General features: G+C 40.0%; 1 protein-coding gene, 1 long non-coding RNA gene, 1 other non-coding gene and 1 pseudogene across 3 annotated transcripts; 2 read left to right on the forward strand and 2 right to left on the reverse strand.

Moving 5' to 3' along the window:
- Nucleotides 1-3,832: 3,832 nt before the first annotated feature.
- On the reverse strand, nt 3,833-4,357 carry LOC131252002 (uncharacterized; annotated as a pseudogene).
- A 21,040-nt stretch (nt 4,358-25,397) lies between these two features.
- LOC131251141 (putative disease resistance protein RGA4) lies at nt 25,398-28,671 on the forward strand. The gene is made up of 2 exons (XM_058251675.1): nt 25,398-28,411; nt 28,530-28,671. The coding sequence occupies exons 1-2, from the start codon at nt 25,633-25,635 to the stop codon at nt 28,535-28,537; spliced, it is 2,787 nt and encodes a 928-aa protein (XP_058107658.1). The 5' UTR covers nt 25,398-25,632; the 3' UTR covers nt 28,538-28,671.
- A 16,119-nt stretch (nt 28,672-44,790) lies between these two features.
- On the forward strand, nt 44,791-47,167 carry LOC131252003 (uncharacterized). Its single transcript, XR_009174093.1, has 3 exons — nt 44,791-44,945; nt 46,690-46,782; nt 47,015-47,167. It is a non-coding gene; the product is annotated as an uncharacterized LOC131252003 (long non-coding RNA).
- A 9,646-nt stretch (nt 47,168-56,813) lies between these two features.
- LOC131252421 (small nucleolar RNA R71) lies at nt 56,814-56,920 on the reverse strand. The gene has a single exon (XR_009174442.1). It is a non-coding gene; the product is annotated as a small nucleolar RNA R71 (small nucleolar RNA).
- Nucleotides 56,921-72,089: the final 15,169 nt, after the last annotated feature.

Genomic DNA, 72,089 nt, shown 5'->3' on the forward strand with positions numbered 1-72,089 from the left:
GCAATTCAAAGGAGAAAAAAGATTTGTGGCTGCACCGATATTCTAGTACATTACGAACGGCTGCCTATGTACCCAAAAAGTCAGATTGGGATTAAGCTACTACATAGTTCTTTTTAATTAACCAAGTTACTAAAGGTCATAAATTTCATATTTAACAAAGTATCATTGAACATCATCTCAAATCGTTTCTGGTTGGTGCATTTAAAAAAATTTTAAATACATAATCAATGTATATTCTTGTTACATCTCGTAATGCAATAAGAAACAACGTTCTATCAATACTTTAGTTACATTTGAAATTAAAATCCTTTAGTGACTTGGTTAATAAAAAAACAAATGACAACAAGCCATAATTAATAAAAAGGATGCTAAAGGTTAAATAAATAAAAAAAGGCAACTTGATCAAAAAAGGATTTCAGTGAATAATCAAGTTTTCGTCATACAATATGTCCTAGAGTTCAAAAAGTTAAACAAAATTACTGAATATTCAAATTCTCATCAGGAATTTGGGCCAAACAACAATTTCACCCAATTAAATATCTTTAAATGTCCTGTCATCATTAAACAACTCTGCTGTGCGAACATTGATATCATCTATTACAACTCTGATGCATTCTGGAGGGATGCCTATAGTATCTGACACCATCTGCCCACTAACAACAGTCCGACCACGGATATCTCTCAATTGGCAAATTTTTTCCATCGATGGAGTTGTTGTAGAGTCTTCTCGAATACTTGAGGGTTCATCAGATCGACGGTGGGCCTATAAATTCATTGCAAGCATTTTCTGTCTATGTGCATGACGACCATACTGTTAAGATCAATCCTCTTACTTCATTTACAGAAACTAGTGGATGACAAATTATGTGTAACATACAGAGCTGGTTCAGCCACTTATGCAATTAGGGAAGGTTCAAAAGGGCCAGATTTCAACATCAAGCATCAGTTGCATACATGCTTAAATGCAAGATTGGACATAAAAATTAGGGAAGGTTCAAAAGGGCCAGATTTCCACATCAAGCATCAGTTGCATACATGCTTAAATGCATCAGCGGCATGATGATTTTGCATACACATGCACACAACCAGCTTGCTACATGCTTAAATGCAAGATTGGACATAAAAATAAACTGGCTAAAGACCCACTTATCACGAACAAGCCCTTCTTAACCATGAACTTTTTGATAGTATCACCTTTTAAACATGGAGATGTTTTGACAAACTGGGCCATAAAGTTCAGATGTGGAAAATCATCACCACAGACAAATCAAAGAAAAGCATGAAAAGTGGAGTCCAAGGAAAAGAAAGGAACAAAATATATCTAACAATGATTTCCAAAGTACTATTGAAACATGGATTCCATTTTTGGAGTTCTTGTTTGAATATAGAAGTGGAAATATCACATGCCTCTCACAAATATCACCTAGCTTCTTTTGCCAAGAACTTATGGAAAAGTATAATGATAGTTTAGTGGAGTCCTCTTTTTCTATACTTATCCAAACAACAAAAATTCTCACATCAAAGGAAAACCCTTTTCCTTTTCCATTGTTTGGCATGGAATCCTAGTAACCAAACATGGCCTTAATAGAAAATGAAGGAAAGAGGGACAGTGAAAAGATAATCACACAAATATTAACTGAAAAGCAATAACTGCCTATACAGATAATGAAAGATACAAATCAAATCAAATTCAGAGAATCGAATTTAAAAAGAACAATTGGATGTAATCAACTAATGGCAAAATTGAAGGTCATAAATTTAACAAGAAAACCTTTCAAAACAAATTTTTAACAAGAAAACAGAGCTTTATCAACGAATGGAGAAAAAGTTAAGGTTTAGGTTTAGGTTATAGGTTTTGGGATTTGAGAATAGGTTTAGGTTTAGGTTTAGGTTATAGGTTTTGGGATTTGAGAATAGGTTTAGGTTAATGTTGTAGGTTATAGGTTTAGGTTATAAGTTTATGTTAATGTTGTAGGTTATAGGTTTAGGTTTAGGTTTAGGGATTTGAGAATACATTTAGGTTATGGGTTTAGGTTTAGGTTTTATGTTTAGGTAAAGGTTACAGGTTTAGGTTATAGGTTTAGGTTTAGGTTTAGGTTAGGTTATAGGTTAAGGCTCAGACAGAATTTGTTTGTCGAATGTAGGTTTTTAGTTTCAATAAATGGGACCCGTAGTTCCTTGGAATTTACTTCATTATAAGGTATGTATAATCATAGTAAGTGTGTTATTGGATAGAAACATCCTTCAATGTATGATTGTTGAGCATGGAATTTCGACAATGCCTATAAAAGGATGATTGGCCTGCCCATTTGGATTGATGAATTCCAAAATGTAACTGTGGAAAAGAGAGTTTTCTACTAAGATAACATTTTTCGGAGGGAGTGACAATAAAGTAACATGTGGGAAACTATTTTCTTTTCTATACTTTTTAAGAGAAATATCACTTTTTGATCAATGACGATTCCACATTTCCCTTAAAATCATGGAAACTAACATAGACAACCTTTTAGGACTCTTTCACATGGATTTCCTTATCCATCATTTTCCTTGCATTTAAAAAATTCCTCTCCATTTCTACTCTTTGGGCTTCATCAATCCAAATAGACCCAAAAGTACTTTCTAGTACTTAATAGTTACTAAAGACAGTATTTGGTAAAATCATATATTATAAAGCAAAGGTAAGGTTGAGCAAGAAGTGGTGCTTCCAATCGGGCGGCCATCCAATCTGAATATCTGGGATGTATGCAATATTGTGCCAATCATCGCCTTTCTCCTTCTCGCATCCCCTCTGTAAATGGAGACAGCCATAGATTTGTAGACATTCAAAGTTTGTTAAGTTGCAACTTGGAAGGCAAACACTCCACTTACATTGGTTGCACCACATTTGTAACACAAAAATAAAAAGTTTGCAAAGAAAATAACTATTGATTGACATTCAATGTAAGCTTGTTGCTCACTTGATAAACAGGCTGACCAGATTTTTAGTTCAATCACCAGCTGCCCTTTGCTCGTTCTCCTACGACTGTACAAGGATAGCACATGTGCTGCTAGGCCCCTTCTCCATCTCATTTCCTTGAGTCCCACTTGCATTCCTTGATGAAATTACGGTGTTTAAATGTTCCGTTTGCGAAATAAATCAGCCAATCATAGAAAGAAATTCAGTAACCATACAACACATCTAACAAAAAAGGAGGTGGTTGACAATGCCATAACAGAATATATATATATGACATGTACAGGTTTTCAATTTGCATAAATAGAGATAGTTCTTTGGAATTTACTTCAGTATGTATAATCAAGATAAGTGTATTATTGAATAATAACATTCTTCAATGTATGATTGTTTTGCAATGAAAATTTTTAGATCATCCAACAACCTATAAAAGGATGATATGCTTGCATGTATGGATTGGTGGAATCCAAAAGGTATGTGTGGAAAAGGAGTTTTTTTTTTTTTTTTTTAACCCAAAACTAGGCCAATCCACTCATTGAATAGAATAGGGAGATGGTAACAATAGGATGACTTACAAAAACTTGTTAAAATTTTCTTTCGACTCTGTAGCTGACCGCTCCAGAGCGGTGGACAGGCCCTGTTTCTAGTCAAGGTCGTCTGCATGGGGGGGACTATCTGATGGACAACTTGGATCTCACAAGTGGGTCCGAAATCCATCTAACTGCGTTTAGGCTTAACAAAAGGTCTCCATTTTGTGCCAATTTTTGTAGGTCGGCGCCAAACACCAAGCCCCCACAAAATGCAGTAGGATGACCCTAATGGGGTAACATCCAAATGGCCCTGATCAAGAGCAGTTTTGAAAAACTTGAGTAGGAATGATGCTTGAAAATATTACCATGTTTCATGTTCTGAAATCAAATTAAATCCACTGTAAGATGAGCACACATCTGTGCCTTTGAGAAATTCAGTAAAAGCAAAACACCTGAGAGCCTGAAACAAGGAGAAGTATATGGGCCAGTTGAAATAGTAAGAGTCACGGGTTGCCCTGTCCATCTGGTTCCACTTGAACTGATACGGCTCCCCCTTCTTCATTGCTTTCTTCCAGTGGTATTATTCAAATACCATTGCTCGGTCATGCAAGTTGTAGGCGTTGGCGAGCTACCACATGTAGGGATTGAACCAAGTGATTGCAGAGAAGGCGAACGACCCAATCCAAATGTTCACGAATCGGTCCGGATCAGTGTGCGGAACCCCCGGGTCTCCTCTGTACGGATTCCCGAAATACTTCTCCATCTCTCTCTCTCGCCTCGTCTGCTGCTGCTCCTCGTCTCCTTTATCTCTCTTTCTATGCTCTCGTCTACTGCTGATGATGATGGGCATTTGAATGTGGGCGCTCGATGGAAGATGAAAGAGGGAAAAGAGGGGTGCTCGATCGATTTGGGATGGATTTGGAAATCCTCTTCCAAATACAATAAAATTTTGAAATCCGTATGGTGTGAGTTTTCTACTAAATAATAACATAAACTTTATTAACGGTCATACATGCATAGGACCAATTTCTGGATGGTTAAGATTGTATTATATAATAAAAATGTATAAATATTTACTATTTACAAATAGACCAATTATTTGGATGGTCTGGATAACTCTATATCTTATCCACTATTGTTATAAACAAGTCACCACTATTTTACATTAAATACAAAACTCACGGTGAAAAACAAAAAAATGAAAATGTCAATTGAGCTTTGGATCTAGTATGGGTCTGTGGGCCCCATCATGATCGATTTGTTTCATTCATGCCATCCATCCATTTCTTAACATAATTTTATCATCGATCCCAAAAAATGAGCGTGAACTAAAGCTTGGGTGGACCACACAATGCAAAAACAATAGTGATTGGACATCCACCGTTAAAAATCTGGCTTTCCCAGATAATGATTTAAAAATACTAATGGATGGCATGGATGCATAATACATGCATCAAGGTGGCCCCCACAATAACCCGGATGAATGCATGTGGTTTATCCGTGCCGTGCATCCATTTTACCATATAATTTTAGAGTATGAGCCAAAGTATGAGGTAGATCTAAAGTTTGAGTGAAGCCCACCACATAAACAATTGGGATTGAATGCCTACCATTAAAAACTTCTTTATACATTTAGAAGTTTTCGATCAAGCTAATATTTATGTTTTCCCTTATTCTAGGTCTATATTAACTTATAAATAGGTTGATCTCAAATAAACATCATGGTCGACTCTAAGAAGGTTTCAACGGTGGGTGTCACTATCCCACTCTTTTCTATTGTGGGGTCCACTTGAACTTTGGATCTGCCCCATCAGTGAGATGCACCATTCCATTGTGGCCATGGGTTTAAAAATAAAGTACATTGACTTGGGTGCGCCACACCATATACTATAGTTGAGAGGGGTTACCCTCCCCTTAAAACATTCATAATCATTTATTGGGCCCACCTAGATGTGGTTCACAGATCCAACCCATTCATTATGTAGGATGATGGGTAAGAATAAGTTTCAGCCACATCCAAAACTCATGTGGGCCCCACCAAGTGCTTTTATATCATTTAGGGATGTCTTCACATAGTTTTAGATGTTATGGTCCACTTGAGTTTCGTATACGACAAATTTTTGGGACATCCCATAACCTAAAAGAGACACATCAAATGCATGGTGTTGATGTTCTACACACATGATGGTGGGGCCCATACAGATTGACCTCACGGGAAGTTCCCATGAAATTGACCTTATAGTACCATTTCACTAATTAGGTAACTCTTTCATGGGTGTTATCCTAACCGTGTAGAGCCTACCTTAATATATTTTGTATATATCGATACTGTCCATATATTTTTCCATCATATTTTAGGATGTGATTCCAAATCATAAGAACTCGGTAATCTCAGGTGGGTCATACCAATCAAAACAATGACAAATAACCATTAGAAACCTTTTGAAGGCCACAAAAGTTTTGGATTAATTTGATCTTTGTAGTTTCCCTTCATCCAGATCTTCTTTACATAATCAACAAGTTGGATTACAAATAAACACTATTAAAACCTTATGACGGGCTCTTTATAATTTTTAATGGATAGGCACTAGGATATCCATCATTAAAATCCTATGAAAGGCCCACCGTACTCTTTATTTGGCATCCAATCTGTTTATTAGGTCATACAGGCTTAGATGAAGGGGAAAAACAAAAATCATCTCAATTCAAAACTTTTATGGCCCCCAGAATGTTTTAAATGGTTAGCGGTCATTCAACACTATTTCTTGTAATGTGGTCCATTTCAAATTGGGATATGCCTCATTTTTGATCTCATGCCATAAGATGATGTTTAAAAATAGATGGACGACATGGATTAAACACATACATCATGGTTGGGCCCACACAACACCAACCACAAGCCATTGGATGGTGTAGGGGGAGGAGCCAATTCGTTCCCCTTATTTGTGGTGTGGTCCATTTAATCTTTGGATATGATTCATTTTTTGGATAATTCTATTAAATGATCTCGAAAAATGGATGAACGGTGTGGGTTGATCCCAAATTTTCGGTAAATCCAAAACTCAAGTGGACCATGCCACACAAAATAGTGTGGAATAATGATTTCCATCGTTGATACCTTCCTTGGGCCCACAGTAATGTTTTTTTGTCATCCAACATGTTCATAATATCAAAAAAATATGAATGAAGGGAAAACACAAACATCAGTCTAGATGTGGGCCACACCACATAATATAATGGAGGGGTTTCCTTAAAACATTCATAATCATATATTGGGCCTGCCTAAATGTGATTCACATATCCAACTCACTCATTATGTGTGTCCCACATGGATGAGGGGTCAGATCAATTTTCAATTGCATCTATGTCTGTATTAACTTATAAACAGGTTGGATCTCAAATAAACATCGCGGCGGGCCTAAAGAAGGTTTCAATAGTGGGGTGTCACTATCCCACTCTTTTCTATGGTGGGTCCACTTGAACTTTGGATCCACCCCGTTAGTCAGATGCACTATTCCATGGTGGGCCACGAGCTTAAAAATAAAGTCAATCCATGACTTGGGTGGGCCACACCACATACTATAGTTGAGAGGGTTACCCTCCCATTAAAACATTCATAATCATTTATTAGGCCCACCTAGATGCGGTTCATAGATCCAGCCATTCATTATGTGTGTCCCACTTGGATGAGGAGTCAAACCAAGTTTCATACACATCCAAAACTCATGTGGGCCCCACCAAATGCTTTTATATGTTTTAGGGATGTCTTCGCATAGTTTTAGATGCTATGGCCCACCGAAGTTTCGTACACAACTAATTTTTGGACTTAAAGGGGACACATCAAGTGCATGGTGTTGATGTTCTACACACATCAAGTGGGGCGCACAGATTAACCTCATGGGAAGTTCCCATGAGGTGACCTTATAGTACCATTTCACTATTTAGGTAACTCCTTCATGGGTGTTACTCTAAACGTGTAGGGCCCACCTTGATATATTTTATGTATATTGACACCGTCGATTCACTCTATTTTACTGATCATTACCCTCAATTTGACTAGTTACTCGCCTCGATCATACTACATATGAGAAAGATATTGGGCAAACAAGATTGATCAACAATTTAAGTGAATTTTGATTTAAACATCTGAAGTTATTTACTTTTCATGTCTGGACTGATCAGATTGTCTAAAAATAGTTAAAGGTTGTTCATAATATCAAAAATATATAAATGAATAGAAAACACAAACATTAGCTTGATCCAAAACTTCTATGGCCTCTAAGAAATTTTAAATGGTAGAGGTTCAATCACACTATTTCCTGTGGTGTGGTCCACTTGAGCTTTGGATATGCTTCCTTTTTGTTCTTTAGACCTCAAATTATCTGTTAACATGGATGAATGGAGTGGATAAAATAAATAAATAATGGTGAACCCCACGGAGTTTACTCTGGTAAAGGTAATGAGTAACTCACTTAAATGTAGTGGAGAAAGGTTTCCTTAAAACATTCATAATCATATATTGGGCCTGCCTAAATGTGATTCACATATCCAACCCACTCATTCTGTGTGTCCCACTTGGATGAGGGGTCAGACCAAGTTTCAACCGCATCCAAAATTCATGTGGGCCCCACCAAGTGCTTTTATATTTTTTAGGATGTCTTCACATAGTTTTAAATAGTATGGCCCACTTGAGTTTCATTTACCGATGATTTTTGAGATATCTCATAACTTAAAGGGGACACATCAAATCCACGGTGTTGATGTTCGACACACATCATGATGGGGCCCATAAAACTTACTAACATCAATTCTTAGGTTCTTACGAGGTCAGTAAGTTGGGTCACAATTTTAACCAAAATATTTGGCCCATTTTACATGTCTAGTCCATTCACTCTATTTTACTATCAATACTCTCAATTTGACTAGTTACTCGCCTCAATCAGGCTATATATGAGAAAGATATTGGGCATACAAGATTGATCAACAATTTCAGTGAAATTTGATTTAAACATCTGAAGTTATTTACTCTTCAATTTGAACTAATTAGATTGTCCAAAAATGATTAAAGGTTCAATTAGTGGATGTGCCTAATAATTTAGTAATTTTATTTTTCACAAATAAATTTAACATTTTTTTTTCAAAATGTATATTTTTTTTTTACTCTTTTAACTAAATATCATTTTTATTATAAATAAATTTAACAATTTTTTTTATAAAATTTAGTTTTCTTTTTTAAAATATATAATTTTTTACAATTTGTCAATTTTTTCACAATTTTGTTTAATTTTTTAAATTTTCTTTTTCAAAATATCATTTTTTTATCGAATTTTTTTTTTCAAAATTATCAACATTATTCAAAGTTCTTAATATTTTTTTTTCAAAATCTAGATTTTTATAAAATTACAGTTTTTTTTTCAAAATTTAAATTTTTCTTAAACATTGTTAATTATTTTTCTAAGCTTCTCAACTATTTTTTTTTTTCGAAATTCATAATTTTTTGGAGTTTTTTAATTTTTGACCTTAGCATTAAAGATGATTTAGGACCGTCTCTAATAGAGACGGTCTTTGACAGGGCTATAAGACGGTTTAGGACCGTCTCTAATAAAGACGGTCTTTGATAGTCTCCAATAGACACGATCCTAAACCGTCTCTAATAGAGACGGTCTTTGGCAGGGCTATAAGATGACTAATGACCGTATCTAATAGAGACGGTCTTTGACAATCTCAGCTTACAAGTAAAAGATGACCAATGACTGTCTCTAATTCAGACGGCCAATGACCGTCTCAGATGACCACATATAAGACGGTTAAAGACCGTCTCTAATGTGGATAGCCAATGACCGTCTCAGATGACCGCGTATAAGACGGTCAACGACCGTCCTAAATGATTTGTGGACGTTCAAATTTTTAAGACAATATTAAGGACGGTCAAGGGCCGTTTAAAATTTTAGAGACGGTTTATGGCCATCTCTAAAGCGTCGTTAAACCAACAATTTTAGAGATGGTCCAGAACCGTCTCGAAATCTGTCCTTTTTTTCCATTTTTCACGTAGTGTATTTAATCATCCAAGATTCCATCTAAACACTCATCTATATTGCAAAATATAAATAACACATGATATTTCACTAAGAAATCATCAACAATTAGGAAGGAAATGAACTATTGTGGTCTCAATATCGCACATGTTGTGGTATTGATAATATTGAGATATTATCAATATTATTAATGACAAATTGAACACAACATACAACCATATGCCTATGAAAAAAAATTAAAATAAAATTTTTTGTAACAAACAAAATTTTGATGATATCAATATGTTGGGAATAATATTATTGAAATATCGTCGATACATTTATGATATAAGCATTACCTAGAATTTATATAGTTGAAAATATTGGTGATACATCAGCGATATTGATGCATTGGCAATACAAGGGACACCTGGAGTTTACATAGTTAAAAATATTGGCGATTACAGTAGCGATATTGATACGTTGGTGATACTTAGTAATACATTGCTAATACCTGAAAATTTTGATACTACTAGTGTTATCAATATCGCTACCAGTGTTATCAATATCGTTGAGCTGGAGATAAAGATAATATCTATGATATTTCCATAATATCGAAGACAATTCGAACACTGGTCATGCCCAACATGAAAAGGGCTTAGAAAAATTAAGAGATTAACGTGGTTAGGAAAAATTGGGCACTTGCTATTTTTCAGTGAAAATCATGAAGTTTAATAGGAATAATGACCATCTACAAATAGTAAGTTTACTATTTATAGTAAATCACATTTTTAGGGTGTTTGAGTCTAAAACTCTGATCTAAGTTTAAACTCATTATCTAAAGGATTGTAATTTCATTTTTATCATCAATTAATTTATTTTTGAATTCATTAGAAATTATTTCTATTTCATCCTTCGTGGATTCAAGAAAATTTTGTGAGGAATCCAGAGAGCTCGATGGATTTGGAGTAGTAATCCTTGAGGAAGACTTTGATCGAACTCATCACGTCCTTTCCTGCGTCATCAACCCATACAAAATTTAAACAATTTAAATGGTAGATTTTTCATCCTGGCTATTTTCCATCATCTCAGCTATTTTCGATGGTCCAACCTACTTGAGTATTGATTCGACGTGGATTACCTAGTGACTAGATAGTCTGTGGCAAGATTTGATTGGGCGATTTGTTACTGTGAGAGATGTCTGTTGAGTGTCAAATATTGCATACTTCCCCCTATTTATCCTTTGGTTTTATGAACATGATAACACTTAATCATTGTATTTATGCATATTTGTCTTGCGAGGTTATTTCGAGAGCTCAAGGTCAAAAGAGTGCTAAAAGTGTGGAAATTGGTGCTCAAGAATTACCAAGGCAAGGACGGATCTTTGAAGACTAAGATTTAAGAATTTACATGCCAAAGATTAAAGAAAAGTAAGTTAAAATGATGAAGAAAAGACAAAAAATTACAGAAGCAACAAAATAAACAGACTGTTCAGTGCGACGTTTGTTCCGACTGAAGCCATGTTCGGTGCGACCAAAAGTGCACAAAATAGTCCAACAAGCAATAACAAAATTCAGAGTTAATTCAGTTCGACTGAAAATTAATTCGGTCCGACCGAAGGCATGTTCGGTGCGATCAAAGGAAAGCTCAGTGCATCCAAAAGTAGATAGAGAGTTCCAGCAAGAAACATGGTTAATACGGTCTGAGTGAAGGATAATTTAGTTCGACTGAATTTCAAGTTCAGTGCGGCCGAAGAGTAACTACATTGCGTAAATTAGAGGCGGTTCAAAGTTGGTCCAAGTAAAGCTTATAAATATGGGTCTTTTAAGAGTTTTTAAGCATGAATTAGGGTTGGAAGAGTGGAGCAAGGTGTTAGAGAACTTCAAAGATTCATTCATTCTTCCCCAATCTTTTTCTTCTAGTTAGTTTTTCATGTTTTATTTAAGATTTTTAGTTTCAATCATGGCTTTGGTTGGCTAATCTCTTAGCTAGATCTAAGAGGTGAAGCTTGTGGTTGGTCTTAATACTTTTCTTACTTTGATTCATGTTCATAAAGTTCATATTGGATATTTCATACTTATAGTTTAAATTTAAGAAGTATTTTTTTATTATTACTTTGATCTATCATCGACTCCAGGCACGGTAGATACTTAGGAACTTCATGAATGATTTCTCTTCTATTTATAATTGTTTGATCTGTAGAATTCTTTGATCTACCATTGACTACGGGCATAGTAGATGCTTAAAACTCTCTATAATCAACTCAACAAGACCGGTATACATGAATCATTACTATGAATGTTTATAATTTGTTTTGGAATAGTTTATGATGTTTTAACCACTCTATCATCCAACTAGATAGATTAGGACTTCAATTCCACTTGAAGCATTGATTGAATCAAGTACGAATACATGAAAGTAACTACAAGTGGATCCTTGGCTCTCTTGTTCACATAATATGATAGCTTCAATTCACAATATCTCTTCAATTTCAAGTCTCAAGTTTATTTTCTAATTCTAATCCTTAATTAGTTTAGAGAAATTACACATCTTTAGTCCTTATGGGTCGACCTTGGTCTCACCAAGATTATTACTACATCATAACCATGCACTTGGGGTACAAGCGAACAAGTTTTTTGCACCGTTGCCGGGGATTACAACATGCTATGTTTTTCCAAATTAATTAAGTTTTAAAAATAGTTAGGATTAATTTATTTATTTTTTGTATTTTATCTTAGATTTTCTAAATTTGTTTTAGGAGCTAACTTAGTTTTATGTTTTGTAGAAAATAACCTAACTGTTCTTTGTTGGTAACATCCTTCTAACTCTTCTCTTTTCTCCACTTTCTAAATTTCTATTCGAGGATTTGGTAGTTTTAAAACTAGAGGGCTGTGAGTGTTTCATGCCCAAGTGGGTTTGTGACAACACTCAACGTCTCTTGAGCGAAGGAGGATTATTCGAAGGGTTGATTATCCATCACCAGATTAGACACCACTTGAGATCCCCTGAGTTAATTGAAGTAATGGCTACAAATCAACCCCAACATCCAGTTGAGGAGGTTCAAGATGAGAATGAGGTGCATTATGCTCCCCCACCTCGTACTTTACAAGATTACTTACAACCAATGGAGGTAAGTACACCTTCTTGCATGGTGTTTATACTTAATGCAGGAAACATGGACTTTAAACCGGGAGTGATACAACTCCTTCCTAAACTTTATAGACTAGACTTTGAAAATCTGTATATGCACATTAAAGAATTCGATGAGATAGTTGCCACATTGCACTTCGCAAACGTGTCAGAAGATACTGTAAGATTGAAGTTGTCTTCCTTTTCATTGAAAGAGAAGGCTAAGTCATGACTGCACTCCTTAAAATTGTGATCTATCTGCACATAGGCCGAGATGACCAGGGAGTTCCTTAAAAAAAAAATTCCGGTTCACAAAACAAACACTTTAAGGAGAGCGATCATAAATTTTTCCCAAAAAGGGGAAGATACCTTCTTCTAATGTTGGGAGAGATTCAAGGATCTCATAAATTTGTGTCTACGTCATAGCTATGAGATATGACGGGTAATAAGCTTTTTCTATAATGGTTTGACTTTGCCTATGTGCCAGTTTGTAAAGATGATGTGTAACAGTGAATTCATGAACAAGGAGGCCGATGATGTGTGGGACTATTTCGATCTGTTTGTAGAAAATGCGCAATCATCGGACACCTCCCCAAGGCCTACTACTTCTAAGCCTACTAAGTCAAAAGAAATGCGAGGAATGTATGTCTTAAAAGAAGAAGACAACATGAGTGCAAGAGTGAGCAATCTCATGAGAAAAGTCGAGGCCATGTAACTTAAGAAGGTGGAAACGGTCAAACCCAATGAGGGTGTGGAAGTTTTCTACAGTATTTGTGTTAGAAGCATACATGTAACTCAGGATTGTCCCACAGTTCCTGCCTTTCAATAGTTGTTGAATGAGCGATCAAATGTTGTAGACAACTACCAACGCCCGTTCAGCGAACCCACCTCAAATATATATAATTCCAACTAGAGGAATAAACAAACGGCAACCCCTCAAGAGGCCCTTACCTAACTTCTTAATCATAGATAACCTCGAGAGGATATGATTCACAAATTCATGTGAAACTAAGAGTTATTCAACCAGGATACGGTGTAAGCATTCCAAGATCTTAAAACAACTATGAGAATGTTTGCATCGTCTATTTAAAGGATTGAGTCACACCTAGGGATTGGGGAGAAAGGGGCATTTCTAGCCCAACCTATACCCAATCCAAAGCTACAATGTGAAATAATTAAGTGACCCAAGCTCTTCAAATCAAATGGAGCAAGCCAAGTCTATTACCACTCTTAGAAGTGGAAAGATAATTGATAAAACTATTCTAGTGAGAGCTGAAAAGCCCTAAGGACTTGGAAGAAGTTGAAAGAGATAATAGACCTAGCATTGCTCCACAAGAGAAAGAACCAGAAAGAGCATACAAACCCATTACACCATTCTCCCAGCGGTTGATTGCACCAAAATCTCTATCTAACTCTCAGGATATTTTAGAGGTTCTAAAATAAGTGAAGATCAACATTCCTCTCTTGGATGCCATTAAACAAATATCATTATATGTCACATTCCTAAAGGACCTTTACACAACCAAAAGACGGCAAAGCATAAAAAGAAAATTCTGTTAACTGAAAAAGTGAGTGTTATCCTGAAGCAAGATGTGCCACAAAAGCACAAAGATTCTGGTAGTCCAACTATCTCTTGCGTAAATAAGGACCACCAGATTGAGCACACACTTCTTAATTTAGGAGCGAGCGTAAATTTGATTCCCTACTCGATCTATAAACAATTTGGTCTAAGTGAATTAAACCCACCAAGACCATACTTTAATTAGCTGATTGATCAAGTCGTATACCAAGAGGAATAATAAAGGATGTGCTTGTCCAAGTCGATAAATTCTATTACTTAAAAGACTTTATCATTTTGGATACGCAACCCATTATAAGCCTCATGTGATCTACTTCGCAAGTAGAACTCTAAACTCTACCTATATGAATTATTCCACTACGGAGAAGGAACTCTTAGCCGTAGTCTTTACACTAGACAAGTTTAGGTCTTATTTGATCAGATCCAAGATCATAGTTTTCATGGATCCCTTGGCGCTGAAGTACGTTCTTTCTAAGAAGGATACTAAGACCCGATTGTTGAGGTGGATCCTCCTACTCCAGGAGTTTGACATAGAAATCAGAGATAAGAAAGGAGTAGAGAACGTAGTAGTTGACCACCTTTTTAAGCTAGTTATCTCAGATTCCATTGAGATGATGTATATTAATGACATATTCCTTGATGGATAACTTTTTACCATTTCCCAATTACCCTAGTTCACTAATATTGCAAATTATCTTGCTGCAGGTATCACGCAGACATATTGGACCAAGCAAGATAAAATGATTTTTTTTCTAAAGTGCATAAGTACATCTGGGACGACATGTACTTGTTTAAATATTGCCCAGATCAGATCATAAGGAGATATGTTCCTGACAACGAACATCAAAGTGTCATCTCCTTCTGTCACTCTCATGTTTGTGGTGGCGATTTCTCGGCCAAGAAAACCATATCGAAAATTCTTCAGTGTGGCTTTTATTGGTCCACTATGTTCAAGGACACCAATGAATTTTACAAAGCTTACAAGCATTGCCAAAAAATTAGGAGGATTGTCCCACCGAAACATGATGTCACTAAATCCCATTCTGATCATTTAGGCATTCGATTGTCGGGGCATTGATTTCATAGGACCATTCCCCCAATCTTTTGGGAATCTTTATATTTTACTCACGGTAGACTATGTTACCAAATAGTTCGAAGCAATATTGTGCTGAAATGATGACCATCACATGGTCATTAAATTCCTTAAAAACATCCTTTCTTAGTTTGATACACCTCGACTCATTATCAGTGATGGCGGGTCACACTTTTGTAATAGGCTGTTTGAGAGCTTAATGAAGAAATACGACATTACACACAAGGTGAGTACCCCCTATCACACACAAGCAAGTGGCCAAGTTGAGATCTCTAATAAGAAAATTGTAAGACCCCTATCCTAGTCCGTACTGTTTCGTCAACTCTCGCGATCCTTTCCTTCGAGTTCCGACAACCGGCGACCTATAATTGGCATTTGCGCGTGACCATAAGTCAAATCCCATAGATTTGAGTCAGCTTAATCTGAGACTTGTACCATTGCGATCGCACTATCACCGCGGTTTCAACGCCGCGACTCGCACACTAACACGATACCCAGGTCAAAAGATATGGGCCCGCGTTTATTTTGAGGAAAACACCGCTCGTTTGCAATCCCAAGAGAATCTCTACAACATGTCCCATCAATCAATCACTCAAATCAATTAATCAATCACCTCATGTCAAGTACAAGAGCACCCATACTTCCTTTCTCCACAAGTCAAGCAACCACCAAGTCAACCAACCTCTCACCTCACCCATCACTCACCTCACATCCATCACCCATCACTCTCTCTCCTTACAACCCTCTCTTTCTCTCTCTCATTTCTCAAATTTCCAAGAAACACCAAAGAAGAGAAAAGTGGTGGACGTCCATAGTTTTCGAAGAGAGAAAGTGCATGTTGTGTGGCCCACTTTCCATCCCAAGTTCTCTCATCCTAGCCATTCATTTCTCATCTTCCACCATCAAAGTGAGATACAAGGAGATTAGCTTTCCATCAGACCAAGAAGATCGAACGGTGGGTATTTCTATAGGCTAGTTTTCATGTTTTTATGATGGGCCAAGTGAGGCCTACCGATCGATGGTATGGATCTCACTTTGGACCCTAAACATGGCCAATAGCCCACCTTGATTCTCATGATCATTCCATAATGGGGCCATTCTCCATGGATCCCATCATGATGTTTATTTTCCTTGCATGAAAAGAGGTCATCTAGATCGTCCATTTAGGTGGAGAAGGAATCTCCACCGTTGATCTTTGATTTGGTGGGCCCACATGTATTGGGGCCCACTTAATGTATGTTTTAAATCACGCAAGGGAGGGCCCATAATGTCGGGGTCCCTCCATCACACGTGTGTCTCTCTCTCTCCTCCTCTCTTTTTTATTTGTTTTGTGTATGAAGAAGTGATTGTGTGGCCCACTTAATGAGCTAGGAGATGTTCAAACCGTTCATCAAATGGACCTCACCTTGATGTGTGCCTTATGCACACCATCCAACCATTTGGTGGCCCACCCTAGTAGCATGTCTATGGGTGGGGCCCACCTTAAATGTGTTATATGCAACCGTCCAGTGAAAGGTGAGCTGACAGTGGGTGTACTAACGTCAGTAGTAAAAAGAAAAAAATGGTTTTGGGAAGGGTTGTCCATGTAAGCCCCACCTCGATGTATAAATTCAATCCACGTCGTCCATCCTTTTCCCCATACCATTTTAGGCGTTGAGCTGAAAAATGAGGTTAATCTGACTCTCAGGCAGGCCATAGCATAGCAAACAGTATATCTACCATTGAAATCCACCCTGTTGTTTTGATGCGCCAAAATATAGAGAATATTGGGCTCGTTTGGTCTGTCTTGGGCAATAAAGACCAATGGGTGGGGTGGATTTTTTTGATGCGGGCCCTACCATAAAAAAACCTTAAAAAAACATGTTTTTAAGAAAAAAATCAAATAGCAGTAGGCGGGGGTGTTTGATGCACCTCATTCTTATCCTAAATGTCCTCCACCCTAGGTTGGGGTAGAAGAGGTTGGTTTTCAGCCATCACTTCAATTAACTCAGGGGATTTTGAGTGGTGTTTAGTCCTGCGATGGATAGTTAACCCCTCAACCAATCCTCCTTTAGTCAACAGACGTCGAGTGTTGTCACGGGCTTACTTGGGCATGAAACACTCGCAGCCCTCAATCAAATTCGAAACCTAATCCTAAGAAAGGAAAAGAAAATCTAGAAAGAAAGAGAGGGTTGGAAAGAAGTTACCAAATTGGACCCCTAAGTTAAGAACCTGCAAAAGAAAACAAAACAAGTCAGTTTCTAAAGAGAAGGTCTAAAATTAGAAAATCCTTAAAAAGAAAAATAAAAGTAAACTAGTTTCTAAAAGAAGAAATTCCTAAAAGAAAGTGGAAATTTCTAAAATAAATTAGGAAAGTCCTAAACTATAAAGTAAATTACTAAAAGAGATCTAAAAAATAGAAAGGAGAGAAAAAGCTTACCGAATTAGAAATTTCTATCTTAAAAGCCTACAAAATAGGAAGGTTATTTTCTAAACAAAAAGTCTACAGGTAGAAAATTTCTGAAAATAAATTGGGAAACAAAGTTAAATTCTAAAAGAGTTAGAATTAGAAACTTGCTAAAAAAAAATAAATCCTAATTTAGAAATAGCAAAGAAGAAATTAAGAAAGAAATTACCAATTTAGAAACCTATCTCAGAATCCAAATTAGAAGTTTATATCAAGATCCTACAAAACAGGAAACAAGTTAGTTCTAGAAATCAAATAGAAATAAAAATCTAAAACTAAAGTTAGTAAAATCCTAATCTTAAACTAATTCTAAAACTAATTAATTTCAAAGAATCGTAGCCGTCAATCCCCTGCAACGGCGTCAAAAACTTGTTCACTCCCCAAGTATAGGGTTGTGATGTAGTAATAAGCTCGGTAAGACCAAGGTCGAATTCCAAGGGACTGAAACCTGCACGTTATCTGAAACTAGGTAGAATTAGAACTAGACTAAGATGAAATCTAAATTGATTATAATTTGAGGAATAATGATGAAATATTAATGTAAAACTTAAGAAATTTAGAGGTAGGAAACTAGGGATTCAGAGGATCCACTTGTAGAGATCAGGGAGATCTTATGCCCGTTTCAAGAACTCAACTGGACTTAGAGTCTCATCTTCATCCAATTGAAGAGTGTAACCATGAAAATCAACTGAACTTTCTTTGATATAGTTTTCAAGAAATGAAAGGTATATGAATTAGAATGGATTCCATCACCAAACCATGCCCAGGAGACAAAGTAAACAATAGAATTAAACTAATTCAAAACCAATCAACATGATATGAAGGTTAGGAAGGGTACCATCGTCCGACCATGCCCAGGAGACGATGGTGAACAACAGGGCTTCCTGACGTCATAAACATAAAAAGGAAAGGAACATGCTCAAAGCTATCGCAGACCCATTGTAATTTTAGTCACAACAGACCATTAAAAACTAAAAAATATTCTCTTAATAATCAAACTAATATCAAGTTCAGTTCACAAATTAAATCAAAGGCATAAAGTAAAGTCTCCCATCACGTTACAAGCTTCACCTCTTAGCCCTAGCTAAGAGGTTAGCCTAAGATAGACATGATTAGGCTAATTCCTAAATAAAAATAATAAAAATAGAAAACAAAAGAACTCAAACTGCTCCACGTCCACCACTGCTGGCCCACGGATCTAAAGATGCTCTATCTCATGTTCTCTCTCTCACTTATAGGATGTTCCAGTCAGTGGCTGGCGGGAGTGTTGGAGTCGGTGAACAATTCTTACGCAGGTTTTACAATTGCAACCGACTTTGTTTTCTCGGGCAGCAATGATCGGCGTAGCGTGTAAATTCACAGTCCCTTCTGTTGATAAGTTCCACCTCCATAGAAAGGTTCAGATTCTTCATCCGTGAAGTTTGGACAGTCCTGATCAAGGCTAAGATTTTGGTCGTAGAGCTCTCGGACACGCAGTCTACTGCGTAAACTTCTTACGCTGAAGCTTGGTGGGGCCCATTATTAATTTCTATGGAAGAATCCAAGCCGTCCATTATATGCAGGACGAAAAACCCATCGAGAATGGATGATTCTTGACTGATTTCGGTGTGGTCCACGGAGTTCTTCTTGCACCGTTCGTCTTCCTTTTAGACGGTTGAAAACCGATCTTCATTTCTTCCTGTAATTTCGTCATCTAGGCTTGGGTGATAGGAAGCGTGGGCTTCTGATGGACGGTCCAGATCAGATCATTGAAGCATGGTGGCAGCCCACCAGATTCGTCCGCAAGCTCTGTTTACGAAACAGAGTCAACGCATTCGCACTGTAATGGTAGGTGGGTCCCAGATTTACAATGATGGAGAAATCCACGCCGTCCATTAGATTCACGACGAAAAATCATCCGGGAATGGCGAGATTGGATTGATTTAGATGTGGTCCACTGAACTTTGCTCGTTGCCATCCATCCTGCGATTTACGGTGGAGATTTCCTGAGTGCATGTATGGGACCAAATGAGCACCATGAATGTGGTCATACCCACAGTACGGGCACAGTGCACAGTCTTGATCTTTAAGAGGATCAATGGGTGGGGCACACAACATGAAAACGGACGAACAGCGTCGTCCGCTATCTGGTTTACGCATGGGCTCGGGTCAGCGCCTGCTGACCGAGTGCCTTGATTTGGTGCAGCTCGGGAGTGCACCGTGCGGTGCACTCCCACCTGACATGCGGGGTCCACTCGTGATGCTCGTGAGAAATCCACACCATCCTTCTGTCTCATCATCTCATTTAAGACGTTGAGTCCAAATTGAAGCATATCCAGATATCAGGCGGCCCCCAAATCAGGATTTTAGGGGATGATCTGTCCGTTGTGCCACTTCCACAAGGATCCAATGGCTGAAATTTTATTTATACGATTAAATTATGGTCCTCAGGCCATATATGAAGTTTTGAACCGAACGGATGCTGGGAACCTTGTGATCTTGCATTCTGGATGATTTTTGGGCCCGTTTAACGTGAGTGGACTGATTTTCTCGAATCTCTGACTTGTAATTTCTTCGATCTTGGACCCTTGGAGTCCGTTCCTTGCCTTAGTAACTTCAGAGCATCAAATCCACACTTTTAGTACCCTTTTTCAGTCCAAGCTCTTAAATTCACCTTGCATCACAAACACGATTAAAATAGGGCATTAACCGGTATCATGCTCGTAAAATCGGGTAATAACCGGGGTCTAATATGCAATATTTGACCCTCAATAGGCATACCATATTGCATATAAAACACCTATTGGAATGTCTCCCTTTAGACTTGTCTATGGTAAGGCTTATCACTTGCTAGTGCAGTTGGAACATAAGGCCTACTGGGCGATCAAAAATCTGAACTTTAATCTGGACAACATTGGCTTGCTTCGTACATTATAAATTAATGAACTTGAAGAAATCCAGAGCAATGCTTCTGAGAGTTCTAGAATTTACAAGGACAAGATGAAGAAGTTTCATGACCGGAACATTCTTCGGAAAACTTTCGGGCTAAATAAAAAAGTCCTCTTATACAATTCTCGACTTCATCTATTTCCAGGGAAATTGAGATCTCGTTGAACCGATACCTTTGTGGTAAAAAAATTTTATCCTCATGGGGCTGTCGAGATTAAAAACCGAATGAATGATCACATTTTCAAAGGTGAACGAACATTGATTAAAGCCATTCATTGAGAAGTTTGATTTAGAGGTTACGTCCATCCCTCTGATTGATCCTGTTTACCAGAATTGACCTCCTAGTCTGATGGAGGTGTAGATAGGTAAATTTCTTTCCAAAGATTAGGATAGTTTGTTTTCATTTGTTTAGTTTTCGTGCTAAATCCATACTTGTTTATGTAAATGATATAAAAATCACCAACAACAACCGATCTGCCATTAATGTCCTCTACATACCAAGTTCCACATAAAAGATTTAGGTCATTCAAAATATTTTTTAAGCATTAAGGTAGCTCATTCTCCAACGAAAATTTTCTTAAGTCAACGCAAATACACCCTGGATATTCTCAAAGATGACAATCATCTCGAAGCCTGATCTACTGCTTTTTATATGGAATAAAATTTGCATTTGACTAACAATCATGGTGGTCTTTAGAACCCCATTATGTATCAACACATTGCTTGGCGTCCCATCTACTTAACAATCACTAGACCATATATAATTTATTTGGTCAACATTCTCAATCAATTCATGTATCAACCTCGCCAATGTCATTATAATGTATTATTATTCACGTGTTAAGATATCTCAAAGTCTTCTTCAGAGAAGGATATTTTGATCCTCTGATAGCTAACTTCAATTATTTGCTATTGTGACTCTGACTGGGTCAGTTGTCCCACAACAAAATGTTTTACAAAGGGATACTTTACAATGCTTGGAAAAAGTCTTCTCTTAGAAAATAAAAAAATAAATAAATCTTTGTTTCATGATCATCTACTGAGGCCAAGTACAATGCAATAGCTAATACTACTTGTGAACTCACTTTGATCAAAACTCTTATTTGAGATCTTGGGATTCCGCATAGCAAATCTATACACCTTTAATGTGATAATCAAGCAGCCCTTCACATCGCAAACAATTTTCTTTTTCATGCAAGGACCAAGCATATTAAAATTGATTGTCATCTTTTTCATTAAAAATAACTCCAACATTCTTTGCACTTCAGTCATAGCAACTGATCGATATGCTGCAGACATCTTTATAAAAGCTCTTGGTTAGAAAGGATTTGATTTTTTTTTTTACTTGATAAGTTGGGTATAACAGACCTTCATGCGCCAACTTGAGGCTGAGTATTAAAAAGTACTTCATTTTCCACATATATATATTAGGATAAGACTTCATTCCTTTGTATATTTTCTACTTTTGTTACATTTTAAATTTATTGTATTCTTTCATATTGGGGTCATTCTTCGTGTATAAATTTAGGACCTCCCACAGTAATATATAAGAAAATTTTCAATCTTTTGATTTTAATTTCTCAATTTTTAGTTTTTATCTACCAAAGCATAAAAAAATGGATGCGGATTGACAATGCATCTATCACAAGAAGTTCCTGCATGCAGATCTAGGTGGGGGCCACCATGACGTTTATTAAAAATTCACTCCGTCCATCCATTTTTAGCTCATATTAGAACATGAACCCAAAAATGAGTTAGATCCAAAACTCAAGTGAGTTGCAGGGTAGGAAAAAGTGGGTAGGGAAATGTATACTATTGAAACCTCTCTAGGGTCTTTTGTGATGTTTATATGCCATTTGTTTGACACTCAGTTTGTTTTTTGTTGCACGGGTGTGCCAAAATCAATATAACAGCTTGATCCAAACTAAACAACTTTGAATCCAAGTGCCAAAATAGGCAGATACGTCCAATATGAACATATATGACTAGATTTTGAGAAGATCGGTTGCTTACTCAGCCACTTGCAAAAGTTTATAACGATAAAGCAATAATCAAAGGGTTGGGTTCTTCCTCGAAAGATGTTACTTTATGCCTTCCATAAGAAAGGACTTCTATAATACTAGTGCAAATCAAATAAAAGGAAAAATTCACAATCGGTCACTAGGAGCAATTGCAAGAATGCGTCTCTTGAAAGAACTGGTTGATATTGGATAAAAAAAAATCCAACATATGAGCATAGACTTGGATTCTAACTAAAGATTATAGCTAAGAATTACCGCTACTCTTATGATAAGCTAAGATAAAAGATAAATTGATAGATTTGATTAATTTGTTTGGTTGGGTTGGTTGTTAGATTTTCTATCACATTCTCGGTTATTTATAGAGTTCTGTTGCAGCTTGTTCTTATATATCCTTCTTCCATTACTACAATAGTTATGGTAGTTAAAAAATATTTTTTTAGATCCTTTTCTTGTTACGTTTTCCTTTTATAATTGTTTCTCTTCTGTCGATAAGGTTGTGTCTCTCGGTTGCCTTCTGTTTCTGAATGCTCAAACATGCTTCAGCCTCTCGGCCACAATCTGCTTCTGAACAATCGACTAGCCTTTGGCCGTGTTCCGCTTGCATACACTTCTCGAATACTTGGTTTTGTCTTTTGGACACCTCTTGGCCGCTCAATCTACTTTGGAATACCTCTCTATCATCTTATGAATGTCTCTGAGCCACTTGATTTGCTTTTGAATACCTCTCATCTTATTATTATATCAGCAATGATTCCGTAAAAAACACTCCAAATATTCTTTAAGATCTTTAATATGTCGTATCTTTCCATTGCTATAACATGTGTTCTTTGTAATTGATTTTCCAAGAATAGTAAAAAATTGGGTACAACGCTATCCAAACATTAATAAAGTTATTCCTATAGACAAGAAATGAAATACAAAAAAATTAGCCTGATCAAAAATTACAAAAATAAAAAATAAAAAAATAGGCTAATCAAAAATTATTTGATATCCCAACTGAAAAACAATATTTCCTGTTGCGTGTGACCTACGGTGATCATAGCATGGCATAATACATTTAATAACCACCAAATAATTCTGAGTTTAAATGAGTTTATGTTAATCTTTAAACGATTGCCCATTATTTGAGTCCAACTATCTATTATTGGCTCTATGGCGAAATATTCTTATCCAAACGAGTCATTATAAAAGAAAAAGTAGGCAAGGAAAGAGAATCATTGGATTTTACTCCAACTAACGAAAGAAAAGTAGGCAAGGGAAGAGAATCAGTGGACCAGAATCCGCAACGAACGCTGATTGATATTACCCCTACCAAGACATAGCCAGAGATGGTTAGAGGCTCTGTGAGGCCCACCATAATATATATGTTTCATCCACGCTGTTCATCTATTTTGAAAGATACTTTTACGGTATGAGCTAAAAAAGGAAGCAGGTAGAAGGCTCAACTGCACCACACCACGGGAAGCAATGGGGATGGAACTCTTACCATTGAAAACCTTATAGAGCCTACCGTCATCTTTATTTGCCATGTAACCTGTTCATAAGGTCATATAGAACTGGATGAGGTAAAACACATATAACAGCTTGGTCCAAAACTTCAGCAAGCTGTAGGAAGTTTTTAAGGTAGGCTTTCAATCCCCACTTCTTCCGGTGGTGTATTACACGTGAACCTTCTTTACAAGTTTTACAAGCTGTTATATGGATTAGAAAGATCACACCCTAAAATGATAAGTAAAAATGGATGGACGGCGTGGATAAAACACATACATCACGGTGGGCCCCATAGAGCTTGGCCATGTCGTGCCACAGAGATATACACGTGCAATCTGTTTCTTAGACGCTGCACCTACCAAGAACCGTTTCTTTGCGATAGTCAGCCTCCACGAGCCAACCCCCGGTGTCCACAACCGTTCAATAAGTGGGCCCCAATGGTCGATTATCCCATTATAAAAATTCGCACCCACTAAATTGACTTTCTCATCGGACGGTTAAAATCATCCAGCGCTGTGTTTTACCAACATGGACTTGGTGGGTCCCACCAAAAAGAACAATTACATTCATCAGATAGTCCACGTGGATGGTTGATATTAGGGTGGCGAATGATTGGTGGTGCATCCACTCAAATATCGTCTCAACAAGTCAGTGTCCACTTATTCATCGGAAACGTAATCATAGAAAATAGTCAACATCCCATCAGTTGAAGCTTTGAATCTTATTTCCAAAGAAAGGGACGGATATAATCTAACCACAAAAGAATCCAAGGAAGGTAAAAATATACGGCGGTCCACCTGTTACTGAGAAAATTTCAACAATTTCAAAGAAAAACGTGCCAATAAAAAGCCCCACACGTGTGAGCTTGTAAAACGTGTGGGGGAAATATGCCTGAGTTTTTAAGGTAGGTCATCTGTATTTATTTTTATTTCGGCTCATTAACTAAAATGATGTATAAAAATAGATGAACGGTGGGCCTACAAAGCCTCTGACCGGACCGTCCGTCTATAGCAAGGTCGTGGTGGGGTAGTACCCAATCCGCGTCCATCTGCAGCACCTGTTTCGGGGAGAGCCTGGAACACGCAAGAGCTGTAGAGCCTATCCTATTGTATATGTAAAATCTACTCCCCATATACGGTGAGAATACTTATTTTGACGAATGATACACACCGTGGTGGCCCATATAGAGTAATATCTAGAAGATGGACGGTTTTGATCATCAGACCATCTCAACATGCGGCCAGAATGACGCGAAAGATGATGGCTATACCCGAGTTTCCAGATTGGCAAAAGAAGGTAAGCAAGTCAAGCTCCATCATCTGGTTGACCTGAATCGCCATGGAGTCTTCTGTAATCGGTTTTGAGGGCATTTCCCTAACGTAGCTCCGCCGCTCCATCCAAGGTGATTCTCTGCTTTTCAGCTTTCAGCTTCTTCTTTGCTCTAAATCATGGCAGATGGACTGGTTTCTTTGGTCGTGGAGAGTTTGGGTTCCATGGCCTTTCAAGAGCTGAGGTCGTTAGTGGGTGTTGAGGAAGATCTTAAAAAGCTCTCTCGTAACTTCGATTATCTTCAAGCAGTGCTCACCGACGCAGAGAAGCGGCAAGTGAAGGATGAATCGGTAAAAAGATGGTTAGGAGATCTCAAAGATGTGGCATATGACATTGACGACGTTTTAGAGGAGTGGAAGGTGGTGAACGACGGTTGCGATGACGGCACCAGCTCCCAAGGTAAGAAAGTATCTTTTCCCTGTTTTTCCAGACCCCGCTTTCATGTTGAGACCAGTAATCGGATAAAAGCGATTAGTGCAAGATTAGACGAGATCAAAGAACGCAAGAATAGTTTCTCTTTCAGTGAAGTCAGGGAAGAAGGTGGAGTGGTCAAGTTGGATATGAGGGAAACGAGTTCATTCATAGATGAAAATGAGATTTTTGGTAGGGATCGAGTTAAGGAGTGGATTGTCAGCCAGTTGGTAGAGGGCAGCAGTGATGAGGTGGGCCTCGCAGTCATTTCTATCATTGGTATGGCAGGAATTGGAAAAACCGCTGTCGCTCAATTAGTCTTCAATGATGTTAGGGTTAAGAGGCACTTCGATAAAATGATTTGGGTGAGTTTTCCTGGAGATTTCAATGTGATGAGGATCTATTTTGAAATCATTAATACAGGGAGACGGAAGCGGCCACGTTCGTCATCCTTGGAATATTTGACATCAAATGTCTCTAGTATGCTATATGGTAAGCGGTTTCTGCTCGTGCTGGATGGCGTACGCAACAGTGATGATGCCCAGTGGAGAAGCCTTATGATTCTGTTCCGTAGAGCCAAGAAAGAAAGTAGAATTTTAGTTACCACTCGTAACGAGAATGTCACGAAATTCTTCTCCTCAGCCCTGATGTACGAACTGCAACCGTTGTCTGAGAATGATTGTTGGTCGTTGTTCAGCCACAGAGCTTTCTCTGGAGGAAGAAGTGGGGATGAGCATGTCAAATTAGAGGCATTGGGTAGAGAAATTGTGAACAAGTGTCAAGGAATTCCTCTCCTGTTGGACGCAATAGGAAGTGCCTTGCGCAGAAAAAGGGATGTACAGGACTGGCAGTCTGTCTTAGATGAAGCGACGGGGGATTCATTGGGTACTGACAAAATTGCATCCGTTGTTTTAGAGAGCTTCCATGATTTGCCAAAGCATTTGAAGCAATGCTTTGCTTTCTGTTCCATATTTCCAAAGGATCATTTGATAGAGAAAGACAAGCTAATCAAGTTGTGGATGGCCCAAGGTTTCATTCCCCAAACAGGAAGAGGAGACATGGAGAGGCTAGGTTGTTCGTATTTCGATGATTTAGTGAGGCGTTCCTTGTTTCAATACCTAGAGACAGATGAAGAAGGTGATCCAAAGTATTGCATGATACATGACATGATCCATGACCTCTGCCAATCTATTATGACTGAGTGTTTAATCATAAAAGACGAAATGCCGAAGAGTCAGCTTGCAAAGGCTCGCCATGCCTCATGGATTTGCAATCAGGATGTAGAATCCATTCCTTCCTTCATATACGAAGCCGAAAATTTGCGTACACTCATACCCATTGGATGGCCTAAAATTCCCAGTTTTTATCATTTTAACAGCTTAAAATGTCTGAGAGCATTGGATTTGAGTGGCAGCACAATAGAAGAGCTCCCGAATTCTTTGTGGAACTTGAAGCTTTTGCGATACCTCGACTTGTCTGCCACCTATATACGAAAGTTGCCGGAATTTGTAAGCGGCCTATGTCTTTTGCAGACCTTAAAGCTTAATCATTGCTGTAAGCTTGCAACACTCCCTGGAGGGATTGTGAAACTGATCAACTTAAGACATCTTGAAACTGAAGGAACCTTTTTGGTGTGCTTACCAGAAGGCATGGGGAGGTTAACATCCCTTCAAACATTAATTAGGTTCATAACAGGGTATGAGAGAGGATGGAAGATTACAGAATTGAAAGACCTTAACCTTCTTCAGGGGAAGCTAGAAATAACATGCTTAAACAGAGTAGCAAGTAGAGATGAAGCTAACGAGGCAAAATTGGAGAAGAAGCAGAACATCCAGACCTTGAAATTGTCATCTGAGGTAGGGATATGTCATGAAACACATACAGAAAAGGAGGTGGAGCAGGTGGAGGGTGTGTTTGAAGCCCTTCGACCCCATACAAACCTAAGAGATCTTACCATGTCAGAATACATTGGTCGCCAATTCCCAAGTTGGATGGAAGATTATTCATTGTATTTCAATCTTACCAAGATGCAGTTATCATATTGCAAATGCAGACAGATGCCAGCGCTTGGGAAACTGCCGTCCCTTAAATGGCTTAAGATAGAGGCCATGCTTGAAGTTAAACAGGTGGGCAGCGAGTTTTTTGGGAACAGCCATGATGGGGTCACTGGAACATTCCCCAAATTAGAGATTCTTATCTTCCAAAGTATGATTATTTGGGAGGAGTGGGAGTTGAATGTGGGAGCTGGATCATTCCCGTCTCTCTTTCAACTATGCATATTGGAATGCATGAAGTTAAAGGCACTGCCAGAACTGCAACACCTCATTTCGCTTCAGGAACTCAAAATCGAATGTTGTCCAATCCTAAGCCGTCGATGCCAGAAGGAGGTGGGAGAAGATTGGAACAAGATAGCCCACATCCCCGACATCACCATTGATTGGAGGAAAATCCAACGAGAGGAAATCTTTGGAAGTGCAAGATTGCAAGGTAAGACTCTCTCTCTCTCTCTCTCTCTCTCTCTCTCTCTCTCTCTCTCTCTCTCTCTCTCTCTCTCTCTCTCTCTCTCTCTCTCTCCTTGCTTCTAATCTTATTCTTGGTGTTGCAGGCAGATGAATCTCAGGACGTTCTTTCCTTTCTTCTATACGGATGTTGTAGATCAACCAATCAAGGGTCGCTCCAGGGTTCCTTCACTGTTCGAGTTGTCCATTCCCTTTCTTGGTAGAACCAACTACATTATACCCACCAGGAATTCTCTCTCTCTCTCTCTCTCTCTCTCTCTCTCTCTCACACACACACACACACGCGCGCGCGCGCACACATTTTATTTTGTTCTCCTTAGACACCAAGTATTCCTTCTAAGATTGTCCAAGTCTCTCTCTGTTTTATTTTGTTCTCCTTAGGCACCAAGTATTCCTTCTAAGAATGTCTACGTAACTACACTCAGCTTTCCTTGTATCTATGCATGATACATTTTAATTAGATTTCATCTGTGATTATAAACATTCTCGCATTTTCATTTTAGTAATGCTAAGGTTATTTAAACAAATTGTGTGGGTATCTTGTCAGCAAAAGGTAACCAGGCTGGCCTGCTTTCAATCTTCTAAATGGTGAATGTTGATTGTCAACCATTATTATTATTATTTTTTTAACTGATGCTTTGAAGGCCATGATCAAAGATGGATAGGATCACCCTATCAATGCTTATTAAAACTACCTTCCATTGATGGCGATGACAACTAGATGAATGAACCCAAACTAACAGGTCAGCCATCCACATGTACTGTGAACTGTGAGGAGTTTTGTGGCCATGTCAGGGCTAGGATCACCACCACGTGTCACCCCATCTCCACGTTACTAGACCACTGTAAATACTATTGCTTGCCAAATTGACGTCCCTGGCTTAAGATACCTGAAATGCGTGAAATGAGAAAGGTGGGCAGTGAGTTTTGTGTGAACAGTCTATGGTCGCAGGAGCATTCCCAAATTAGAGATTCTCCTCTTTGAATATTTTTGCATTTGATGGGAGTGGGAACTGAATGCGGAAGTGGTATCAATACCATTCTCTCTTCCAATAATGTAGTCCTGCAACAAGTTGAAGGCACTCAAAAACCCCACTTCACTTCAAGAATTCAAAATTAGAGATTGTCAAATCTTCGTTATTGCCATTAAGAGTTCTAATCCCATTAGATTCTTGCCCGGCCACAAAGAATGATGGAGGGAAGAGCATGAAACAACAAGAGAAAGATTGTGGTTGATGCTAAGGAGTAAGGGGGCTTACTATTGGGGAAAAATATTATAAGTCCAGAGACTCGGCTATAGAATGTACCAATTTTACTGACACGGCCCGGGCTCCCAAGGCAACAAGCCTGACCGAGGCACACATGTCCAAAGCCTAAATGAGAGACTTAACCTGGATTTCAAGGAACCAATCCAGACCGAGGTTTATAAACTCCTGAGCTATAAGGCAAAGAATCTTAAAGATGCAAGAAGTTGGCTCGACAAACGAGGCAGCAACATCTAAATTGGCCGACTAAGGCCCAATGCTCAGAAGCCACATGACCGGCCATAAAGCCGACCTATCCTTGGGTCGGTTACAAAGTCGGCTATCGGATTAAGTAGGCGAACTGATTATGGATCGGTCTCATCTCATCCGACAGAAGGTGAGTAGCTCAACCTTCTATAGCCAGCCGAGACTCGCTTATCAATAGAGTTGGCCAGGCCCGAGAAAGGAATAAACGGTATAAAGTGAAATACCTTCCCGAAAATTCAGTAAGAAGATCCCCGATCCCGAATATCTTGGGATCAGCTGGAGTCATAAATTGGATTGATACTGAATCTCTAAGAGATCAGGAAAGAATCCTGGCACGGTGGGATTCTCCACTTCCTATAAATGGAAGAGACTTCAAGGGTGAAAGGTACACAAAAAACCTCTCTCTAAAACCTTTCAATAGGATCCTAGCCCTGACTTTGGCATCGGAGGGTCCCCGGCTCTAGCCAGGGTCTCCATTGTCTTCTTCCTATGCAAGTTAAGGATCCAAGGAGGGCATACCAAATTTTTGCATCCACAATTTCGCACCGTCTGTGGGAAGTGATACGAAAAGTCGTTCTTTCCAAGTACTAAGTAATCTCCAATGGCAAGAACAAGGAGAACCGTCCAAAACGAGCCTAGTGAGGTCCCTGTCACTGGACCACTGGCGACAAAAGGCCCGCTGGGTATGAACGGAGCCTAAGGGGCCCAGAACCTACCCGATAATTGACAAGGTTCTGCAGCCCATCTGGCAACCTCCGTTTCAATCAGGCACCCTTAAAGGAATTGAGGAAACGGACGGTTAGATAAGGAGGTCCAGGAACTTAGGACCGACATGAATTACATGAAACAAATGCTGGAACAGATCCATCACCAGCAGGTTCAGCGGCCCCAGCGGGAGGATAATCGGGCAAACGCCCCACGACAATACGTCGATCCTCAGACCGTCGCTCCACGATCTGTTCCTCGGCAAAGCCAACACTAGGATCCGGCTAAGCCTGCACCCTCTCATATCTCTGTGACCGCCCCGCTGCCTACCACCGATCTTTGACACGAAATAGATCGGAGAAGGCGTAGCAGGCCCTCGGTCGAGGGTACGACTGACAGCGACAAACCTTGGAAAGCTGAACTACAAGATTTTCAGAAGTGCGGGAGGAGATCGTAGATATGAAGCAAAGCCACAATATAAATTAGACAAGGCCCGAGGAGAAGGCATCCCCATTCACAGAAGAGATCATGCAAGCTCGGCTATCGGAACGATTCTGCCTTCCTCAGATCACGCCCTTCACCGGCAAAACTAATCCAACTGAGCACATCGAGTCCTTTCGGACTTATATAGAATTACATGATGCCTCGGACGTCGTGATGTGCCGGGCCTTCTCCCTCACTTTGGCCGACATAGCTCGGCTTTGGTTCAAACAGTTAAAACTAAATCCATTAGCTCATTTACTGAGCTCAATGACGCTTTCCTCACCAATTTCATTGGTGGGAAGAAAAAGTTGAAGCCATCTGCGCACTTAAACAATTTAATTCAAAAAGAGGGAGAGCTACTTAAAGATTATATCAAGTGCTTCAACTTCGAGTCACTTCAAGTCCGGAAACATTCGGACGAGAGAGCCCTCAACTCTATCATGTAAGGCGTCAGAGATAAGCCGTTTCTTACCTCTTTAGACAAGAACCCGCCTACTGCTCTGGTTGAATTCATGGCTCGATCGGATAAATATGCGGACGGCGAAGAAACTCGAATCATGCACAAGGGAGCTCAAAATGCAAAAACCCCATCCAAAGAGTCAGCAAAGAAGGAAGTTGACTCGGCTAGTGGTAAGAAGTGTAAGGATGATCGGTCCCGTAATGAACGTATGTCGGGTAAGCGGCCTGACCACAAATTCTTGACGTACACTCCGCTCAATAAGCCACAAGAGTAGGTATTGATGGAAATCATGGGCGAAGGATTCGTCAACTAGCCAGATAGACTCCGGAGCAATGCAAGACAACGGAATAAACATAAGTATTGCCATTATTATCGCGATCATGTCATAATACAAGTGATTTTTATAACCTGAAACAGGAAATTGAGAGGCTCATCCAAGAAGGTCATCTCAGAGAGCATATCGACCAAAGAATCGAGACAATAGAAGAACGCTCGGGTGACAACAGACCTATGGAAGAAATCCGAACCATTGTCGGTGGTCCCCGAGGCGGAGGTGACTCAAACAATGCTCAGAAAAATCACGCAAGGAGTATCAGTCGACCTGAGTCCGAGATTCTGATTTTAGCTCGACCTTTAAAAGAGAGAAAAATAGAAAAGCACTGAGTGTTGTTTACTGATGAAGACGCTCGGAGCATTCATCACCCATATAAAAATGCCTTAATCATCACCCTCACCATAGCAAACCGCAAAATGTTTTATATTCTCATCGATACAGGATCGTCTGTAGATGTGCTCTTCGTTCAAGCATTCTATAAAATGGGCATCGAACGATCGACATTATAGCCAGTCTGAACTCCATTGATTGGATTCTCGGGTGGACAAATCCTTCCTGAAGGAGTCATCTCATTGCCACTCACTGCCGAAAATTCCCGGCATTAGGTGATGGTTTTGATCGACTTTCTGATAGTCGATCAACCATCAATCTACAATGCTATCCTCGGCCAACCCTCCCTATGTCTTCTCTGAGCTGTCTTGTCAACATACCATCTCTCCATGAAATTCCCGACCGAGTTGGGAGTAGGAGTCATCAAAGGTGACCAATAGGACGCAAGGTGCTACTATGCAATGGCCGTAAAATCTCTAGTCGAGGTAACCACGATCGAATCACTGCACACTCAAGCCGAAACTCACGAACGAGGTCAACCGGTAGAGGACCACATTCTAATACCTTTGGTCGAGACAGACGAGTCCAAAATAGTTCGGATTGGCTCGTCTCCACAATCGCCTTAAAAGATAAGCTGGTATCTCTACTCCGACGGTACTCCGACGTATTTGCATGGAGCCATGAAGACATGTCCAGGATCAATCCCTCGGTGATTACTCATCGCCTCAATATCGACCCGACCTACCGACCAATCCGACAGAAGCGACGACCACTCGGCCTTGAAAGGTACGCCATCATCGAAGAAGAGGTCAACAAGCTCCTCAAGGCTAAATTTATCGTGGAAATATACTATCCGGAATGGGTAGCTAATGTCGTACTCGTTAAAAAAACCAACAGGAAGTGGTGAGTTTGTATTGATTATACCGACTTAAACAAAGCCTATCGGAAGGACAGCTTTCCTCTTCTGAGGATCGATCAGTTGGTGGACAGCACGGCGGGACATGAACTTCTTAGTTTTATGGATGCTTACTCTGGTACAATCAAATTGTAATGCATCAATCAAATAAATCTAAGACTACTTTTGTCACCGATAAAAGTCTTTATTGTTACCGTGTGATACCATTTGGCCTAAAAAATGTAGGAGCAACCTACCAGAGGCTAGCGAACAAAATATTTGCCCAGCAGATCGGCCGTACCATGAAAGTGTACATCGATGATATGCTCGTCAAAAGTATACAGTCGACCGATCATATTGCCGACTTAGAAGAAATATTCTTTGTCCTTCGTAAATATCAGATGAAGTTGAACCCGAGCAAATGTGCCTTTGGAGTAAGCTCGGGTAAATTTCTTGGATTCCTAGTTAGTCAGCGAGGGATCGAGGCAAATCCAGAGAAGATCAAGGCATTGCTTAACATGAAATTCCTAAGAATGATTAAGGATATAAAGAGACTGACTGGACGGGTAGTCGCACTCAACCGCTTCCTTTCCCGAGCTACCAATAAATGTCTCCCATTCTTCAAATAATTGAAGGGACGGCAAATGGTAGATTGGACGGAAGAGTGCGAGGCAGCATTCTAGTAGTTGATATTATATCTCAGATCTCCACCTCTCCTATCAAAGCCCGAGCCTGGGGAAGCCTTGCTGTTGTATCTGACAGTTTTCGACGCAATCGTAAGCTCGGCCTTGATACGTGTGCATGAAGGGAAGCAATTACTGGTATATTATGTCAGCAAAGCACTACTCCCAACAAAGACCCGATATCCACCTCTGGAGAAAGTGACCCTAGTATTAGTTGTGTCTTCACGACGACTTCAGCCATACTTTCAAGCGCACATCATCATTGTCGTAACTGACCTCCCACTACGTCAGATTCTCCAGAAACCAGAAGCTTTCAGCCGCCTAACAAAGTGGGCAATTGAGCTCAGTGAATTTGATATTCAATACAAGCCGAGGGTAGCAATTAAAGGACAGGTCGTGGATGACTTCATAGCTGAAGTTGCCCCACACACTGATCCACCTACCGAGCTTGTAAATGAGCCAGCTGATCAGCCAGTGACTGCAGCTCCCTATACATTGCCCGACCCACCCCACTGGCAGCTTTACGTGAAAGGCTCATCCAACTCTAAGGCAATCGGGGCAGGAGTCATCCTGGAAACTTTCGATTAAACTTACATGCAATATGCCTTAAGACTTGGATTTCAAGCCTCGAATAATACAGTAGAATACGAAGCCTTATTGCTCGGCCTTCGACTAGCAGCCAGTCTGGGTGTTACTCATCTCAACGAATTTAGTGACTCGCAGTTGGTCGTCAATCAGGTTACTATCATGTATCAAACACGTAAAGAGCAACTGGAAGCCTACATGAAGAAGCCAAAGAGTTGATCGGTGGTTTTCAACGATGTACTGTCATTCGGATCTCCCGAATGAAAAATGCTAAAGCCGACCTATTGGTAAAACTTGTCTCTACCGATGAGGACGATATACCCAGGTCCGTTCCAATTGAGTACCTTGCTAAGCCAAGTATCGACAACTCGTCTAGTTCGACCGTGCTCCCGATCGATTCGGAACCTACTTGGCTTGACCCGATCATCAATATCTCGACCTTGAACAGTTGCATGAGGATTGCGTCAAGGCTCGACGATTGAAAATCCGAGCTTTCCGTTATACCATACTTAACGGTGTGCTATATAAGAAAGGCTTTTTTTCTCCTCTGCTACGCTGCCTAAGACACGACGAGACTAACTATGTACTGCGAAAAATTCACGAAGGGATTTGTGGAAATCATTCGGGAGGACGATCGCTTGCGCACAAGGTCTTGCGGTAAGGGTATTACTGGTCGATCATTTAGCACGACGCTTGCAAACTTGTCCAAAGTTGCGACAAATGCTAGCGATTCGCGGTCATTCCAAAATAAATACTAGAGGAACTGACCCCTATGGCCGGTCCTTGGCCCTTCACACAATGGGGGATGTATATTATCGGACCGTTCCCTTTGGAGAAAGGTCAGGCCAAGTTTACCGTTGTCGTGGTGGATTACTTCACTAAGTGGACTGAAGCCAAACCATTGGCCAGGATAACCGAACAAAAGATCACAGAATTTGTTTGAAAAAATATCATCTTCCGATTTGGGATACCTCGAACTATTGTTACCGATAACGAGTAGCAGTTCGACAACAAGCAATACCGAGGAATGTGCGACAATATCAAAATAAGGAATGTCTACTCGTCTCCCCATCATCCCCAGACAAATGGACAGGTCAAGGCAGTCAACAAGATCATCAAACAGCATATCCGAACCAAACTTGACCGAGCTAAAGGAGCGTGGGCTGAAGAACTTCCTAAAATACTATGGGCTTACCGAACTACAGCCCGAATGGCCATGGGAGAGACTCATTTCTCCCTTGCATATGGATCAGAAGCCATCACTCCGGTCGAGACCAGAATGCCTTCTGCTCGAGTCAGTTCGTTTAACGAACGAAACAATGAAGAACTGCTGGCTCTCGGACTCGACCACTTGGAAGAACAAAGAGAAAGGGCTCGGCTACGAATGGTAACTCGGCAACAACAAGTATCTCAGTTTTACAATGCCCGAGTCATGGTTAGACGATTTCGAGTCGGGGACATGGTCCTTCGAAAAATGTTCCTGAACACAAAGGAAGTTGGTGCAGGCACACTAGGACCCAATTTGGAAGGACCTTATGTTGTCTCGAGCACCATCCAACCTGGAACATATCGGTTGGAAGATCTAACTGGGCAATTACTCCCCCATTCATGAAATGCTGAACATCTAAAAATCTACTATCCTTAGGACGGCCGTTGAGCGATTGATTAAATTCTGTTATCAGACGAGTAAAGAATGGAAAGCATATAAATTGAGTCAAATGAATGTAAAAATCTAATATATTCATTCGTCAGTATGAGTTTTATATCGGATTACATTAGTTCTCACTTTGAAATTACATTGACAAAGTGACAAGGAAAGACGCAAAAAAGAAAGTTGGCTGAGATAAGCGATGTTCCCCCTCGGTCGAAGATGCTCTCGAGTTCGGCTTGAAGCCTAATGTGCTTGAAGTGCTTGAAGCCCGGTGTGCTTAAAGTGAAATATGCTTTGCAATCCAAAATTACCTTCAAGATTCACCAGGAGCTAACTCAGGAGGTGGCTCGGATTCAACTGCTATCGGTACCCGGAGCAACCACTGACGCCACCTCAGGAGTAGCCTCGGAAGCAACCTCGAGATCAGCCGCCGCCATACCAGTCGACCCAGCTGCCCTGGCATTCAAATCTTCAGACCCAGAGGCGCTCTCGTCGAATCCCGAGAGATCAAGTTTGGGGAAGGACAGATTCATCAGATCCATGCACTTAACATAGTTATCCTGATACAAGCGGTCCCGCTCATCCAAGTACTTACGAGATTCAAGATAGGCCTCTACGGCCTGGACCTTGGCATGGGTGATGGCAGCCTTAGTCTCAGACCTAAGCCGAGCCAACTTCTCCTCAGAGGAGACATAAGCTTGGTGATTCTGTCGGCTCTCCTCCTGGGCCTCTTTTAATTGCAAGGCCAAATGAGCACTCTCGGCGGTGGCCTCCTCAGCGGCCTTCCTGGCAACTCCTAAGTCACCAGTCATTATGTTGAGCTAAGTCACAGCAGCAGCCAGTTGTGCTTCCGCCTCCTTAACCCGTTTCTGAGAGCCGGCCAGATTCGAAGAAGCCCTGAGCACACAAGGAGCAAACTACAAAAGGAAAACAAGAGGTCAGTCGAGCCTGAGAAAACCGACAAAGCAAGCGCAAAGTTCAGTTCTTACCTCGAGAAGCGTCTTCGTCATATGGAAGAGAGTCGGCCTCGGGGGAGCCTCGAAGAGGGCAGCAAAGTCCTTCTCGCTCCCATGGGAGATCACCCAAGGGAGCATGTCCTTAACGGCCCGTTGGAAGATCGATGTCTCCTGTTGAGTCGTCTCCCCTCCTGAGAGCTCCTCCCTTCTCTGCTCCTCCCTCCGCTCCAAAGCCGGATCTGCAACAGGTCCTAGCTCAGCGGCCCCCTGGAACTCAAGGGCCACCGCGTCCACCTCTCCCGCCCCTTCCTCTGAGTCAGGAACAATCACGATCGGGATGGCCGGGGCAGTTTGCCCCTTAGTCTTCGAGACCGTCTTCAGCCACTTTGGAGGTTGAAGCTCTGAACTTGGAGGGGCCTTCATTTTGGAAGGCGGACAGAGGAAGGGACGAGTCTCAGCCAGCTCTACATCAACCATGAGACGAGTCAAACAAGAATCAAAGGGAATAAAGAAGGGCAGTCAAAAAGTACCTGTTAAGGTCGAGTCCAAACCCGATTAAAAGGGACACTCCGGTTGGAGAAGTCTCTTCCAAGACCTTCGCTCCGGACTCAGCGCCTTCAAGTCTTTGATCCGAGCTAGAGCGTCGACTCCAAGACTCGGCCTTCGCCCGGGAATATCTACGAAACATACACAGTCGGACTCAAAAACTTAAAATTATGGGAAGGTAGATAAAAGTGCGCACGCCGAGTCATCTACTTGGGAGAAAACCCGAGGAACATGAGATTCGATAAGCCCAGGCTCGGCAGTCTACCAGCGACCACATGCCCAGAACCACCTATCTCTCCAATGCTTATTAGAAGTAGGAGGGTCGGTTATCAAAGATCCACCCTTATTCCGCCAAGCACACATACCAGCCGGGCTGCTGCGGGTTTGGCCATACTTGGTATAGATAGAGGAACTCGTCGACGATCAATGAGGGCTGCTCCATCTCAGTCCACAACACTGTGCATCCCAACAAGTCCCCCCACATGTTTGGAACTATCTGCCCAGGCACTATTCAAAGTCAGGAAAGCAAATCCCGAGCTATCCCCTGAAGAGGCAGATGCAAGCCGCACTGTAAAGCGACCTGGAAAATCACAACCATCCCAGTAAGAGGACGGTCGGGTAGTTCATTTGGGAGAGGGAGGCGAAGAATGACAGAGTCTTGAACATGGTCTCCGGCCCTAATTTTGTCCAATTCTGCTTCGGTTAAAACCGAGGGAACGAGACCCACCCTTCCACTCATCCTTAGCCTCCTCTCCCTCGACTGCTGATTCAGCAGCATTCACTGATTTTCGGTCAGCGGCCGATTCACTAACTCCTTCGGCTGTCTCATCCTCTTCCTCCTCTGCTTCCTCCTCAGGAGGATTAGGCCTGCCAGGGGCAGTCGCTAACGACGCTCTTCTGCGAGATGAACTCGCTGGAACTGAACGCTCCGCTGAAGACTCAGCCATCCTCTCAGAGTGCTGGAAAGCAACATTGACATCTACAACCATCTCCACCAACAACGAAGGTGATTCCGAAGCGTCCCAAAAACGTCTCGCTTCACCTTCGTCGTCGGCGGATCCCTCCCAGGGGCTCGAAGGTCCTTACATTGTCGCTACAATTGAAAGCAAAAGGGAGGGAGAGAGTTAAATAACTCACCGGAGGCAGCAGGAGTGGCTGAAGAAAGGACGGAATGTGGGAGCAGAAGTCAAAAATGGAAGGGTGAAAATGGTAAAAATGGCAGAAAACGGTGGAAATGGAAAACAGTGAAAATGCTGGTGCGAAAATGGGAACCCAGCATCCCGCTCCCCCTTTTGTAGCCTTGTCACGTGGCAAGTGCATATAAGGAGGAGTCGAGTTGACGCCTGCTTCGACTCCCCCGCCCGACAAGTGGCGCGCTTCGAGCGATGCGAGCACATTTTTCGTCACGTGTCTGGCTCTCATAAGGTGAAAAGACGTATTACTGGCTTCTCGTTCGTCTAGCCTCGATTAACGAACCGGGGCATGTTCTGGACGATGTAGAACGCTTGCAAACAATAAATGATCCATCATAAAGTCGGTCCCAGCTCAAGCCGACTTAACAATTCTCTACCCCTTAGCATCAACAAAGTTGATGCAAGGAGTAAGGGAGCTTACTATTGGGAAAAAATAGTACAAGTCCAGAGACTTGGCTATGGAATGGACCAACTCTACTGACACGCCCTGGCTCCCGAGGCAACAAACCTGACCGAGGGACAACTTTCCTCTTCTTAGGATCGATCAGGTGGTAGACAGCACCGTAGGACATGAACTTCTTAGTTTTATGGATGCTTACTTTGGGTATAATCAAATTGTAATGCATCAATCAGATAAATCTAAGACTACCTTTGTCACTGACAAAGGTCTTTACTATTACCGTATGATGCTATTTGGCCTTAAAAAATGCAAGAGCGACCTACCAGCGGCTAGTGAACAAAATGTTTGCTCAGCAGATCCGTCGTACCATGGAAGTGTACATCGATGATATGCTCGTTAAAAGTATACAGGCAGCCGATCATATTGCCGACTTAAAACCTTGAATCCCCGTGTAGAGTTCTGGAGTCCAAAAGAGAATAAGAGAAAATATTTAAATATTTAATTGAATAATGTATGTTTAATTACTCTATTAAATTATTAATAAAGAAAACAAAACTCTAATTCAAAATTACCTAAAATAGTAAAACTCTTCTAAAACTTAATTTGTCAAAAATAATAAGTCCTAAATTAACTTTATTAGATGATATATATATATATATATATATATATATATATATATCTATATATATATATATATATATATATATATATATATATATATATATATATAATTCTAGAAATAAGGAAATACAATAGAAACACAAATTATTAAAAATAGTAAATTTTTTGTCAAATCGTAATTTTGTATCGAGAGGATACGTTTTCTTGCAAGACAGATAAACATAGTCTGCCACAGGAGTCGATTGATCCCAAATGGCCTGTTACATAAAAATCAATAGATTGTGTGTTTCGTGATGATACCCAAATCAAAAGTTACCGCCAATTTAGGGTCCAGACTTTGAATCACAATTTTCCCACACCTGAAGTGAATTTCTTTGATCTAGACACACTCAGGGCCTAATTATGTCATGCCTTATGTAGGTTTGGGCCTGAATCTAACGAACTACTTCCACTTTCATTTGGCCTTCTTTTAGTTCAATCATGCTAAAAATGTACCTGACATCCAACCTCATAGAAGAGGTTGACACCACCTATCTTCCTAAGTGTCTACACTCCCTTCTTGTATTCTTTGTTTGGCATTTCTTTCTCTTTCTTTCTTTTACTTAAAAGGCATGCATCCCTTCTAGTAGGCTCATCTTTTTACTTTTTAGATTAATACTATATAGATTTGCATAAATTGTTAGAGAAAAGTAACTAGGCTTGCACATGGGCTTTCAAGGACTCCTACTTTGAGTTGGGCTTAGGCGAGGTTCTCATGCTTGAGGATCGGGAAAGACCTAAAATTCAAGCTTGCTTATTTATAGTGTACACCTTAATTAGGCTTTTCAAGGGCATTTTTGTAAGACATCCCACATATCTACAGTATCACAAGCCTAATATGGCTCACCTTCTGAATGACTTGGATCTTGCACAAAATGAGTGAGCGTGGCTCGAGCCCGATTTGTTTTGGGCCATCAAGGGCCCATAGGGTTTAGTTTGGGGGCTGGTCTTGGACAGACCTGATCCATTGACCACCCTACCATTCCTGCATCTTTGGACAGAATACACCTATTCACAAATCTAACAATACGGCACATCTTTTAATAACCTAAAGGTTGATATGTTGTTTCCATGTTTCAAAAGATCACACATGTCAGACAATCCTAGTCACAAGTTCTTTCACTAAAGCTGTAAATGTTGAGTGCCAGCCTTAAAAAATAAAAAATAAAAAATTCTACTGATGTTTCCGAGGGAATGGATGGGATCACCCCCATCAATGCATATTTGAGCCAGATGCCATCCACGTAGAGAACTACTTAGATGGACGGACTCAAACAAAAGTCACCCTATCTTGGATACTGTGAAGAGTTTGTTTGGCCCACATCCGGACTAGGATCAGCACCATACACAAGTGGGGGCCAGAATCCCATGGTGGGCCCACCTAAGACCGGCTTTGATCCGATGATTTGGCCTGTGTATTGGCACGAGTGCAATAACAAGATTACAACCCACCGGGCATGCACATGTTCCATCGTAGGGTGATCCAGGCATAGCCCACTAATCCAAAACCCTGACACAAACAGAGTTGCGCTAGCCATTGACAGCAGCATACGTTGGACCGTTGATCATATATTATCCAAAATGTGGTATATTCCTCCGGACCACAAGCTATGTTTTTTCTCTGGACCACTCGTTTGTGAGCTGCAGTTCAAACGGATGGTAACCTTTTGATCCTGAGATATTTTCATGAAATCACCCATCCATGGTGGGGACTATATATGCCCTATTCAACTTGACCAGATTCCCACCATGGCTAGGATCAAAACTCTTATTTGGTCATGATTCTGTCACAACCGGAGTAAACCCAACTCGATAAAACTCAGCAAAACTTGACAAACTCAACTCAACTTGCCACAACTAGACACTGTTGATACATTGTCTATACTTTAAAATATTTAATAATATAGGAAAAACTCAAAATTTGGTATTTGTTTTTGAGAAACTTGCCTGTTTTTTATTCAACAACGTGCAAGTCCAGTCAAGTTTTCATGTTTCTAAACTATTGAGGGCCATAACATCAATGATTAGCTAGATCACCAAAAATACTTGCCCATCAGGACTATTGGACGTAAATGGGCCGGCATGGTGTGATGGACTTTTATGCTAACCATGCATTGGGTTTGGGTTTCAAGTTTTGGCATGTGGTCCTAAAATAATGGAATTATTGCATTGTTTTCCATATTTCAAAGATCACATGATGTAGAGTGGGTCGCAGACACTTTCATGGCAAAGATGGACCAGAGAAGGCCTAATTGGAGGCGGAAATAATCGGATTGTCAAAACTTTAAAATAGTCTATCTTACAAAATCAGATGAGTTTTTCGACATATCATATATGATTTTGGAGTAGGAGAAGCTACTTTACCCAACCAACCCCACTACGCTAGGTTGGCAACTCCGGATTTGTGAGATTCCATCAGATCAATGGTCGAAAGTTCAATTTATTTTCATTTTTATTATAAATTGTAATCTTTAGTTCAAGTATAACTTTTCATCCTTTTGAGTTGTAGAAGCTATACCCAACATGAAAAGCACTTTGAAAAATTAGGAGAATAATGTGGTTGGTCCAAATTAGACACTTACTATTTTTTGCCCAAAACCATGAAGTCTAGTAGGAATGGAGGCCATCTATAAATAGTTAGTTTACTATTGATAATAAGTCATAGTTTTAGGGTATTTGAGTTGGAGTTTGAGTCTAAAACTTGGTCTTAGGTTAGAGCTCATTATTTAAAATATTGTAATTTCATTTTTATTATCAATCAATTTATTTTGAATTTATTAGAAATTATTTTTACTTTTATCCCTTGTGGATTTGAGGAAGATATATGAGGAGTCCAAAGAGCTCATGGATTCGGAGTAGATATCCCTTGAGGGAGACAGTGATGGACCTCATCACAGCCCTTCCTACGTCATTACACTCATTAGACAACCTAGCCACAAGTTCTTTTACTAAAGTGGTGAATGTTGAATGCCAGCCATCTTTTATTTTCTACCGATGTTTTTGAATAGAATCACCTAATCAACGCATATTTGAACCACCTACCTTCCATGGCGAGAACTACTAGATGGATGGGCTCAAATAAAAAGTCACCCTGTCACGTGTGCTGTGAATACACTGTTTGGCCCACATCCAGTTGAGTATCAGCACCAAGTCCACCGGCAACATACACGTGTGGGGGCCAGAATCCCATGGTAGGAGGACCGGCTTCGATCTGAACATTTGGCATGTGTACTAGCACGAATGCATTAGCAAGATTACCACCCGCCAGGGACATGTTACACCATAGGCTTATCCAGTCAGGCCTAGCCGTTGACAAGAGCATATAATGAACAATGGTCCAGAGCGTTGATCATATGTTAGAACCCATATTCTAAAATGTGGGATATTCCTCCCAACCAGTAGCAATGTTTTTACATTAGACGACTTGCTTGTGGACCGCTGATCAAAGGGATAGTAACCTTTTGATTCAGGGATATTTTCATGAAATCAACGTCCATAGTGGGGCAGTTTTTCTCTAGTCATGATTCTGTCACAACTACATATATAAGCCCCAACTCGATAAAACTCAGCAAAGCTCTAGAAACTCTATTCAACATGGTACAATTCAACAATATTGATACATTATTTATACTCTTAGTATGTTTAGTAATATCGAAAAAAAAAAAAAAACCTCCGAAAAATTAGTATGAGTTTCTTAGAAACTTGACTTAGTTTTTTAGCCGACTCAACAAGGCTTAAATCAAGTCAAGTTTTTGTGTTTCTAAACTATTGGGGCGAGAACAATTATCGTCTAATGTAACACCCAGAATTTCAGGGTCGAGTAATGCCCAACGCCCAAATTCCTGAGTGCCACTTACGTCTCACGGATTGTCAGAATATGGGTATCGTTTGATTGATTATATAAGCGTTTGAGAAATTAAATGAATCATGCAGCACAAACTACAACTAACTTACTGAATTAAAGTACGACTAATAAAATATATGACTAGCAAAATGAGATATTATGCATGATGTATGGGACCACGTCCCAACAAAATATATGGTTCAAAAAATGTACAAATGTCCCATTGCCCTAAGGCCCTATCACTGGTCTTAAGGCGGCCTATAGTGATTCGACCAGAAGTTGAAAGTAGGAGAGCTCCTTGTATACAATCACCTCATCCAGTGCGTTAGGATCCGTGACACCTGTATCTAAGATAAGATCTGATTGGTGTTTTAAAACACTATTCTAGAGTGGGAGTGAGTGATCAACTTAGTGGTTTCATTAGCATTAGGTTATACAAGTTATCGATTCCATAGGTGCAAGTAATGAAAAACGTCAGTACCAAAAAACTGGGCAAAGCCGACGGACTTAGGGGGGCCGGAGGAATCCGTCGGCATTGCCGACGGCTCAAAGCTGTCGGGCGGTGCAGTTTTGAATAGTGCACGTCCAACCGTCCTGAGTTTTCTAATTTTGTGGTCCACCCGAGATTTAATTAGGGCTCATTTATAAATTTTATGCCAAAATGATGTTGAGAAATGGATGGACGGCGTGGATGAAACATATCCATCATGGTGGGCCCATAGAACCCTCCCCATTCCAAAGATATGTTACCGTTTTTTCTTCCGTACAAAACTGTGAGTTTTGTACAGAATGTAAAATAGTGGTGACTCATTCATGAAAATAGTGACAATGATATAGAATTATCCAGACCATTCAGATAATCCTTGTAGGTGTAAATGTTTAATATTTATAATTTTCTTAGATAATACAATCTTATCCATCCAGAAATTGGTCCCTCTTGCATGTACGGATTTTAACAGATTTTTGTTATAAACAATGGTAAACACACACTGTTTCGGATTTCAAAGGTATATCTTATTTAGAACAGGAATTGCGAGCGCCATTTGCTCTTTTTCATTTTCAGGTAGCGCATCCCAGCCCGCGAGCGCCATCTGCTCTTATGCATTTTCAAGCAGCGCATCCCAGCCCGCGAGCGCCATTTGCTCTTTTCCATTTTCAAGTAGCACATCCCAGCCCTCAAGAGCTTCTCCCATTTTCAAGCAACAGCATCCCATCGCCATCGAGCAGTGGCATCTTCGATCGCCATCGAGCAGCGTCTTCAAATAGGTGAGCTTCTCTTTCCTCGCCGATCGGACCCACCATGATGTGTTTTATGTGGCCCCACTATGATGTATGTCTTAGCTTTTCTCATAGAATGGATATTTTCTCTAATAAAAGGAACCATCTTTCTCTCTTTCTCACTCAAAAGGAGAGATCGGGACCATTAGAAAAGGGAAGTTTGGGCAGAACTTGCCCACTGATGAAATCTTTCTAGAACCTACTTGGTCAAGGGTTTTTATCATCATTTTAACTGATGGTGGGCCCCCAATAGGTATGGTGATCTGACTCGTCTCGGACTGGTTGCGTTTGAATTGGGAAGAGGATGAACAAAAGAGGACTTGGCATGCGAAATCTGACTCGGTTGAGACAGGTCTGAATATGGAAATGTTTGTTTGTTGTGATTGATTGACGGAAACTGGATGGTTCGTGTTATTCGACAGAGTTTTGTGATCAATACTGTAAGAGAGTCACTTGTTGGGGTTGTTTGGTCAATTTGAAAATGGGATGATATTACTCATGAGGAATTATATGATGCATGGCTTCCATTTCTATCAGGTGGGACTCATTTTTTGGTAATCCAGAATATTTTCTGTTGCATCCTGCCATTGATGAGCTGTGTACCAGACATATACTCAATAGGACATTTTCACCTTTTGATTTCTTGATATGTATTGATGGTTAAGAAGAGAAATGCAACAATCATCCAATTCAAATTGAAAAAAGACAAAAAAAAAAAATCTCATGATTGGTCACTGGGATCTTCTAATCTGGAAGTCTTTTGGGTCATGATCCATTCACAATGGCATGCAACAGAGCAAGGTTTGGGCCATACAAAACCATAGGACCTACTTGTCAGAACTGAAAGTCCATGTATGTTGTGCAAAGATGCAGATTCTGCATTATATTGCATTATATTATGTATCTGTTTATTTTGCTACGTAGTTACATTTAAAAAAATAAAAATAAAATAAACAACTTGAGAGAGAGAGAGAGAGGAACTTAGCCAGGGTCACAACTAAAGATCTTGATTTTTGAGGAATTATATGCTTGTGAAAACTGAAAATCCTTGTATCTTGTGCAAGGATGTGGGCTGTGCATCGTATCATTCCTCTGTTTATTTCGCTAAGTAGGAGGTTGTTGCATTGTTCAAAAACTACTTGATTGTGGGACCCAACATGGTGTCCAAGATGGCCCAATAAGGATGGGGCACTAGAAGAATGAGGCTGATTCAATTATTAGGTGGGCCACACCATGAAAACAATGGACAACCGCAATGCAGGTTCCTCAAAGGAACGTAACAAAGGGCCTGACTGATTGACGGGAGGGCCTGCTAAGCTATTTGAATATCTAAGGGCTTGTCGAGGCCTGATCTTCAAGGCATGGAGCAGAAAGTTCCGGTTCAGTTCTAACCCACGTCCAGAAGAAATGCAAAGTAGATTTGGCTCTGCTTTGTTTTGCCCACAATGGCTCTGCCTTGTTGGTATTTTTGAAATTCTGATTTTCTGCAAGAGGGATAGCTTCAAATGATGTGTATCAGGATCAGATTCAACATTTCCTAACGGCAATGTCTTTGCATGTTTACCGATATATTTCCTAACGGCAATGTCTTTGCATGTTTACCGATATATATATATATATATATATATAGGCAAACAGATAGAGTCAGATATACTTCTTGGCTGTTTGAATTTGCTTTAATTGTTGGTTTTTCTTCTATACATCTCACATCTCTCAGGATTTTCTGCTGTAGATTGAAAGTGTATCTGGAACATTGGTTATGCGCTGGGTTAACTCACAGACAGGAAGAATTTTAGGATGGGTTGAATAGGCCATTCAACAGGAGGTAATTTCTTAAGAATTTAAGGATGGGTTGAATGGGCAAAGGAGTCAGCCTGTCTTTGGATGATGAAAACTGAAATTGATATTGTTTTGTGAATTATAGTTGAATGTATATGTCCACATAGGTACTTGGGTACCTTGGAGATTATCATCTTTGAATAGCTCTATACATTCCAACTTGTGTGGTTTTGTCTCGGAAATTGTTATAAGGTTTGTTTTATTATTTTGCTTTGCAGCTGAAGCCAAATATGGATAAAGAAAAGGATCCAATGGCTGGAATTATGGATTTGATGAAGGTGAGTCCTGTATCCATTCTTTTCTTGGGAAATGTCCAATGCATCGGAAATAAATGTCCACCCATCCAATAGATAAATAATTAAATAAGTTAAGTGCTTGATTATCATTGATGACATTTAAAGAGTTCTAATTTATTTTTTTTCAAATTATTGTCCTGAAATTAAAATTTAATTCTAGAGCTAATTTTCACTTTTGATAATTTGGAATTTGGCCAAAGTTTAATTTCTAATTTTAAGTCATTTACAATTCTTTCTAAAATGCTACTTTTCATATTCTTAGAGATTATTTAAATTTAAAGGTGTTAAACACAACTTGATAGACTGAAATTCTCAAGAATCCAATTACTATAGATGTAGATTCTTCAAAATTCAAGTGTCAAAACCACCTATAAATTCCTTTGAAGACATTTCTAACCTCACTTCATCTTTTTCTACCTTTTTTCTACCTTTTTAGGCATGCTTCTTAAAGGTGCCGTAGAAGAAGAAGAAGAAGAAGCAGGTATGTATGTGTACAGACCCAGTACTTATTCGATAAATACCCCCATCAGTAGTGCTTTTAGTCATATTATAATTCTAATAGAAAGAAGAAGTTATGGCAAAACTGGTGGAATCGGTGTAGGATTACAGAGACATTTCCATAGTACACATGACAGGGGTGACGTGCCAATTCAGTTTGTTCATTTAATTGCCCCTGTTGTTGAGGAAACATGATTAAAAATATATAAATTGGATGATCCTAGCCATCTCGTTGGCAGATTCCAAACCAACAGTCCGAAGAAATTTAGGCTAGGTTTACATAACCAAAAAATAAATAAATGAAGGGATTAGGATTTAAGATGGGTCCTACTAGATGGACGGTCTCAATTTCACTTTTGACCATAACCCATGTGCAGTAAAGGGATGACTCTACCTTATCAAGTTTCTTGTTAATTTTGTTACCATTTCCTGTTGTAGTGGTATGCCCACAAGGACCTCCCTTGTTACAGATGATCAATCCATCTGATGCTTCTAAGCATACATGATGATAACAAAAACAGGTGGGGCAACTCATCAAGTGGACCACACATTTATAAAAAGTAGGTATGTACGTCTGTGGCATCTGCCCCTACGATTTTAGCCATCTAGGTCATGCTCGCTCTACGTAACTTTTGATGTCCTGTATAGGTACATCTGCTTGTTTTCATTATGTTTGCTATTTAAATTAGGCACTTGCTAATATCTTACCCAACAACACTTGCCATCTTTATACATTATGCTTCATTGGCAACTTAAGACAAAAATAAAAAATCATTATGGAGTGGGTTCAACCCTTTCTTTCTTAAAACTTTCTTTTCCATTTGTTCCTGTAATTCAACCTTTTCTTTCTTAAAACTGCGTGTCCATTTAATTTATATACTTCTCTTCATTCTATTGTCATGAATTATACTAGTTTGTGAGATGGGAGAGTCACTCGTTGAAATACAGGGTACTATGGCCAATCGTGAAATCAGGGATATTTCTCATCCTTTGCAAGTGGGTTCTGTCGGGTAGGTGCATGCTTTATATTCTGTTTAACTTCCTTTTTTTTTTTCCTTTTTAATTCCTGTTTAGGTTGTAGGTAGGAACTAGGAAGGAGCATGGGCAACCTGATGTTTCCACGAATCACCCACATGACGTGGGACTTGATCGTTTTTCTCCCATACCCTCTGGAAGGCTATGATTTTTTATTGCATTTTGTGAAGAAGATTTGATTGAGAAGAAGATTGATTTTCATGTAAACTATGTCAGTTACCCATTAAAATCATTAATAGCATTTTCATTATGTATGTCATGTACAATCGAGAGGGTCAAAATAAGGTATTTAATGTATAAGTGGCTATAGGATGAAGGAATGGAAAAATCAGTGTTGGCTTTGAGTAGAATCCTTGCCTATTCAGATAAGACATTTATATTGCATTTTGTGAATTGTCATCGAAGGGTCCTGAGGTTTGAGAAAATTTCAAGAAAGAATGATATTTGAGCTAAGCATTGTCTTTTGCTTGAACAAGGAAAAAAAAGTCGTCCCTTTCATGAGAAATGAAAATGTATGAAAGCCCACAAAAGAAAAAAAATAAAAATAAATATATATATATATATATATATATATATATAAGCCATGACCAATGAAATGTGATTCTTGAATCTTGATAATTTGAGTTAAAAAAATCAAGCTTCTCTAATTATTAGCTTCCTTTTTTGGTTGATCACATTTTGATGCAACTTGGTTATCAAGGCAATGGTTAATCACATTTTGATGCAGTTTGGTTATCTGGAGCATAAATGTGAGCACGCATGGAATCAATTTCAAAATTCTCGATATCTTTTGGTTTTTTTTTTCATATTGGCCATCTCTAGACTATTTTTTTTTTTTTTTTTATCTGTATAGGAACTCAGTTACTGAAAAATGTAGATCTTTAGCATTGATTAGAGATGTGCTTATATTTTTTAACAAAACCAGATGGTTATTGGTCTTGTACTTTTAATCTGTCTTGTTATTGATTGCATTTTCTTTGTTATGTTTTTCTTTGTTTTACCATTGAAAGTAACTGAATATTTCTTGTACCCTGGTCTTTAGACCTACACAGAGTATTGGAATGCTATCCAGCACATTTTTTTAGTACTCGGAAGGAAGATATTGTAGTTCCTATGGTAAGAATAGTTTTAGGTATTGTTGTTGCATACTTCTTAAATGCTTTTGAATTGTGTTCAAAATTATTTTCCAGCAGGCTTATTACTATATTTATGTTGAATGAAAGTAAATTGACTGGATAATTATTTAGGGATGGTTATGGGCCAGGTTTGGGCCATGTCAAGGTCATCCCGAATCTAACCTATTTACTAATTGAGCCAAAATCAGACTTCACATACATTATTTTAATGCAAGCCGAGGATAAACATCTTATGCTAGAAGTAAGAATCATTTTTCTCTACTTGTTACTTTATTAAAAGCATGCCACCATTTTTCTCTACAGTCCAATCTGTTGATATGATGGACTCCCTATAGATGGGAGATGCACCAAAAATTTGCCAAATTGGAGGATCCCAACAATTATTCTTAAGAGCAGTAACAACCCATATTCTGAGATTTGTTTTGGGAGATGAGTGTTTGATGATGCAGGCTGAAGTGTATCATTCGTACATGAAGTGTTACTTGGAGATGAGATTTTTAATGCAGATGGAGAGATATGGAGGAAGCAAAGAAAGACTGCAAGCTTGGAGTTCGCATCAAAGAACTTGAGAGATTCTAGTACTCTCGTATTCAGAGACTAAGCCCTCTAGCTATCAACTATCTTGTGCCAAGCTTTTATACAAAACCAAGTAGGCGTGCCGGTCTTTCTCATCTACCCAAAAAACACTCTCTTCTAATGCATGCATATCTGTATTGATGCATGTGGATGTGCGTGTCTTTCTAAAGAGTAATGATCACATGAATCTCATCACATTCAACTCATAGTATGCTGTACTTTTCTTTCCCCTCAATGTGTCATGTGTGTAGGATGTCTAGGTAGTGCAAAAAGGTGGGCCCAATCAGGATGAGCACTTGGCCTGAAAATTGAACAGGTCGACTCAGCGAGTAGGGCGACAACCAATGATCTGACCCAACATACAGCTGTTGCCCAACTGATGTGGAGATACGCCTGTTTTTCATGGTGGAATCCACATTTTGCAAGAAAGAATTGGATGTTCTACGCATGTGTAATTCCCACTGGCAACGGTATATCATGCTAAATTAGCTTTCTGTGCAGTTTTTGGTCTTATACAAAAAATTTTATGACTCTCTGGCTCGATTTGAAACTGGTAAAATTCACTCAACCAACAAGCTATGCAACTGTTAATTGTTTGATTTCTCATTTTCTAAGAGTAATAGCAAAGATAACTAATTAAAATTTCCTTCCTATTTCAGTTTATTGGCATTAACTACCGAGTCCAGTCCTGTTGAGTCTTTGAGTCAACCTGACCCAAAACCCAAATGAACATTGAGTCAAGTCGACTTTTCAGGTTTTTAAACTATGGCCTATAATCAACATATTACATGGCTGAAATATGTGAAATTCAGAGATAATCAACTGTTAAGCCACTATCGGCCTTCCTCTACCATCTTTGCCTTCACGAATGAGTTAAGTTCACTGCACTAATCATTATGAGATTTAACTATTTGATTTATACAGGTTCCTTTGTATTTTTAACTGCTAGATTATAATATTTTTGGATGTGTTTCTGTAAAACTGCAACTAGAAACAGCATTGCTTTGAAAATATACAACCTTCATATTTGCTTTCCAAGAAAGTTTCAGGATGGCAAATAGCCAACATTTGGCATTAAGGACTTTTCCTCAATTATTGGAAGACTATGAACTGAAATTGACCGTGGAAATTGTGGGTTTAGATTCAAATGGAGTGATTTAAAAATATATTGATTTGATTTTCTACCTGACCGATTGGTGGATTTTTAATGGATGGCCAGATGGAAACAATCAATAGTAAAATAAAAAATAAAAAAATTCAACAAATAAATGCTAGTTAATCAGAGATTAGAAACAAGAAATTAATCTGAAGTGTGGAGAGTAACCTATCTAATGTAATTCCTACAAATTGAATGGTTAGATTGAGCTCATATATGCCATGCGTACTGTATGTACCACCAGTCAGATTCAAGCACATAAAATGAAAAATTAATGATGTGTATGTTAGAAATCTTCACCTACAAACCACTTGTGATTCACACCAGTGCTAAGCATTCAAACATCAAAAGCTCTCATTGCAAAGCTTGTAGGAATGGCATGTGACCATTTAATGGATTGCAGGTGAAGATTCCTCTTCTATAGTAAACATTTCACCAGTATTACAGTATCTCATGGGCAAAAGAGGAGATAGAAACTTTGTCAGTAAAAGGTCACCTTATGTCGTTTCAATAATTGGCAGGGCTGGTCGTCAGTGGGTTGATCCTTGGGACAGGGACATGGTATTTTCATTGCCTCATATGGTTCTGGTGAATGTAAAACATTAGGGGGTATTAATATAGTCATCTATCAATAAAGGCCCTGACTTCTCAATAATTGCATCAATAAATTAAGTGGCTGACTCCTATATCCATTTCCACCATTTTCTAAATGTGGCATAGATCATTTGATCCAGACCATCCATATTGCAGAACATATAGAATATGGAGTGTATCCCAAGGCAAACTGATTGAATGGACCTAATCGTCCAATTGGTGGCCCTCAAATGCACAGTTAAAAAATTGAAATGGTCAGTGAACTAAATTCAATGGCCGATGCTATATGGTTAAGATTGTCCAATCAGTGTAATTTTCAGCACACGCTTCATTTATAAACAGAACTGTGAAAGGGCAGGCCCATGCAAAGAAACAAACATGCCTCCCTGGCCAAATATGCCTGTACTAAATGCGCCATTCTTCTTTGTGCTTTCATTGCCGTTCAAATAGCTATAAATGGTACTTCGGGTACACTTCCAAATCGAAATAGTAAAATATCTACAGAGACATGTAAACATGTTGGATTTTCTGGATTTCAATACCTATGCTAACCCAGGATCAAAACATTGACCCATATGTATCTACCTATTACAATTGTTTTTTTTTTTTTTTTTTTTTTTTTGAAATTTCTAATTGAATGTGTTCAGAGTTACAAAAGCGTCAGCTCTTTCTTGCCTGTTATGGTGCTTGCTCCTCAGGTGGAGAAATGAATTGTGGATATGGCCCAAGTACTTTCAGGCTCTTGTAAATGAAAGCAACTGCTCCTAAGGCATCTTCTTCTAAGAGGAAATCCAAGGATGGAGATGAAGATGGTTCAAAAACTTTTGTGCTCCTAAGAAGTTTTCAAGGGTAAGCATTCCACTTGAGCTTTAGATTTTCTTCATTTTGAGCTTGTGCTCTAAAATTAGCTGAAATTTTGATTGGATGGTGTGGATAAAATACATGCATCACGCTGTGCCCATTGAGCTTTAACACCAACTACCTGGCTTGTGTTGGGATCACCAGCCAACTATTGATACGTTGCACATCTGAGTTGTGAAAACTGACCTGACTTTTATGCGAGGTGATCTAGATCCAAATACAGTATCACAGCTAATGGAAAGCTCAGATGCCACACGTGTATCATGTTGTAATACATGCCCACATGTATAAATTAGCAAACCTCCATTGTGGGACTATCACTTCTGATGGACGGACTGATATGTTACTGGTCAAGTGTTGAGGGTCAAATATTGCATATCAGACCCAATTATTACCTGAATTTATGAACATGATACTATTTAATGCACCAGTTTAATCGTGTTTGTGATGCAAGGTGTATTTACGAGCATAGACTGAAAAAGGATGCTAAAAGCATGGATTTAACGTTCAGAATGCACCAAGGCAAGGGACGGACTCCAAGGGACCAAGATCGACGGAATTACACGCCAGGGATCCGCGAAAATTGAGAAACTGAAGCTCAAGCGGCCTGAAAGTCAGCCAGAAGTATGCTTAGTATCTTTTCTGATATGGTAGGGCAATATCTAGAGGTCTTCATGGCTCGAGGACCAAAAACTAACCGTACACGTCAAATTTCAGCCATTGGATCCTCGTGAAAGTGGCTGAACTAACAGATCAGTCCATAAAATCCTGATTTGGGGCCCACCCGCTGTCCAGATACGCTTTAACTTTGGCCCCCACGGTTCAAATGAAATGGAGAACAAGATGAATGGTGTGGATTTCTCATAATCATTATACAGTGTATATACTACACTTTTTGCACTAAGAGTGCATGGCAACACAGGGACGCGAACTCTGTTTACGTGAACTCTGTTTCTGTCATGAAACAGAGATTGAGGATGATCTCAGTGGGCCATCATCATGGTCCAAATGCTCAATCCGAGCCGTCCATCATGCAGAGGGGCTCGATTTAGCCAAACCCATGTTGACTTTATGCACTCATGCATGCACACTTGTTGGTTTCAATGGTCACAAATGGACTGCCCTACAACTATTGCAGCTGATTTCTTCCGTGGGTCACGCCGAATCTGATCCAAAATCTATCCCTTTTACCAAAATTTTGTCACGAATCTAATGGACGGTTTGGATTTCTCAAGAGACAAGGTAAGTGGGCCCCACTAGTAGCTCAGCGCAAGACCTGCGCAGGCAGAGAGTCCAAACAGCGCCCGGACGCTGCCGCTCTCCGTGGCCCCTTTTATGATGTCAATCACGACCGGATCAATGATCCAGACCGTTCAAATGATAGAGTAGGAGATCCTGAACCCCACCAAGAAGTCCGATTCCGATTTTGGACGATCAATCGTCCAAAATCTCAAGCTAAACGGAAGTACTTTTCTGCGAAATTCTCGGCTGCGTCAGCTGTGTCTGCGTAAACGAATTTGTTTCCGTTTCGAATACAACAACCTCGCTCCTCCGTCCCTAGCAAGGGATAAAAGGAAGAAAAGAGAGAGCTTTGGGGGGACAGTGGGGCAGGGAGGAGAATCAGTGCTCGTTTTGGTTTTAAACGGCAGAGAAGTGTTCTTTGAAGGAGTTTTGGTTTGGTGCTAGGTGGCTGGAGGCTGGGGACGAGTAAGGTTGCAGGACGTGGCTGGTCTTTAGCTGGCACATGTGAAAGAGAGAGAGCACAGGAGCTGGCTCGTTTTTGGCTTTGACGAAGGGAGGATTGAAAGAAGAAAGAAAAGAGACAGGGAGCTACGGCTGCTGCTGAGTGGGAAGGCTGGATCTGTTCTTCTCTTTCCTTCTTGTTCTTTTCTATTTTTTTTTTGTTTATTTACTTTGTCTAAGGGGTTCTAGCATGATCATGCTAGGCTAAACCTCTTAGCTAGGGCTAAGAGGTGAAGCTTGTAGCTTGATGGGAGATTTTTCTGCTTGTGCCTGTTGTTAGACTGAAATAAGATTGATTTGAGTATAATTAAGGGATTGTTTTTAGTGTTTAATGGTCTGTTGTGACTGAAATTACAATGGGTCTGTGATAACTGTAAGCATGTTTCTTTTCTTTTATGTGCATAATGTTAGGAAGCCCTGTTGTTCACCATCGTCCCATGGGCATGGTAGGATGACAGTACCCTTCCTAACCTTCATACATTGTTGATTGGTTGGAAATTAGTTTAATTCTATTGTTTACTTTGTCTCCTGGGCATGGTTTGGTGATGGAATCCATTCTAATTCATACACCTTTCATCTCTTGAAAACCAGATCAAGTAAGTTCAGTTTGATTTCCATGATTCCTGATGCAGGCAAAAGATCTCCCTGATCTCTACGAGTGGATCCTCTGAATCCCTAGTTTTCCTTCCTTTGAATTACTTAAGTTTTAGATAATTATTCCACAAATTATTCCCTAAGTTTTATTTGATTTAGATAGCATCTTAGTCTAGTTCTAGTTATACTTGGTTTCAGATAACGTACAAGTTTCAGTCCCTGTGGATTCGACCTCGGTCTTACCGAGTTTATTACTACATCACAACCCTATACTTGGGGAGTGAACAAGTTTTTGGCGCCGTTGCCGGGGACTGATAGTTACGATTTTCTGAAATTAATTAGCTTTAGAATTAGGATAAGATTAGGATTTTATTAACTTTAGTTTTAGATTTTTTCTATTTGATTTTTAGAACTAACTTGTTTCCTGTTTTGTAGGATCCTGACATAAGTCCATAAATTGGTAATTCCTCCATAATCTCCTTACTTTTTCTATCTTTTAGAATTAGGGTTTGAATTTTATAGATTTTTTTTTTTAATATCCTCCCATCTGTAGGAAATAGTTTAAAACTAGGTTATTTCTTAATTAATTTTCTACTTTTAGTAACTTTCTAATTTTAGAAACTAATTTGTTTCCTAATTTATTTTTAGAATTTGTGTTTAGAAACTAACCTTCCTATTTAGTAGGCCTTTAAGATAGAAATCTCTAATTCAGGTAAGCTCCTTCCCTACTGTCTATTTTTCAATTCTCTTTTAGTTTAGAAATTTCCACGTTCTTTTAAGAATCCCTTCTTTTAGAAATTAATTTACTGTTATTTTTCTTCTCTTTTTAAGAATCTAACTTATTCTTGTTTTATTTTGCAGGTTTTTAACTTAGGACTCCAATTTGGTAATTTCTTTCCAACTCTCTCTTTCTTTCTAGATTTTCTTTTCCTTTTTAGGATTAGGCTTTGAATTGAGGGCTGCGAGTGTTTCATGCCCAAGTGGGCCCGTGACAACACTCGACGTCTCTTGACTGAAGGAGGAGTGGTTGAGGGGTTGACTATCCATCGCAGGATTAGACACCGCTCGAAATCCCCTGAGTTAACTGAGGTATGGCTGAAGACCAACCTCCTCTACTCCCACCCGGGGTGGAGGATACCCAAGATGAGAATGAGGTGCAACAGGGCACCCCGCCTCGTACTTTACGAGATTTTCGCAACCGGCGGGAGTGAGTATGCCCTCATGCATGATTTTTCCTGAAAACACAGAACAAATGGACATCAAGCCAGGAGTTATCCAACTCCTTCCCAAATTCCATGGACTTGAATCTGAAAGTCCATATTTACATTTGAAAGAGTTCGATGAGATAATAGCTACATTATGTTTTCCTAATGTATCTGAGGATACAATTAGGCTGAAACTCTTTCCTTTTTCCTTAAAAGGGAAAGCTAAGACGTGGTTACATTCACTACGTCCTAGATCCATTGGCACATGGAACGACATGCAGAGGGAATTCATAAAAAAATTCTTCCCACATCATAAAACGATTACCCTCAGAAAAGCGATCATGAACTTTGCCCAAAAGGAAGATGAAACATTCTTTCAATGTTGGGAAAGATTCAAAGATTTGGTCAGTTCATGCCCACAACACGGATTTGAAACGTGGCGCATTACAAATTTTTTCTATGATGGACTGACATCTTCCATGCGCCAAATGGTCGAGACAATGTGTAATGGAGAGTTCATTAATAAAGATATCGACGAGGTATGGGACTACCTCGACATTGGCTGAAAAACACAATCTTGGGACTATTACCCAAAGTCGAACACCACGTCTAGGCCGACTCAATTAAAGGAGAAAGGTGGATTATACCTCTTGAAAGAAGAGGATGATCTCAAGTGTAAAGTGACTACGCTCATAAGGAAAGTTGAGGCCATGGAAGGAAAGAAGGATAAGGTCAATGAAATTGTTTTCGGCATCTGTGATTGCAACATTCACACAATTGAAAACTGTCCTACAATACCCGCCTTTCGAGGAGTGTTGAATGAACAAGCCAATGCCGTAAATAACTATCAAAGACCTTTTACTGGACCTAACTCCAACACATACAATCCTGGCTGGAAAAATCATCCAAACTTTAGTTGGAGGAATGGACAAACGGCGACTCCTCCAGGTTTCTTCAATCAAAATCCAAATCAAGTGAAACCTCAAGAGGAACCGGTTCAAAATCCCATACAAGAGCCGGCTCAGGCAATGCGTGGAATTACAGATTTTATGCAAAAGATAGATTCTCGTATGACGGTTCTAGAAAAGGGGATGCTTCCTGCACAACCTCTCCCCAATCCTAAACCGCAATACGAGAATAATGATCCCAGCTCTTCAAATCAGATGGGACATGCTAAATCCATCACCACTCTTAGGAGTGGGAAGATCATTGATAAAACTTTTCCGGTTAGGCCGAAAAGCCTCAAGAACCAAAAGAGGACAACAATGATGGATCCGGTGATGCCCCACAAAAAGTAGAACCGGAACTTCTAGAGAAGCCAGTTGCTCCATTCCCCAACGGTTGGTTTCACCAAAACCTCTCTCTAACTCTCGGGATATCCTAGAGGTGTTGAAACAAGTGAAAGTCAACATTCCTCTACTTGATGTCGTTAAACAGATACCTTCATATGCCAAATTCCTAAAAGACTTATGCACGACCAAGCGACGGAAAATTATTCAAAAGAAAATCTTCTTGATCGAGAAAGTGAGTGCCATCCTGAAGCAAGACATGCCGCAGAAATTCAAGGATTCCGGTAGCCCAACCATATCATGTGTAATCGGGAACCATCGAATTGATCACGCACTTCTTGACTTAGGAGCGAGCGTCAATCTGATTCCATACTCGTCATACAAACAGTTAGGTTTGTGGGAATTAAAACCCACCCTAACCACACTACAACTTGTCGATCGCTCTGTTCGTGTACTAAGAGGGATAATTGAGGATGCGTTGGTCCAAGTTGATAGATTTTACTACCCTGTAGATTTTATCATCCTGGACACCGAACCCATCAATAACATGAGCACTCAGATTCCTGTCATTCTTGGTCGCCCATTCCTTGCCACATCAAATGCAATTATCAATTGTAGGAATGGTATCATGACTATGTCTTTTGGAAATTTGACATTGGAGTCAAACATTTTTTTAATAACGGCAGCAACCTCAGAGGATGATGACGATTTCCACGACATTAACATGATTGACTCTTTCGTGGAAGATACGATACCCCTGACCTTATCCTCTGACCCTCTAGAGACGTGCCCGGCCCACTCCCATGATTTTGATGATGACATGATTAGGGAGACGTGCGCCTTGCTTGATATTGCACCGGTACTTGAAGTTAACCGATGGAGGCCACAATTTGAAGAATTACCCCAAACGGATATAGTGCCTCTACCGTTTAACCTTAAGGCACCGAAGCTTGACCTAAAACCTTTGCCCTCTAATTTGAAATATGTCTATTTAGGTCAAGATGAGACATACCCGGTGGTAATTTCTTCCCACCTTGAGCAAGAATAGGAGAATATGCTTATTTCTACTCTCATTGAGCACAAAGGAGCCCTTGGATGGTCGATTGCGGACCTCAAGGGAATTGACCCTTTGATTTGTACTCACCACATTTATCTAGAAGATAATGCGAAGACCTCCTGGCAACCACAACGTAGATTAAGTCCAAACATAAAGGATGTGGTTAAGGCCGAGGTTCTTAAGCTATTGGATATGGGTATCATATATCCTATATCCGATAACTAATGGGTGAGTCCAACTCAGGTGGTTCCTAAGAAGTCCAGAATCACCATCGTAGCCAATGTCGACAATGAACTCGTGCCAACTAGAGTCACTACTGGTTGGAGAATGTGCATTGACTACAGGAAGTTGAATACCGTCACAAGGAAAGACCACTTTCCCTTACCATTCATTGATCAGATCCTGGAAAGGTTAGCTGGTCATTCCTATTATAGTTTTCTTGACGGGTATTCGGGCTACAACCAGATAGAGATAGCCCCTGAAGACCAGGAAAAGACCACATTTACATGTCCCTACGGCACCTTTGCCTATCGAAGGATGCCATTCGGACTATGTAATGCCCCTGCCACTTTTCAGCGATGTATGCTTAGTATTTTTTCTGACATGGTGGGGCAATATTTAGAGGTCTTCATGGACGATTTCTCTGTTTACGGTCCATCTTTCAGCAAGTGCTTGGAAAGTCTTAAATGTGTGCTGAAAAGATGTGAAGAGAAGAACTTGGTACTCAATTGGGAGAAGTGCCATTTCATGGTTCAGAAGGGAATTGTCCTTGGGCATATCATCTCGTCCAAAGGAATCGAGGTAGATAAGGCAAAAATAGATCTTATCTCTAACCTACCTCCACCCAAGAACATCAGAGACGTGCGATCCTTTTTAGGACACGCAGGATTTTACAGGCGATTCATAAAGGACTTTAGTCTTCTCTCTCGTCCTTTATGTAATCTTCTTCAAAAGGATGCTCCGTACGAGTGGACTGAGCAGTGCCAGGAAGCTTTCACCAAGCTTAAGGGCACGTTAACCACTGCACCTATCATGCAGCCACCCGACTGGAGCCTCCCTTTTGAGCTTATGTGCGACGCTTCTGATTATGCTCTTGGGGCGGTCCTAGGCCAGAGAAAAGATAAGAAGCCCTACGTCATTCATTACGCGAGTAGGACTCTAAATCCTGCCCAGGTGAACTACTCGACTACGGAAAAGGAACTCTTAGCTGTAGTGTTCGCCTTGGACAAATTTAGGTCCTACTTGATCGGATCCAAGATCATTATCTACACAGATCATGCGGCACTTAAGTATCTTCTTTCTAAGAATGATTCTAAGCCCCGCCTGATACGATGGATCCTCCTACTTCAAGAATTCGATTTGGAAATTAAAGATAAAAAGGGAGTAGAGAACGTAGTGGCTGATCACCTTTCTCGCCTTAATACCTCTGAGTCCCTTGAGACGACGCATATCAATGATATGTTCCCTGATGAACAACTGTTCAGAGTCTCCCATTCACCTTGGTTCGCTGATATTGCTAATTATCTTGTTACAAGTGCCATACCGACACAGTGGACTGCGCAAGATAAGAAGAAATTTTTTTCCGAGGTGCGCAACTTTTTCTGGGATGATCCTTACTTATTTAAATATTGCCCAGACCAAATTCTAAGGAGATGTGTACCAGACGATGAGCATCAGAGCATCATCTCCTTCTGTCACTCAGAGGCCTGTGGTGGTCACTTTTCGCTAAAAAGACCACGGCCAAGATTCTGCAGTGTGGCTTTCTTGGCCCACTATGTTTAGGGATACTCATGAGTTTTGCAAAGCTTGTGAGCGTTGTCGAAATTGGGAGCATTGTCCGTCGAAATATGATGCCTTTGAATCCCATTCTTATCATTGAAGCATTTGATTCTGGGGCATCGATTTCATGGGACCATTCCCCAATCGTTTGGAAATCAGATATTTTGCTCGCCGTGGATTATGTCACTAAATGGGTTGAAGCGAGTCCGTGTCGAAAGAATGACCATCGCACGGTCATTAAATTCCTGAAAGAGAACATCCTTTCTCGATTCGTAACGCCTCGAGCCATCATTAGTGATGGTGGCTCACACTTTTGTAATAGACCATTCGAGAGCTTAATGAAGAAATACGGTATCTCTCATAAGGTGAGCACCCCATACCATCCACAGACAAGTGGACAAGTTGAGATTTCTAATAGGAAAATTAAACACATTTTGGAGAAAACGGTTAACCCCGATCGTAAGGATTGGTCAATCCGATTGACCGATGCCTTATGGGCATACCGTATTGCCTTTAAAACTCCTATTGGAATGTCTCCCTTTAGACTTGTCTATGGGAAAGCTTGTCACTTGCTGTGGAGTTGGAATAAAGCATACCGGGCGATCAAAAATCTTAATTTCAATCGGACAACGCTGGCTCGCTACGCAAACCGCAATTGAATGAACTTGAAGAAATCCTAACGATGCATACGAGAATTCGAGAATTTACAAGGACGGGATGAAGGCGTTTCATGATCAACATATTCTACGAAAATCATTCACGCCAGGCGGAAAGTCCTTTTGTATAATTCTCGATTACATCTCTTTAGGGTAAGCTTCGATCTCGTTGGACCGGCCCTTACATTGTTATTCTGCTTATCCTCATGGGGCCGTCGAGATAAGAGATCCCGACAATGGCAAGGAGTTTAAAGTAAATGGACATCGTTTAAAGCCATTTGTTGAGAAATTTGATTCAGAGGACATGTCCATGCCTCTGACTGATCCTGTTTACCAGGACTGATCTCCTAGTCTGATGGAGGTATAGGTAGGTTTATCGCTTTCATAGGATTATGGTAGTTGCTTTGGTCTGGCTGAAGACGTAAACTTAGCGCTCCTGGGAGGCAACCCAGCTCTTCATTTCACTTTTCTCATTCATTAGTTCAATGTTTGTGGGTAACATTACTGCAAACCCTCACGAGACTACAACTCGTCCACTAGGGGTAACCTAGGGGTTTAAAGGCTTGTTGCATGCGCTAAATGTAATCGAGAGCACCTGTGAAAGTGGTATAGGTAGGATTTTATTTTTGTTAGTTTTGTGTCACTTTCTCTCTCGTGCTGACCGGATTCCATGCTGCGATCTCTTGGAAAGTGTCCCTCTTGATTCTCCATCCAGGTACTATCTTTCCATCACTCCTCTTATATTTTTGTTGTCCCATGTGCATTGCATGCTTATTTTTTTTACATTGAGGACAATGTAGATTTTAGGTTGGGGGTGGGAGATTAGGTTTCCTAATCAGCATTTTCTTAGTCTTGAACAAAAATTGTGAAATTTTTAAAATTTTTCTGGACTTTCTTGTGAATTCGAAGTGATTTTGACAGGCCATCTAGGGCACTTAGAATTTCAAGATGCGTGATGTTGGTACTTCATGACTTTTGGATTCAGTTATCTATTAAATTTCACAGCTAAGTTTGAATTGTTAATCCATTATTAGAATTGTGAACATTGGTTGAGTCATGAATTCGCAGGACACATCTCACTTGCATATTAAGGTTTCAGTTCGATATTAAAGGATTAACTTGGTAATCACTAAACATGAAAGGAACCAACTTGAGAAATTGAATGAATTGGGCGAATAGTCTTTACCATAGGTTTGCTCCCTATAGATGAGGATTCGATTCCCCATAAATGATATGTGAAAAAGTTGGGTGTACAGTCTTTACCTTAGGTTTGCTCCCTGTAGGTGAGGATTTGATCCCTCTTCTTAGCGTTACTTCTAATGAAAAAAAAAAAAAAAAATCAAAAATTAAAAGAATAAAAAGATAAGGTGTAAGCCAAGTTGGGTTATCGTGATTTCTCTTAATTGTTACCAATGATATCCTTAAATATCAAGGTGAATCTTAATGTTGACAAGTCGAGATTGGACTATACATCCATGGAAATCAATATTTAGAATTATTCTAATTGATGGACTAATATTTTGAACTTGATTATGAAGTTTACCGTGAGCTTGATTTCAGGAAAAAGTAATGCCAACATTCATGAATCTTAGAATTCGAGTATTTGAACTATTTTTCATAAATCTCTTGAGTTGTAGAAATTATCCTGTAATTCTCAATTTATTTTTCGCATACTTTGCTCGGGACTAGCAAAATGCTGGTTGGGGGTTGTGTTGAGGGTCAAATATTGCATATCAGACCCAATTATTACCTGAATTTATGAACATGATACTATTTAATGCACCAGTTTAATCGTGTTTGTGATGCAAGGTGTATTTACGAGCATAGACTGAAAAAGGATGCTAAAAGCATGGATTTGACGCTCTAGAATCACCAAGGCAAGGGATGGACCCCAGGGGAGCAAGATCAACGGATTTACACGACAGAGATCCGAAAATTGAGAAACTGAAGCTCAAGCGGCCTGAAAGTCAGCCAGAATGCAAGATCACTGGGTTTTCATCATTTGTTTGGCTCGAAACTTTATACATGGCTCGAGGACCAAAAACTAACCGTACACGTCAAATTTCAGCCATTGGATCCTCGTGAAAGTGGCTGAACTAACAGATCAGTCCATAAAATCCTGATTTGGGGCCCACCCGCTGTCCAGATACGCTTTAACTTTGGCCCCCACGGTTCAAATGAAATGGAGAACAAGATGAATGGTGTGGATTTCTCATAATCATTATACAGTGTATATACTACACTTTTTGCACTAAGAGTGCATGGCAACACAGGGACGCGAACTCTGTTTACGTGAACTCTGTTTCTGTCATGAAACAGAGATTGAGGATGATCTCAGTGGGCCATCATCATGGTCCAAATGCTCAATCCGAGCCGTCCATCATGCAGAGGGGCTCGATTTAGCCAAACCCATGTTGACTTTATGCACTCATGCATGCACACTTGTTGGTTTCAATGGTCACAAATGGACTGCCCTACAACTATTGCAGCTGATTTCTTCCGTGGGTCACGCCGAATCTGATCCAAAATCTATCCCTTTTACCAAAATTTTGTCACGAATCTAATGGACGGTTTGGATTTCTCAAGAGACAAGGTAAGTGGGCCCCACTAGTAGCTCAGCGCAAGACCTGCGCAGGCAGAGAGTCCAAACAGCGCCCGGACGCTGCCGCTCTCCGTGGCCCCTTTTATGATGTCAATCACGACCGGATCAATGATCCAGACCGTTCAAATGATAGAGTAGGAGATCCTGAACCCCACCAAGAAGTCCGATTCCGATTTTGGACGATCAGTCGTCCAAAATCTCAAGCTAAACGGAAGTACTTTTCTGCGAAATTCTCGGCTGCGTCAGCTGTGTCTGCGTAAACGAATTTGTTTCCGTTTCGAATACAACAACCTCGCTCCTCCGTCCCTAGCAAGTGATAAAAGGAAGAAAAGAGAGAGCTTTGGGGGGACAGTGGGGCAGGGAGGAGAATCAGTGCTCGTTTTGGTTTTAAACGGCAGAGAAGTGTTCTTTGAAGGAGTTTTGGTTTGGTGCTAGGTGGCTGGAGGCTGGGGACGAGTAAGGTTGCAGGACGTGGCTGGTCTTTAGCTGGCACATGTGAAAGAGAGAGAGCACAGGAGCTGGCTCGTTTTTGGCTTTGACGAAGGGAGGATTGAAAGAAGAAAGAAAAGAGACAGGGAGCTACGGCTGCTGCTGAGTGGGAAGGCTGGATCTGTTCTTCTCTTTCCTTCTTGTTCTTTTCTATTTTTTTTTGTTTATTTACTTTGTCTAAGGGGTTCTAGCATGATCATGCTAGGCTAAACCTCTTAGCTAGGGCTAAGAGGTGAAGCTTGTAGCTTGATGGGAGATTTTTCTGCTTGTGCCTGTTGTTAGACTGAAATAAGATTGATTTGAGTATAATTAAGGGATTGTTTTTAGTGTTTAATGGTCTGTTGTGACTGAAATTACAATGGGTCTGTGATAACTGTAAGCATGTTTCTTTTCTTTTATGTGCATAATGTTAGGAAGCCCTGTTGTTCACCATCGTCCCATGGGCATGGTAGGATGACAGTACCCTTCCTAACCTTCATACATTGTTGATTGGTTGGAAATTAGTTTAATTCTATTGTTTACTTTGTCTCCTGGGCATGGTTTGGTGATGGAATCCATTCTAATTCATACACCTTTCATCTCTTGAAAACCAGATCAAGTAAGTTCAGTTTGATTTCCATGATTCCTGATGCAGGCAAAAGATCTCCCTGATCTCTACGAGTGGATCCTCTGAATCCCTAGTTTTCCTTCCTTTGAATTACTTAAGTTTTAGATAATTATTCCACAAATTATTCCCTAAGTTTTATTTGATTTAGATAGCATCTTAGTCTAGTTCTAGTTATACTTGGTTTCAGATAACGTACAAGTTTCAGTCCCTGTGGATTCGACCTCGGTCTTACCGAGTTTATTACTACATCACAACCCTATACTTGGGGAGTGAACATCAAGCTATTTGATGCTCTAGCTATGTTTGACACTCGATACACAGGCATTTAGAAATGGTACACATGGCATCAACTCAAGTTAGAACCACTGTCTATGAGTTATAGCCCAAAAGTTAGATCGGTCCAATAATCCTAAACGCCAATTCTAAGACGTTTGTTGAAATAGAAACATTAGATTGCTTTTAAGTGCCTGATTATCATCGATGACACTGCTAGAGTATCCATGTTTTTTTTTTTTTTCCAAATCATTGTCTTTTGGAATTAGAATTTAATTCTAGAGTGAGTCCAGATTCTCTGCCGCTGGGAAATAGGGATTACTCACTTCCCAATGAAAATGTAGTAAGTAGGAAATCCCTGTTTCCCAACAGCAGAGGATCCAGATTCTTTTAGAGCTAATTTTCACTTTTAGCAACTTGGAATTTGGCCAGAATTCAATTTCTTATTTTAAGCGATTTACGATTATTTCTAAATGCAGCTTTTCAAATTCTCACAGATTGGATTCAAATTTCAAGTCATCAATTGGATTCAAATTTCGAGTCATCAAAAACAACTTGATACACTGAAATTCTTATGAATCCAATTGCTAGATGTGGGTTCTTCAAAATTGTTGTTACCAAGCCACACCTAAATTCCTTCGAATACATCTCCAACCTCTTTTCCATCTCCATCTAACTCTTTATACTCGCTCTTTGAAGCTACGGGTGCTGTTGAAGAAGAAGGAGACAAGTTTTGTTCTTTTGCCAGAGAAGAAGGTGATAAGATTTTTTCCTTTTGTCATTTATCAATCATCAGTCACATGCTCTTCTCACAACATTTTCGGCTGGAATACCTTCACACGTAATTTTAGTTACTCGGTGAACATTATAGATCCCATGTTTCATATGTCACACGTGTATGGAATAACTATTTTTTTTTAATGTACCCACTGAATTTATAAACCCCCATTTGTTTTGCTTCTGGTCATATAATAATTCTAATAGAAAGAACATATGATGGGTGTATTTTTATGGGGTGGTAATAGTCAAGGTACTTTCTTAGATTGATCTGAACCGTTTATGTTCTTACCACTACCATATAGAAATGACACTTTCTTGTAATCTGCATCATTGACTATTTGAATCTTGAATTTGAGCATGAGTCATTACAAATTTTGCTTTTCAATATTCCATGTTGGTCTTGGTAGGGGTGAATTGTCAATTCAGTACGTTCATTTAATTGCCATGTTGTTGATGGAAAATAAATAGAAATACACAAATTAGATGATCCTAGCCATCTGGTTGACAAATTCCAAACCAACATGCCAAAAAATGGTTAATAGCTCACATTTGGTGAGAGGAGAAGAAATTTAAGCTTGGATTGCCTAACAAAATATTTTTATTGGGGAGCATGATCTGAGATGGATCCTACTAGATGGACTCAATTGACACATGACCATAACCCATGTATGGTACAGGTGTTCTAATGGCTCTGCTTTGTCAACTTTCTTGTTTTGTTACCATTTCCTTTTGTAGTGGTATGTCCACAAGGACCTCCCCCGTTACATATGATCAATCCATCTGATGCTTCTAAGCATACATGACCATAACAAAAACAGGTAGGGCAACTCATCAAGTGGGCCACACATTTATAAAAATAAAAAAAATAAATGATTTAGAAAAGTATAGCAATGGCTCACATTGTCTACTTGTCGGCAGTTTCTTCTAGTTAATCACTATCTTTGGAGTGTTCAAATTTGAGAAACGATCTATTTAGGCATCCAAGTCCTATCTAGCTAATTGGTATTTGCTTCACTTTTGAGTTTCATCCTACTATTTTCTTTGTGAAGGAACATCAGTATGGGGGATTACTGAGTCATGACTTAAAGAAATCCAAGGCATCTTCTTCTAAGAGGAAATCCAAGGATGGAGATGAAGATGGTTCAAAGAAGAGAAAATCAAAGAAGAAAAAGGATCCTAACGCATCAAAGAGAGCTATGTCTACTTTCTTGTTCTTCTCACAAGTCGAAAGAGATGCCTTTAAAAGTTGTTTTTGGTATGCATCAAAGAGAGCTGTCTACTTTCTTGTTCTTGTTCTTCTCACAGACATCTAAGCTGCTTTTGGTATGCCATGCTGGTTTTTACCTCTTGTTGCCTTTAAAAGTTTTTGGTATGCCATGCATGTGCTTTTCTATTGTGTAGAACCTTCTCAAATAGGTTGGTTCGTTCAGGGCTTTGGAGAAATGGGTATATCTAGAAATGGATGTCTGCATTGATCAACACATCCATTTCTAGATATACCCATTTCTTCAAAGCCCCGAACGAACCAACCTATTTAAGAAGGTAAATCTACACAATAGAAAAGCAAGAAATATATCATCCAAATTCAATGGTTGATATGTTATATGTTTATAGAATCGCCGACAGCTAAAAACCGTCGAAAACGCTGATGGTTTTAGGCCGTCGCTACCGACGGTTTTTAGCCATTGAAAACGCTTACGGTTTTAATGCGTTGGCACCCTTTGCCGACGGACCTTGTGCTGGCTAAAAGCTGTCGGGGAAGGTCATTGCCAACGGTTTTTAACCGTTGGCGTTGCCTTGTTTTCTGGTAGTGCATCTAAGCACAAAATTCCTAGCTACTCTTATTAATGCTCAAGCATAGTATTATGATATGGTGCATGCCCGCACCATCCAATACTCCCTCAAGTAACACCATTTAACATTCGCATATGTTCAACACTCCCTCAATGTGACCTTGACTGCTAAGTCGCCAACCTAACTAATGCGATGCGGTTATGATTATATTAGCCAAGTGTTTAGTTATATTTATTCATCCAGCAGGTTTGGAAAAACTGGGACACCCTAACGAAGTAATACCCTATCCTACTCACAATGTCCAAGTGGTATTGGCGGCCTTGCGCCTGCGATCCTTAATGCGTTTGGGTTTGTCACTTTCAGAAAACTTATACGAAAGGTGGCATTGTAAATTTGGTTTGCTCGCGGTCACTACGGGGAGGCTCGTCACCCCAGCGCAAGCCGACAGTTCGAGCATAGTGTCTCATTCTCCATGCCCGGCTCCTAAGACTTGTAGATCATATCATAGTTTTGTCAGTGAGCACTCCATGTGTGTAGGGTGTCTCAGGTTCAAACAGGCATGATCATACATGGTGAACAGATATGGTTGGTCAGTTAGTGGGCCAATTCAGCTGATTTAGGCGAACTACGAAGTATCTGGCATTAGGTGCGAACATCCCACGTAGTCCAACTATTGTCAACTATCCATGTTCGACCTAAATTGGTCACTACCGCGCGAGTCTTGAAATTTTGTTGGCTAACCTAGAAAAAGGGTAAATCATTTAGCATTTTATAGGAGATCAAAAAGTACTCTTAGTCACAGAAAATTCAGGCATGCATATCAATAAACATAGGCATTCAACTCAATTGAAACTTTTGACAACATGCAGGCATATTACCCCCAAATCGTCGTAATTTTGGGGATAAATCATAACCAATTTCATATAACAGAAAGGGAAGTAAAGAAATGGCAACAGTTCAATAACTTGGCCTAATATAGCATGGAAGCAAAAATTAGTTATTCTAAACATGATTAGGCAAATTCATAGAGAAGTAACTACCAATGAATTTCTTGTTAATCAACATGCACAACAATTTCACAAACGCAATCATTAATTTCACCCTGGGTTCGATAATTGGTCACCTAAGGATAATGGTTTGCACCTAGGAATACTCCGACGGTTCATGGAGCCACTCTATAACATCCTGATTTTCAATGTTTTGGATTTCCAAAAAAAATCCATTAATTTTTATTTTTTTTAAATTTTATTTAATTAACCTAAATATTACTTAATAACTATTAACACTAAATGTCAGTGTATACAGAGGTGGTACCAGTAAAGAGCCGCACCAGTCCGATTAATCAGCCGTAGGAAGCCAATGAATCCGCCCGATCACTTGAACATCAGGTGTAGTGTAACGTCTCGCCCAACCAGAACAGTGCCCTGGGGCATCCACGTAGGATTTACCAAAGGACCGTTTCTTTAAGCCACTCGTAGTGAGGTATCACAAATAAATTAGACCAAGATTAGCCAAATTGAATAGGTCAGACGGGTCCTGATAGAACCTGGTGCGGGCCTCCAAGCCAGATGATCGTTAACACCTAGAACAGCCCGTGCGAGCTATACCGCGACATGGGAAGGTCAGAAAATTATGAAAATTTAGGGAAGCATAAATCTCACTGGGCTTGGGGACCATCGCGAATCACGGACCCAGTGGACACCCAGAAGTGGAATCTGACACTTGCCAAATGCACCCCACTAATGCCAGAATTGGAATCTGACACGGGTAAATAAAATTGAGATTTTAGGCATTTCAGCCGTCGAATTTCTTCCAAATTTATGGTAAAGGTCTAATATATTTTTCTGCGTCCATCCATAAAATCTGGGTCCCGATCGTGGCACGGTGACCGTTGATCGCGAATTAGACCCGTGCGACCAAACCCCATATCCAATCATCCCCAAATTTTGTATGGCCCTTCATCGGGCCATGGAGCACCTATCCTATAAGTTTCATGGCCATAGGGCCACCAGAACTGTCTCGATTCTCCAAACAAGCTCTAGACCGCTCGTTGGTGGACCACTAGTTCCAAAACTATAGAATAATGTCTATCTTACTGGACTTGACGCCCATTGCGGGAGTCGGATCGAGGTACTGTCTAGAACCGCTCAACTTAAACTAAAGGACGAGTGCATGAAAAGTGCAAATATCCTAAAGGAATAAGCTGAAACTTAAGTGAATTGGGTCGTCCACTCTTATGCAAAGTTGAGAGTTTCGGACTGTCGATTTTCGACCAAACTTCACACGTGGAGTAAGGATATTTTTCTGCTCATATCCGTATAACCGCGGCCCCAATCGACCACCGGTGACCATTGAACAGACTTCTAATTATATCGGTCGATCGGCGCATCCAAATGGCGGGTGGATCATATCCATGCGTAGATCATCATTAGGGCCAACTATCCGATGGTGGGTACCGACTCCTACGCCCCGTAGTGGCCCCTAAATGGTAGAAGCACACTCTCTTAGGGCTAGTATAGTGAAAACCCATCCCTTAGGGCCATTTACACCAAACCTGGCACTATATAAAGGCTTCATTTGGGGCACCCTTCTCCCCACACGAAATTGCCCTAGAGAAGGAAAGAGAGAAGAGAGAAAAGGGAGAGAAAGAGGAGAAAGGAGGAGAAAGAGAGAGGAAGAAGAAAGGAAAGGAGTATGTGGTAGGAGGTGGGGCCCAAGGAAGCTCAACCTTGCAACTCTCTACCCATTCTCCAAGGAAACCTCCACCAAACCCACCCATGCCAAGAAGCGGAGGTAAGAATGGTATATTTCCCTTCAATAGAGCAACTTAGTGTAGATTTCTAGGCATTAATGTTGTCTTTCTTTATTTTGATTTAGGAAATGGTGGTTTTACCCAAATCTCCAAATCCTACGATCTCAAAGAATGAAAATCTCCCCTTAAGGTGCGGACTATTATCCTTAGGTGGCCTAGTACCGATTATAGTAAGAGTTTAATGATTTTGTTTGTTAGGTATGATGTATTGAAAAATCTAGAGGAAACCTAGGGATGACATGTTGTTGGAATTGTATGAATTGCATGTTTATTTCTCTTTGATGTTAATCTTGCTTCTCTCATGATCTAGTGTATGGAAGATTACATGCTCATGTTTGGGTGATTTCTTTTTCTCATATGTGTTGCTTCATATTGTGTATGATTCATTTTTTCTTATGTATTTGATCCCTTGAGGTGTAGGAAGTGCTTAACTTCTTCACCAACCCACACCACACACATACACCTTATTCATGATATTAATAGTTTGCTTGCTAGAGAAATTTGAATTGTATGTTGAGCAACATGAGAACATGGTGTTAAATATGCTTGATGTTACATTGGTAGTTGGCATGATATGAATCACTATTCCTACCCTTGGGTTGGTCAGGAAAATGAGGAGAGCGAAGGTGGTTCCGTTGGTAGGACCACCTTGAGGCTAAACCCATGGGTTTGGGCCAGTGCGTGTGGACGGCAGTAGTTAGACTACATGGGTTGCTTGTACCCGATGTTGTTCTGCCACATACGTGCTTGGGCACGTGCGGTTTAGTCCATTGGCTGACCCACCTGGTTTGTTAACCTTGTTTGCTTACATATGTATGAAAATTGGAATACCCTACCACCGTTATAGCCCATCGATAACGAATTGAATATTGATCCACTGTCTCATGAGCCAGGCATGGTGGAATGAGATACTGTGTCCGAGCTGTCGGCCTACGCTAGGGTGACGCGCCTCCCCGTAGTGACCACGAGCGACCCCACATTCAACACCCCCCATGTGCTTGAAGTCTCGGAATGGGGGAAACCTGACGGGGTCAAGGATCGCAGGATCTTGGCCTCACACATTGGGGGGTCTTGGCCTCGTAACTAGTTCAGGGCATTTGATACATGGGGTGTATCAGATTCTCAAATCTGCTGGATGAATGGACTTAACTAAGAACCCGGTTAACATCATCATTGCATGACATTAGCTAGGTTGGCGACTCGGCAGTCGAGGTCGCACTGAGGGAGTGTTGTCATACGCGATCGTTAGATGGAGTCGCTCGAGGGAGCGTTGTGGCGAGGGCATACATCATATCATCTTACATACATGCACATTAACAAGACTAGATAGATGTTTATGATTGACTGCTTTTCATTAAGATCATATTATAATTGATGCCCGTGATAACTTGAGACTAATAGCACCCACTGAGTTGATTACTCACTCCCACTCTGGGATGATGTTTTAAAACACCAACCAGA

This window comes from Magnolia sinica, chromosome 7, assembly GCF_029962835.1.
Source record: "Magnolia sinica isolate HGM2019 chromosome 7, MsV1, whole genome shotgun sequence".
NCBI classification, from domain to species: domain Eukaryota; kingdom Viridiplantae; phylum Streptophyta; class Magnoliopsida; order Magnoliales; family Magnoliaceae; genus Magnolia; species Magnolia sinica.

What these genes read in the sequence shown, in the direction of transcription:
- LOC131251141 (XM_058251675.1), top strand. Translation starts at nt 25,633, where the DNA reads ATGGCAGATGGACTGGTTTCTTTGGTCGTGGAGAGTTTGGGTTCCATG.